General features: G+C 45.2%; 1 protein-coding gene across 1 annotated transcript; it reads left to right on the forward strand.

Annotated features, from left to right (window-relative positions):
* Positions 1–9,721: 9,721 nt before the first annotated feature.
* TNFSF10 (TNF superfamily member 10) lies at positions 9,722–49,559 on the forward strand. Its single transcript, XM_075338551.1, has 5 exons — positions 9,722–9,881; positions 38,725–38,871; positions 39,587–39,632; positions 44,467–44,580; positions 46,430–49,559. Exons 1-5 carry the CDS (start codon positions 9,756–9,758, stop codon positions 46,837–46,839), a joined length of 843 nt encoding a protein of 280 aa, XP_075194666.1. The 5' UTR covers positions 9,722–9,755; the 3' UTR covers positions 46,840–49,559.
* Positions 49,560–72,089: the final 22,530 nt, after the last annotated feature.

Genomic DNA, 72,089 nt, shown 5'->3' on the forward strand with positions numbered 1-72,089 from the left:
CTAAAGAGAAAGGGATTAATCCCAAGCAGGTAGAAAATGAAAGTCAGGGAGCAGCTTGTGTAGCCAAACGCTATGAAATTCTACAGCCAGACACCACAGGATGTAAAAAACGAGAATCAACAATGATTTATTTATGCGCTCGGCCTGACCATTCGACTGAGGATGTAAGACAGAGGAAAAAGACAACTACACCCCCAGTCGCGCACAATATGCTTTCCAAAATTGGGACACAAATTGGTTCACTGATCTGAGACCACAAGGGAAAGAACCCTGTGAAGCTTCACAATCTCACTGATAAACACCTGAGCCAGAGTCTTGGCATTTGGAAGTGCTGGTAGCGCGATGAAATGTGCGATCTTACTGAACCTATCCACAACTACTAAAACCACAATCTTTCCCGAAAGCAAAGGTAGGTCAGTAATGGAATCTATGGATAAATGAGTCCACGTTCTATTAGGGATAGCCAAAGGCAGAAGAGTTCCTGAAGGATAAGTATGCATTACCTTGGAATGTGCGCAAATACTGCAAGCTGACAAATAGTGAACGACATCCTGATGCAACCTAGGCCACCAAAAACAATAAGAAAGGAGGTCTGAGGTTGCTTTACTACCTGGATGAAGCATAAGTGCAGTATCGTGATGTTTCCCAATTATTTTGTGGTGCAAATTAGGTGGCACAAATAACCTTCATGAAGGGCAATAGGCCAGGGCGTCCCCTGAGCGTTCAACACCTCCTCCTTAAGCCACGGGAGCCCAATACAAATCAGAGTGCACTGAGGACAACTACCCCAGGTCACAGCTGGCACGGAGAACAAGGGGAGCGGGAACACCTGAAACCGGCACCAGTGGGTCCAGGTACAAAGTCCAAAGTAAAAGGCAAGTTGAAACTGCAATACCGGTGTGGACTGTATCCTTCTTGCCTCTGTACACATACTAACTGTTTCTTTCTATAACCCCCATCATCCACTGCTGGGGCCTGGCCCTGCTTGTGGAGGGACCAAAACACCTAAGCTGCATTACTCCACCAGCAGGACCCTGCAGCGGCGGCTTCAATAACCTGGCTGCACACCGCAAGTGGCGTAGTCAAAAAAGTCTTTCATCTTATTTTATTTTTCTCCCATTTTTCACCCCCTTTTTATCGGACCAACCCCCAGGGTCACGGAACCAGGCATCGGCCGAGACCACGACTGATTCCCCCTGTGCACCGCGTGCCCGGGACCGAGTACCCCACAGCCCTGGGGCATCACATAACAATGAAAAAATTTTAACATACTTGTCCTTACAAATATTTTCTTTTACCTCTGATTTCAAGTGTTCCCCCAAAAGGCCCATCAAAACATAGAGGTGTGCCGCCCCCGTGCCAGCAGCCAGTGCTGCTCGGATCCGGATCTACTGTACGGCTCGAAGGGTTCTCCGGACCCGGGGGTCGCGTGGACACTCTGAATAAAAGGGGACGTATTTATACGGGATTGGTTGTAAAATGTCTGTGATGCCACCCACTGTGTGTGGTGAGATGTAGCACCACCGCTGCCGTTGCGGGGGGCCCCGGGGACGTTGGGTTGGCAGCTGAATATTAACTCCTCCGTGAGTAGGGATAGATGTCCCGGAGCCCAGTGTCTCTATGCTGAGGATGGTGATTGCAGGGGCCAGCACACCCGGTGAGTCCGCTCCCGGTCCTTCGGTTGGGAGCCGTGCCCATCTGATGCTGACCCTTGGGATCTACGGGCCCTGATGGTTGCCCTATCCCTCACGGTGGGTGGTTGTCTACTTTTCGGGACTTAGGTTGGGACAGGACCTAAATTCCTGCCCTCAATTGGATAATTAGCTAGGCCGTGGGTGGCGGTCCTGGCTTCAGGGTCCAAGTACCCACTCTGTGCACGGTTTCCAGGTCGGTTCTCCAGTGTCGGCACCGGTGGGCTACAACCCTGTCCAGGTCCACCTCGGATCACCGGCAGCCGTCTTCCCATCTCCTACTGGCACTGGCTACTGTCTGCCACCTAGCCAAGGTGTCAGGGCTCCGACCCTGGCACCTATCAGCTTCACCTAAACTCCTCAACTTGACTCAAACTCAACTCTCTGCTTTTCCCGCCCTGGGCTCTCCAGACCCCTAGGTGGGTGTTTCTTTACTGCCTGGTCCCGCCCACTGGTGTGCCTGTCCTTCCCTGAGGGGGGTGATTAGGGTTTCAGGTCAGCTGACTTAACCCTTAGTGGGATGGGTGTTGTAGGGGGGCCTATGTGTGCATCCTCCTGGTTTTCCAGGGTGCTACACATAAACCTCTCCTCGGACTCTATCATCCATTCAAACCAAATGTGCACTAGTGCTAGCTGGCACTATGTATCTACCAATCACCGGAAGTACCACAACCTGTCAATCTTGACACCACCGAAACCACCTTCCTGGGCCCAACCTGGGAAACAATCCGAAACCGCTGCCAGAAAAAACTTTGTTGAACCAATCAATTCCTTCATCACCCACAATAACTGGAACTTCCGTCTTTCATCCATTTTTACATCAACAACCTGCCGCACACGATCAGCATTCCTACTATCTGAATTCATGTAGAGACTACATTGCTGATCAGGCTGACTATGAGGCAGACTCATAACAGCTGTGGCATGTCTACTCAGAAATTCCACTTCGGACTCCTTTACCTTCTTCCTCCAAAACAACCTTTGGCTCCTCAGCAACCATTAGTCCCTTGGTCACTGTTACATCATAACTGTAATCCAACTGAACTGATGACAAGCGTCGACATGAAGCGGATAAAGGCACTTCAGCTGCATGCGTGCAGCAAGCAGTTCTATGGCAGCCATATGCCCTATCCATTTCTGTCCTAGCTTCATCACTGTGTGTCTGTGATTCTGCGGTCTCAGCCTTCCTGTTCTTTTGTCTGGCACAGTGTTTGAGTGTTTGGGTACAGACGCCCCATGTTCTGTCCACTTGATGCTGTTGTCAGATCTCTCCCCCAGGACCAGCCAGTTTGCCCTAGGTGGTGGCATGACCGTGAGAATTGGCTGCCCGCATTGATACGGTAAGTACGTCTCTTTTGGGCTGGCATTTCCTGATTAATAATACGGCCATGGGACCAGGCCACATACAATGATGATGTCGGAATATCAGTGCCAGATGACGTCAGCGCTCTCTGATGTATGCGTAAACTCATTGTGGGGTGGCACTCTGGCTTGGATTCCTCCCGGACCTCTGAGCCGCCGGCCAGGTCACAATGCATGACTAATCTTTTGGAGGGACCCTGTTGGGGCCCTCTTCACACTGTCCTCTCCCACTCTGTACCCGTATACTGCCAAGTCTTTATAATGTGCCCTATCATAACAATCCCCCTCCAGACATACTGTCCCCTCCTTTCTGTGGCCTCACACTGTCCCATCATACTGCCCCTATCCATATCTCCCCCACACACACACTACCCAGTCTCTATTCTGTGCTCCCACACATTTTTATCATCTTATACTGTCTCCTCACTACCTCCTCACTCATCCCCCCTCACTGCTCATACTGTATCTGTACCCATCTCGCTCCCTTCCTCCCCTTACTGTGTCTTCAAATCTACCCCTTGCAGTGCTTAAATTTCTTGCCCCTCGCTGCTCATATTGTGTCCTCATATTCCCCCTCCTCGCTCCCCATATTTTGTCCTCAAATTCTGATTTCCCCATACTGTGTTCTCAAATTTTGATCCTTTCCTCACTTACAATACTGTGTCCTTAAATTTCTTCCTCCTTGCTCCCCATACAGTCCTCAAATTTCTTCCCATTGCTCCCCATACAGTCCTTAAAATTCTCCCTCCTTGCTCCTTATATAGTCCTCAAATTCCTCTTGCTAACCATACTGTGTCCATGTACTCTCTCCCCCCTCGCTCCCTATACAGTGTTCTCAAATCCCCCCCTCGCTCACCATACTGTGTCTGTATATATTCCCCCCACCTTCTCTCTGCATACTGTGTGCTTAAATTGTGTGCTTAAGTTTCTTCCCCCTTCCCTAATTACAGTAAATCTTTCGTGTCTTTAACTCTACTGGAGCACTTGCCACACCAAACTTCTGCCGCCTATGTGTCACCAAGTTATGATCTCAGCAGTTTGATCAGCTGGCGTAATCACGCTGCTGACGTTGCTTTGATCCGGAAGAGCCGGCAGCCAGGGTTTCAATCGTCCTTGCGCCTAAAAGACGCAATTATAATTCATCACTGGGGGCCTGTGCACTGCAGCTTTGCTGAGCCAGCTGTTAACATGTAAGTCGGCTCAGAGAACGGTCCGACTCCTACTACTGGGCGGGATGGCAAATTACAGCTGCCTAGGAGTCACCTTGGGCTGCTGCATCAAGCAGCCCGACGGCGCCCCCCTGCCGGCTGTGCCCAGGGCAAATGCCCTGTTTGCCACCCATAGATATGCCACTAGGTTGTTTTTTATTTTCTTTCTTCTGAAAGAGGCAAGTATATAGTGTGCAAACTTACACAAATCTAACCATATTACCTACACAAGGAAACATCATATGGCATAAATGTGATGCCCTGGGCAAGCCAGGGGTCACAGGTAATGACACCACCACACCCTACACCCTGGATAGGTACACCAAAGCTACACCAGAAATCCTTGTTGCCTTCCTCCAGGGGCGGATGTCCACACCAGGGGGTGGGCCAGGCAGTTGGCTCCGCCCACCGAGGAGTTCACAGTCCTGGAGGCGGGAAAACCAGGCAGATGAGTTTAGGAGTTGAGTGGTAGAGGAGCAAGTGAGAGGAGTTGAAGTGAAGGAGAAAGTGACAGAAGTAAAGCCTGAAGTTAGTCCGGGTGTGTGCCCCGGACTGAGACAGCAAGGTTATCAGACGGCGGTGACCGTCTGCAGTGGAGGCTGATCGGAGGTTGCTGAAAGGACCGTGGGCGGGTGGTGGCCCAGCGGTACCGGACCGGTATACAAAGAGAAGCCAGCACCATTGGCAGGGGCCTTTCGGATCCCGGCAAGGCTAGGAGTCGCCGTGAATTTGCCAAATCCGTCAGTGAAGGGGACCTCCGGGTCTCCCAACAACTAAGTCCCGATTGAAGGCAACAGTCCAACCGTGAAGGAGAGACACCGCCACCGCCAAGGCACCAGTTTCTCAGGGCCAGCGCCTGCGGGCAAAGAGGGGCTCCTCCGGCCCATATCCAAGTCGGGGAGCGGTTAACCGGTGGGAATCCATCGCTACTAACATTGAACATAGGTGCAGGGAAAAGAGATAGTCACCGCTAACTACCGGGGAAAAGCATCAGCAGCCGTCCGTGGGAACCGTCCTTCCAGCTGTGTGTTCTACCGAGAACTGTGTCAACGTCTCAGGCTGAGTGAGTACCACCGTGCCGTACGGCACAGCGCTGCCCCCGCAACCCTGCACCTCCCCAGGCCCTGCACCTGGCCTGCCATCCATCCTTACCCCATCACTGGGCCCCGGGACAACCAACCCCCTACCCACGGAGGGGAGAAATAACAACAAAGCTGCTCCCTGTCACCGCTCCCGGGATCCCTATACAGAGCAGTGGTGGTGTCCACACAATCACCACAACCGTGGGTGGCGTCACGGACAACAATAAATCCCCAAAACCAAATCTAATCCCCGGGATCCGGCACATCGCTCGAGCCACCGAGCAGCAGAGGCCGCAGCAGCAGCGGCAGCCGGACCCGAGCAGAGGGAGAGCGCGGCGTCCCCTCCTCCGCCCGCGACATAAACATAATACATAGCGGCTTATGTTGCACCTATGGAGAACAGAAGAATGCTTCCAATTGGCTTAGGGTCTGAATACTGAAATATCCCCATGATGCTTGGCTTGTTCTTTGCAGGATTTGAGGTACACTTATAGACTTTAGTTCAGTTTCTACCTTTCCATTTGATTCTATAATTGTAAAATTCTTCAGATTTCACCAATATTTGTAGATTGCTACTTGCAGATACACAAACATATCTCACAGAGGCCATTAAACAATAAATCCTCAAAACCAATCCCCTTTTCACTCACGGGCGAGGAGCGCCGCTCGAGTCCCCGGGATCCGGCACATCGCTCGAGCCACCGAGCAGCAGAGGCGGCAGCAGCAGCGGCAGCCGGACCCGAGCAGAGGGAGAGCGCGGCGTCCCCGCCTCCGCCCGCGACAACTTGGTGTCACGAACAGGATCTTACCGCTCTGCCGTCTGGTAGAGGTGCGCCTTGTTCCCGCCGGAGGTGTCCGGCCAGAAAATTTCAGAAGCCGCCATCTTTGGCGCGAAAAGTTCCCGCTCGAGCGTCTTCTCAAGTAGTGGAGGCGCGAAGGCCAAAATCCCGCCCCGATAGAGGAGGAGCCGGAAAGAGGATAAGGGGGACGAAATGGCGACTGGTCGCATGTAGCCGCGGCTATAAAAGCAGGGACGCCAGGACTCTGCAGCCATCTTGTTCCTGGGAGAAGCCGCCAGCAACATGTGGATGCCGTCCCGAAGCACCGTAGCCCCCGTGCCGGGAACCGCGGCGTGGGTGGAGATCCGGACCGCGTAGCTCTACCAGAGGCTGCAGGTCAAAATGCAGCTCCTCATGGAGGAGTGGGAGACCGACATGGCAGAGGTTATAGCGGCCGTGCGGAGACGCGAGGAGGAAGCTGAGAAAGGGAGGGTGAGTGACCCACGCCCCGATGCCCTTGAAGGGCCGGTCATCGCGGCTGCGGGACCCGGTCTAAACCCTCTCCCCCTGCTAACCCCCTCGCCACCTGTCCCGGAAGCCGTGACCCCACCACTAGGCCCGCTGCCACCGCAACCGGTAGCGATACCCAGCATGCTCGCCCCGGCGGGCCGACCTGTAGCCGGAGCCCGTAGCCGACCGGAGGTGCTGCCACGGAAAGCCCCGAAGTCAGAACCGGAGGCGTTCCCCGAGAAGTCCCCCGAGCCGGAGCCGATAGCCCACTCCGTGCCGAAGGCCCAGCAGAGGAAAGCCCCTGTGCCCATCCCCCACACCTCGGCTGAGGTTGCACCGGGTTGCCGCTGCAAGGCGGCGTCCAAGGCCAAGACACCGTGGGACTTGCCGCCCAGATCACTAACAGTGGACAGTGTCCAAAATGTCTGGCGGGGCCCGACCCGTGCGCCGGAGGTCGCAGCAGCGCCGTACTGGCACAGGGAGCCGGTACCATTGGGCCTGGAAATCGAGGAGAGAGAAAGAAAGAAGGCGGAGATGGTGGCCCGTACGATCCGGGAGGAGGAGAGCCTAAGACAAGCTACCTTCCGTGTCCGGGGCCCGTTGTATGAAGGGCAGGTGAGGCGGTTTGATGCCCGCCGGGGCTATGGATTCATTTATGAACCGGGCCTGGAGGCCGAAGTGTTCATAGCCCGGCGGGATATGAATGCCCATCTCCCAGAAGAGCACCCAGGTCGTAACCTGATGCCGGGCGACTTGGTTCAGTACACCCGGCACTGTGGGGAAAGGGGGTGGTTTGCGCTGGATGCAAAGCTGAGGGGCAGCCAGGAGGCCCGTGTGAGCGCCGCACCCCTTCCCCAAAGTGATGCCGAGGACTCTGAGTAGGGCAGCGGAGCACCGTTGTCACAGTCCCCGTTGGGACCACCTGTGTGTTGAAAGTTTCAAGTTTGCAAGTTTTGAAAACGAAAATGATTAACCGAAGTTAACCTGATTGTCTAGCCTGCTGATTGAACCGGCCGTTGCTGGCACCGTTGTCCCCGAGGGGACCGTCTAAAGTTGCGTAAGGGACTCCTTACGGACAAGCCCGTGAACTTGCAGGGCAACCACAAACGTTAGTGGGATGTAAATAAAAATGTTTTGTTGCAGCTTCCACCGTGCCGCCTCCGGAGAGGCAGATTGGAGGGAGGGCCCGCAGTGGAGCAGGCTGGGGCCCAGCCACCACCAGAACCGGTGGCTACCCTCTGGAAGGGAAGGACAGATCCCGCTCGGGTGACTTGGTTCAGGACTGGGGTCAAGGGGTGCTGCCTGTTTCTTAGGGGCAGCATCAGGGCCAGGTTACTTGGGTGGGAGAGAGCGGCAGCCGCAACCGTTACCTTAACGTTTAAGAAAAGTGCCTCCCGTTGTGGGATGATGTTATTCTACTTGTATTGTGTTTTTTATCTTTTTCAGAGAAATAAAACCGGTGTTGGATGGGCAGCCCGCGGACGGTCTGCCTTTTGCTAAGGGGGAATGTGACGCCCTGGGCAAGCCAGGGGTCACAGGTAATGACACCACCACACCCTACACCCCGGATAGGTACACCAAAGCTACACCAGAAATCCTTGTTGCCTTCCTCCAGGGGCTGATGTCCACACCAGGGGGTGGGCCAGGCAGTTGGCTCCGCCCACCGAGGAGTTCACAGTCCTGGAGGCGGGAAAACCAGGCAGATGAGTTTAGGAGTTGAGTGGTAGAGGAGCAAGTGAGAGGAGTTGAAGTGAAGGAGAAAGTGACAGAAGTAAAGCCTGAAGTTAGTCCGGGTGTGTGCCCCGGACTGAGACAGCAAGGTTAGCAGACGGCGGTGACCATCTGCAGTGGAGGCTGATCGGAGGTTGCTGAAAGGACCGTGGACGGGTGGTGGCCCGGCGGTACCGGACCGGTATACAAAGAGAAGCCAGCACCAGGGCAGGGGCCTTTCGGATCCCGGCAAGGCTAGGAGTCGCCGTGAATTTGCCAAATCCGTCAGTGAAGGGGACCTCCGGGTCTCCCAACAACTAAGTCCCGATTGAAGGCAACAGTCCAACCGTGAAGGAGAGACACCGCCACCGCCAAGGCACCAGTTTCTCAGGGCCAGCGCCTGCGGGCAAAGAGGGGCTCCTCCGGCCCATATCCAAGTCGGGGAGCGGGTAACCGGTGGGAATCCATTGCTACTAATATTGAACATAGGTGCAGGGAAAAGAGATAGTCACCGCTAACTACCGGGGAAAAGCATCAGCAGCCGTCCGTGGGAAACGTCCTTCCAGCCGTGTGTTCTACCGAGAACTGTGTCAACGTCTCAGGCTGAGTGAGTACCACCGTGCCGTACGGCACAGCGCTGCCCCCGCGACCCTGCACCTCCCCAGGCCCTGCACCTGGCCTGCCATCCATCCCTACCCCATCACTGGGCCCCGGGACAACCAACCCCCTACCCACGGAGGGGAGAAATAACAACAAAGCTGCTCCCTGTCACCGCTCCCGGGATCCCCATACAGAGCAGCGGTGGTGTCCACACAATCACCACAACCGTGGGTGGCGTCACGGACAATATCCCCAAAACCAAACCACCCCTTTTCACTCACGGGCGAGGAGCGCCGCTCGAGTCCCCGGGATCCGGCACATCGCTCGAGCCACCGAGCAGCAGCGGCAGCCGGACCCGAGCAGAGGGAGAGCGCAGCGTCCCCTTCCTCCGCCCGCGACATAAACATAATACATAGAGGCTTATGTTGCACCTATGGAGAACAGAAGAATGCTTCCAATTGGGTTAGGGTCTGAATACTGAAATATCCCCATGATGCTTGGCTTGTTCTTTGCAGGATTTGAGGTACACGTATAGACTTTAGTTCAGTTTCTACCTTTCCATTTGATTCTATAATTGTAAAATTCTTCAGATTTCACCAATATTTGTAGATTGCTACTTGCAGATACACCAACATATCTCACAGAGGCCATTGCAAGTCTTGTAATCTTTAAATCAAACCAATAAAATAAACTTGAACTAGAGCCATGGATCAAGTAGAAGGTAAAACGAAAGTCAGCGTATGGTGTCCCTCCTCCCTATATGAGGGCGGACAGGACAGAGTAGTGCAGCACTCAGGCAGCAATCCTCCGACCATGAACATGAAGGCTACGCCAGGATCCCCCTACCTCCCCCTGGCTGGAATTGTCATTTTCATACTTTTGCTTCAGTCTCTATTTTTTGCAGCCACACTTATTTACTTCAGAAATGAAATGAAACAGGTATGCTGCGCCTTCTTCACCTTTTGAAGCTTTACAGACTGAAGCTTCCCTAACAGCTGGGGGTGAAAGCCTTCTCTCAGTAGCACATATACAGTATATATATATATATATATATATATATATATATATATATATATATATATATACACACACATACACACACATATATACTTCACATACCCTATATTTATGCTATATGTTTCCCTTCCTCCTGTCTTTTCTCAGCTTACTGTGGGACAAAGGTAATAAATCAGGCTGCATTCCTTCTTTCACTTCTGAGTTTTTACACTTTGGTTCCTTTGTGCTATTTTTCTATGGCTTTTCGAGGGTGTATAAACCTTCTACAATATTGTTGCTCTGCAGCTGCTGTATACCCTAGTTAATACCGATGGATAGTTTCCAGAAATCACAAGGTTGTCCAATATTTGTGTCTGGAAATGGTCCCAGTGCACACTATCGCTGGTTTTCTGGTTAGATATAAAGCTTATTATCTTTTTATTATTCTGTTTTCCATGAAATATGCTGAGATTGCTGTTTAACTATCTGGGACTGTACTGTCTGCACAATAATTCTCTGATGAAAGTTACTGCTGAGGTATATGTTCAGTGCTACAGCACATAAAGCAACAGATCAGACATTAACAAACACAACACTTCTGCTTTTGACATATTTGGGTCACCTACATCTGCAGCTTGTCCCATCTTCATATCTCACACAGAAATGCAATAATGTGATATTACAATGTCACTCAGTTGTGGGGGTTGTGTGCTGTTACAGGGTTGCTCAGTTGTGGGGGTTGTGTGTTGTTACCGTGTTGCTCAGTTGTGGGGGTTGTGTGTTGTTACAATGTTGCTCAGTTGTGGGGGTTGTATGTTATTACAATGTTGCTCAGTTGTGGGGGGTTGTGTGTTGTTACAATGTTGCTTAGTTGTGGGGGTTGTGTGTTGTTACCCTGTTGCTCAGTTGTAAGGGTTGTGTGTTGTTACAAATGTTGCTTAGTTGTGGGGGTCGTGTGTTGTTAGAAATGTTGCTCAGTTGTGGGGGTTGTTACAGTGTTCAGTTGTTGGGGTTGTGTTATGGTACACTTGCTCAGTTGTGGGGGTTGTGTATTGCTACTATTGCTGAGTTGTGGGTGTTGTGTGATGTTACAGTGTTGCTCAGTTGTGGTCTGTTGTGTGATGTTATAGTGTTGCTCAGTTGTGGGTTGTTGAGTAATGTTACAGTGTTGCTCACCTGTGGGGGTTATGGGGTGTTAGTATTACTCAGATGTGGGAGTTATGTTCGTGTTGCTCAGTTGTGGGGATTGTGTGTTGTTCGTGTTGCTCAGTTGTGGGGATTGTGTGTTGTACGTGTTGCTCAGTTGTGGGGATTATGTGTTGTTTGTGTTGCTCAGTTGTGGGTGTTGTGTGATGTTCATTTTGCTCAGTTGTGGGAGTTGTGTGATGTTCGTGTTGCTAAGTTTGTGGGGGTTGTGTGATGTTCGTGTTTCTCAGTTGTGGGCTGTTGTGTGATGTTACAATGTTGCTCAGTTGTGGGGGTTTTGTGATATTCGTGTTGCTCAGTTGTGGGGCTTGTGTGATATTCATGTTGCTCAGTTGTTGGGGTTGTGTGTGATGTACGTGTTGCTTAGTTGTGGGAGTTGTGTGATGTTTCATTGTTGCTCAGTTGTGGGCTGTTGTGTGATGTTACAATGTTGCTCAGTTGTGGGGGCTGTGTGATATTCATGTTGCTCAGTTGTGCGGGTTGTGTGATGTTCGTGTTGCTCAGTTGTGAGGGTTGTGTGTGATGTTCATGTTGCTCAGTTGTGGGGGTTGTGTGTGATGTTCATGTTGCTTGGTTGTGGGCTGTTGTGTGATGTTACAATGTTGCTCAGTTGTGGGGGTTGTGTGATGTTTGTGTTGGTCAATTGCGGGGGTTGTGTGATGTTCGTGTTGCTCAGTTGTGGGGGTTGTGTGTGATGTTCATGTTGCTCAGTTGTGGGAATTGTGTGATGTTTCATTGTTGCTCAGTTGTTGGCTGTTGTGTGATGTTACAATGTTGCTCAGCTGTGGGGGTTGTGATCTTTTCATCAAAAGCTTAGTGTGTAACCACATCCAAGAAGTTTCAGGATGTTTTGACCATACAGTAAAGCAGTAGTAATCTTGTGATCATTTTGCAATTCTGCAGAATTTCCTCTGCTGGATGCTCGAGAATTGTGGCTGCACTGGTGTTTACATGAATGTCCATGTAGTAGTCAGACATCTTGTTGTTAGAGGCTACGATAGAGATGTAGGTGTGTTAGCGGGTAAACAAACACAACCCTGTAACCGTAAATCACAAACAGTGCTTGGCTATGTGACCCCTGCTAGATAAAGGTAGATATCCCATTTCAATTCCAAAATTATAAAATGCTCAATGACAGTGGTTTAATCTACAGTACACAAATGATTTATGTATAGTTGGGTTATAGGGACGGAAAAGGGACTAAATGCCAGGGGCCTCCAAAAACACTCTAATGACTGCAGACTAGGTCTATGTTCACACTGAGTATTTCAGGAGGATTATAGTGTAGATCCATTCAGATATCCTTGAGATTCTTGGAAAACTCTTCATATTCATTTCTATGGGAAATCTACTTTGCTGTTCATACGAGGAGATTTTTTTTTCTTAAAGATATTCTCTCTTTCTGAAAAAGTTTTGAAAAACGCCTATTGGGAAAAAAGTGTAGGTCACTTTAAAGCGGATTCCAAACTAATCTGAAGAATCTGAGAATCTGGTCCAAACTAAACACTGTCAAATCAACAGGTTAAAAACAGACTGGTTTCAGGAAAGAAAACTCTTCTAACCCTTCTAAAAAATTTTCAAAACATCTTCAATACCCTTTAGGAACTGCGTCAGGAAAAAGAAACGTTACGAAAAGAAGTGCATGAAGTGTTGAACTGCATGAAAAGCTTCTTGGGAACACTGTGAATATAGCCTTGCTATTGGTCTGCTAGTCTAAGGCTGTAAAAAAAACCAAAAAACTGAGCTGTGACAAATGTTCAATAAACATGCAACATTACAAGCATGTGAATTGCAGCCTCAAGACTAGAAAAAAACCAAGGAGAAAATTGTAGAAAAAATACCCTGACTATAAATAAATAAATTGCAAGTGCTTAATAAACAGGGTACTTAGTATATACATTTTTGCAAAAAGGTAAGAAGCTGTCTCACCTCGTCACGGTGTACCCATCTGAGACAGTCCCTAACCTACTAAAGTTAAAAACATATTCTGTACCTGACTAGTGTCATGTCAGAACTCCAATATGAATGGTAAAGTGGTCAGCTGGGTCCCAGATTAAATACACAGCAAAAAAGTGAGAAGCAGGTAATTGTTCAGCCTCAGTATCAGGAGGGCTGCACCCCCAACTTGCATTAAAGCAAGATAACAGACAAAAAAAACCCAAAAAACTGAGCTGTGACAAATGTTCAATAAACATGCAACATTACAAGCATGTGAATTGCAATTCACATGCTTGTAATGTTGCATGTTTATTAGCAAGTCGTTTTTTTAATTTATTTATTTTTTTTACTGCAAGATATAGCCCCGCCCACTGGCAGCTGTGATTGGTTGCAGTGAGACAGCTGTCACTCAGCGTGGGGGCGTGTCTGACTGCCGGTGGGCGGGGGAAGCAGGGAATACGTGATGGATTAATGAGCGGCTGGCATTTTCAAAAGAGAATAAGTGAACGCCGTGCTGCGCAGCATCGGTGATCGTGGATTGGTAAGTATGAGAGAGGGGGTGGGAAGGAGAGACCGACATGGACAGAGAGAGAGCTAGAGACATAGAGATTGAGAGAGACGACCGACAGAGAGAGAGAGACGAAAGACCTGCCTTTGTTATGTTAAATAAAAACATGTGGATCGCAATAATAATGCAATGCAAGTGCACTGCTTCACATTTTGGCAGCGATTTTCTACAACTCATTGATTTCAATAGGTGTAGAACGCTGCCAAAATGGCAAAAACAATTGACATGCTGCTTCTTTGAACGCAGAGTTTTTGCCCAAAATTATGCAAATTAAACGCAGCGTATGTTAACGCAAAGTGGGGACAAGAAATTCACATTTTCCATAGACTTTGCTGGAAAATCAAAACGCATGCCTTTTGGCATGAAAACGCTGCAGTTCAAAACGGACCTAAAAAGCAGCTGAAAAGCAGGTGAAAACGGAAAGTGCGGACACAGCCTAAAGGCTCATGCGCACGTTGCGTAAATGCATGCATCCTGCGTCCCCTATGAAGATTGTGCATGATACGTTCGCACGTTACTTTTATGAACGCAGCGATTTGGGTGCTAGAATTTTAACCCAAATCCGTGCGTTCATAAAATGAGCATGTCAATTATTCCGTGCGCTATGGATGCTGCTCCCACTCTGTCTATGGTGGGGGCAGCAGCCATAGCGCATCAAATCTGCTTTTTTTGTACAGAAAAACTGCATCCATTATGTAGTGTTTCTGCAGCGATTTGACGCGCACATGTGCTGTCAAATCGCTGCAGAATATTCAGCAGTTACGTGCGCATGAGCCCTAAATCTACTACTAGTCCCTAAATTGTGAGTCCTGTTCTCTGGCCGATGAATAGCAGCACTATTATTAGGTGGGGTCTGGTGTTATTAAGTTACTCTGTATTGCTAAGTTTAAGAGCTCGCTCACACGAGCGTATACATCGGACGATGGAACTTGTTCCAATGTTATATTAGGGGCAGTGCTGATCAGCGTCTCGATTTGGCATGAGAAAAAAAATCAAACCATGCTGTGATTTGCACCACAAATTGGATGGCAGGCACCCAGTCAAGTCTACGGGTGCGTGGAAATCATCAGACTGCACCTACAGTACATGACATCTGAGTGCAGTCCAATTTCCGTGGACTCACAGAATGGAGAAGATGGAGAAATTTTGTTCTCCATCTTCTCCTGACATTAGCACATAAGAGAATCAATGCTCGTGTGACCCCGGCCTAAATGGTATACTTGGCTAGTTTTCTCTTCTTTTTCCAAGGGACTTTGATGTTGGCTGAAGTTTAATTTTACCCATTAGTAGACAATAAAAGAAGATGCATTGTACTTTAGCTTTCTGTGAATGTTATCTGTTATGAAGGTTATAAGGTACAAGGCTGTATAAACTGACTGTAAAGTGATAAAAGTATACAAGGCAATGTTCTCGGGCGCTGATGTTACAAGCAGATTCCAAGTTAGACTCCTAGCAGGCTGCACCTCTGGGTTGACCATAGTTCACACTATATTATTATTACCAGATATCATTTGATAAACATCCAAAATAAGTAGATAACCTGCATGTTCAAGGATATGATATTAGAGAACTCTTCCTTGAATGATTTTTACAGCGCACATAAATACCAAAAATGTTCATCTTTAAAATGCTGTACAAAACTAAATAATCCAACCAAAGGCCGTGTTCTCTAAGTGCAGTGCACAGGTGCTGTTTTTTTTTGTTTGTTTGTTTGTTTTTTTAGCTAAGTCCCGAAGTTGAACATTGAGATTAAGAATAATTATTAGCTTCATACTTAAGGTGTTGAGGTTTTTTATGATAAATAACTGATATAAAACCCTACATGGGCACCTGAAACAAGCTGAATATCCACTATTGAAGATGACATTTTAATCTATATAACTCCAGTATTTTGTCTGGCTTTATTTTTCATGTTTTTGTATAGCAGTAGTTAGAGCTTTTGTCATATTTTTGCTATCTACAGCGGTCATTTGGGAGAGCTTTGAAATACACTGCACACAAACTGTATGTGACACCCAATAATACCGCACAATGCATTAAGCATTTACACACCCCCTAGTGGTGGCTGCAGGCAGTTTGGACTTCAAGATGTAATGCACCACTCCAGCGTTTTGTGTTTTTGTTTTTTTATTGTGTTGGGTATTTAAATTTCCCTCCTGGAGTGGTATCACTAATCCAAGTTCTCTGCCCCTGGTAAAATACTTACCAGCCGTTGGCTTTTGCTTTTTGGCGCCGCTGAATGGCTGGAAATCAAAGCTAATGGTCATAATGATTTTCAATTAAAGTCTTTGACAGCCTCTTTCTGGCTCTCATAGACTTACATTGATAATGTCCGAATAGCTCAGCAAACACTGGAGTGATCCGGCAGGTCACAAATTGCAGAAAATGACTGGAGTATCGCCTATAATATAAGAAGACGGTGGCTGGTAAGTATGCTACGCGCAGTAAACTTATAGTTATAATACTACTCCAGCGGTAAAATTAAAGGAAGCACTGGGTGGTGTTTTACTCAATTGGTCAGATTTATCGTGGCACCTATATTAGTATTGTATGAGGGTAAGTTCCCACGATGAGTATTTGGGGCATTTTTTCCCACCTCATAATTTCACTGTGCAAAAAAGGCAGCACATTACAGTTCCAGAAAAGTGAATGGGATTTATAGAAATGTCATGACATTAATTTTTAATTACACACAGACCTATGCTACATGTCAATTTCTATTGCATTCTATATGCGGATTTTACCCATAGACTTGAATGAGATGAGTAAAATCAGCAGGTAAAAAATGCATATCCGGATTAAGGGCTCATGTGCACTTAACTGCATAATATTCTGCAGCGATTTGACAGCACATGTGTGTTTCAAATCGCTGCAGAAACGCTGCATAATGAATGCAGTATTTTTGTTTAAAAAAAGCCGATTTCATGCGCTCGGGATGCTGCCCCCACCATAGGCAGAGTGGGATCTGCATCCAGAATGCACAAATAATTGACATGCTGCTTTTATGAACGCACGGATTTGGGTCAACATTTTAGCACCCAAATCGCTGCGTTCATAAAAGCAACGTGCACACGTGTCATGCACAATCTTCATGGTTGTGCAGGGGATGCAGGACGCATGCATTTACGTTGCAGTGCTATACACAGCGTAAATGCATGTCAGTACACAATGTGCGCATGACCCCTTAGTGTGTTTCTGTACGGAAAACGCACCAAAGACACACTTAATCCACACCTGACTTTTTCAATAAAATATTATGAAAGCTAAAGAACAGAAAGGTTTATAAAACAAAGTTGTTTTCTTTAAAACATGACATACCAAAAAGAGACAGAAACCACAATAGAAAAAAAGGATAAAAAAGCCTGAGGCCTAAAACACACATCCGTGAAAACCATGTCCGTGTAAAACGGGCGGTTTTCCGGTCCGTTTTCCGTTTTTTAGGTCCGTTTTTATGGTATGTGTGGCCTGCGTATGTATCCTGTATGCTAGCCGTATGTGCATGTGAAATGTCCGTGTGTGCGTGTGAAACTTAACTGACATGCGTTTGTGTTGTCCGTGTGGAATGTCCGTGTGTGATGCAAAATGTCGTTTACTACATGTCGGCAGACAGCAGACTGAGTAGCGCGATGAGAATGAACTCAGTGACAGCTCAGCTGATCGCGCTACTCACCTCAGTTGCTGAGTGGAGCTGACCGAAGCGGCGGTGAGTAGCGCGATCAGCTGAGCTGTCACTGAGGTTACCCGCGGCCACCGCTGCATCCACCGCTGGATCCAGGCAACCTCAGTGACAGCTCAGCCGATCACGCGGCTCTCTTCATTTGCTGCGTGGAGGTGACAGGAGCGGCGGTTTCTTCTGCTGATCTGGTCACCTTCATGTAGCAGAGCTGGAAGCGATGCTGGACCATCCTGGATTCCGCCGGACATGGAGGGCTTTTTGGGGCTGATTAAAGTGGTGAACCAGGGAATGTGTTTGTGTTTTTTATTTCTAATAAAGGATTTTTCAGTTGTGTGTGTTTATTTACTGTAATTTACAGATTAATCATGGAAGGTTTCTCCGGGAGACGCCTGACATGATTAATCTAGGATTTAGTGGCAGCTATGGGCTGCCATTAACTCCTTATTACCCCGATTTGCCAACGCACCAGGGCAAATCGGGAAGAGCCGAGTACAGTCCCAGAACAGTCGCATCTAATGTATTCGGCCATTCTGAGTGGCTGCTGACTGATATTGTTAGGCTGGGGGGCTCCCCATAACGTGGAGCTCCCCATCCTGAGAATACCAGCCTTCAGCCGTATGGCTTTATCTGGCTGGTATTAAATTTGGAGGGAACCGCACGCCGTTTTTTTAAATTATTTATTTATTTATTTCTATACTCCATAGTGACACGCCCACCGGCTGCTGTGATTGGGTGCAGTGAGACACTTGTCACTCAGCGTGGGGGCGTGTCTCACTGCAACCAATAGGCGCCGGTGGGCGGGGAAAGCAGGGAATACGAGATTGTTAAATGAGCGGCCGGCTTTTTCAAATTAGAAAAAGCCGCCGGAGCAGTGTGAATGCCGTGCAGCGCCGGTGATCGGGGATAAGTGAGTATGAGAGAGGGGGGGACACTTCAGTCACTCGGGGGATTAGAGGTCACCGGTGAATCCTTCACAGGTGACCGCTAATCAGTACACGGCACACAGACAGAGCCGCGGCATGACAATGAAGCCTGGTGAAGTTCACCCGAGTTCATTCTCATCCCGCTACTCTGTCTTCCGACATGTAGTAACGACATTTTGCATCACACACGGACATTTCTCACAGACAACATAACCACACATCCGTGCAAGGAACGTTTTATTTGGACTCCCATAGGCTAATGTGGCGCCCTGGACAAGCCAGGACGTCACAGGTACTACAACAACACACCCCACACCCCGGCTAGGCACATCAAGGTCAAACACAAATCCTTGTTGCCTCCCTCCAGGGGCTGATGTCCACACCAGGGGGTGGGCCAAGCGGTTGGCCCCGCCCACTGAGGAGTTCACAGTCCTGGAGGCGGGAAAAGGAGTCAGATTAGTTTTTGAGTTGGAGAAGTGAAGTGGTAGCAGAGGAGACTGACCGTGTCCGGGTGCGTGGCCCGGGCACATACAGCAAGGTTGGCAGACGGTGGTGACCGTCTGCAGGAGAGGCTGATTGGAGTGAACTGTAAGGACCGGGGACGGGCGGTGGCCCGACGGTACCGGATCGGGGAACAAAGAAAAGCCAGCACCATTCGACAGGGCTTACGGACCCCGACCAGGCTAGGAGTCGCCGTAAAACTGGTCAAATCCGTTAGCCAAGGGAACCTCCGGGGTTTCCCAGCAGTCAAGACCCGATTGAAGGCAACAGCTCACACCGTAAAGGGAAACACAGTCACCGCCAAGGCTACAGTTCCCATGGCCAGAGCCTGCGGGCAAAAGGGGCTCCTTCAGCATCCATCCAAGCTGGGGAGCGGGTTACCGGTGGGAAGCCATTGGAACCGTAAACACAACATAGGTGCAGGGAAAGGCAGTCACCACCAACCTACCGGAGAACTACCGCAGCCGTCTGTGGGACCCGTCCCTCCAGCCGTTTGTTTTACCGGAGACTTTGCATTAATCATTGGCTGAGTGAGTACCACCGTGCCGTGCAGTACAGCGCTGCTCCCGCGACCCTGCACCTCACCAGGCCCCGTAACCCGCCTGCCATCCCTACCCCTCACCGGGGCCCCGGGACAACCAACCCCCCTACCCACGGAGGGGAGAACCAACATCCAAGCGGCTCCCTGTCATCGCTCCTGGGATCCCCATCCAGAGCAGCGGTGGTGTCACAACCTCACCACAACCGTGGGTGGCGTCACGAACAATATCCCTAAACCAAACCACCCCCCTTTCACTCACGGGCGAGGAACGCCGCTCGAGTCCCCGGGATCCGGCCCACTGCTCGAGCCACCACCGAGCAGCAGCAGCAGCCGGACCCGAGCAGTGGGTGAGCGCAGCGTCCCCTCCTCCGCCCGCGACACTAACATTATGTCCGTGTGTGCGTGCTCCGTCCCAAAAATGAACATGCTTCCGTGCCAAACGGAGCAAAAAACGTGGGACGCACACGAACACACGGAAGATCAAATAACACGCACGTGTGCCTTTAAACATAAAAAAACATGTGCACGTTTGATCGTATCTCTGGTATGTACGGAAACGGACCAAACACGCACGTTTTAAACGGATGTGTGTTGCAGGCCTGAAACAAAACACACTCAAAAACAAGTAGCTTTAGATTGGTGCAGAACTGATGCAGAAAATCTGCAGCCTAAAAAACTCACCAAATACTCATTGCCTCATGGTCTTATACCATATAAATGTTAATTATATTTTAGAATCATGTACATAAATATTTTGGATGTATTATGTGAATTTAAAAAAAGACAAAAAAAAAACAAAACCAAAAACACCTGATCATCAAAATAAAAAGTACACAAAAAAACACTGAATCATCAATGTATGATTGTAACCAACTGAAATATTACATTGTATGAATGGGTATATTGTAATATTTTAACTACACATCTGGCCACGAAAAATCCAGTGACCTGCCCTGTGTGACCTCGCGCTTAGTAATCTGGTCCAGATGTAAATCGTATAATGCTTTTTGTTTAGGAAAGGAAATGCATTGTGGAGGAGGTTGGCTTTATCTCTTCAGTATTTAATAAGGCTTCATCCTTTGTTTTGCAGCAGTGAAGTTTTTCACACTTTTGACACTTATTAATTTGTTACCAGTGATTGCAATCCTACATATCTGAAAACGAAACCATACACTTTTGTTTTTATCCGAGCGCTGTGTCAACCTTGGGAGTGTCTGGATTTCATCCTGTTTCTTTTCTCAAACAAGGAAGCTGAGCCCAGGCCAACAATGAAAGATAAGAAATGACTTATAGCTTGAGGCGTCCACTGAGGCGGGATCTATAAGGGAAGTCCTTTGTGGAGTATATATTGCACATGTGTTTACCATTACTGTAAACATTTTCAGTGCAAATTTTTCCACACAGAGTCCAAGGCAGTCTGTCAGCCTAGACCAGACCAATAGTTAGGCTATGACCGCACTTTGCGTTGCCCTACATGCAGTTTAGAACGCACATTTTTGCCTTAATTGATTTTGCCAAAGTTGCCTTTTCCAGAAATTTAGCGCTAAAAACACATGCGTATTTACCGCGTTTTAGATGCGTTTTCAGCGCTTTTTCACCTGCGTTTTGACAGATGCGTTTTGAACATCAAGACACTGCTAAATAAAGATTAAATAGTTAAACAGAATGAAAAAAGAAAAAAAAGGAAAACATAATTTTGGAATTAATAAAGAAAATAGTTATATTTCATGAAATTATAGCGGTTTTATAATATTTAATGCTAAAATAGCAATAAAATCAAAATTTTCTTTAATTTAATTGTCAGACTGTGTGTGTGTAAAGGGACATATTATTCCATTAATTTAATGTCAGTAACGCATGCGTTTTTGAAGTCAAAAACGCATGTTTTCTGCACCTAAAAAGCAGGTAAAACGCAGGAAATTTGAAGTTTCTTGTTTTTTGCCATTTCTCATTGACTTCAATGTTAGCAAAACGCACCCAAAATGGCAAAAACAATTGACATGCTGCTTCTTTGAACGCATGGTTTATGCCACAAAATATGCAAATTAAACACAGCGTTTTAAAAAGTGCGGTCTAGAAATCAACATTTTCCATAGACTTTGCTGGAAAATCAAAACGCATGCCTTTTGGCATAAAAAAGGTGCAGTTCAAATCGGACCTAAAAAGCAGCTAAAACGCAGGTGGAAACGCAAAGTGCGGTCATACCCTGTCACAAACCACCGGGGGGGTCACTCAGAAATCCCCCGCGCTGGCTACCAGTACGTCACAATCGGGGGGTAACAAGTGGGGGTCACCCCTCCTTTATACCTCCCGACCGACAGACAGAGCACGTGACGCGCTCTCTAGCGCCCCTCTTATAGTCAGGCCAATTATGGAATTGCCCGACAATAAGCAAGGAGGCCGCTATACTACTTATGCCGATTATTGAAGGGTCCCCGGTGAGAGTAAGGTATATATTCCCCCGACCTCCGCGGGCGGAATATATAAAATCTCCCCGAATCTCACTGGCCTCCCCACAATAATCCTTGGCACAATTCGCTGCCACCAACCGATTTACGGTAACTATTAGCCGAACACACAGACGTGGGATTCAAGATCGAGATAACAGAACAGCCCAAGATTAATTATATAATTTAATCAGCCTAAAGCACACTAGAAACTACAATATATACAATAGGGAATCTACAGAATATACATATGTCAGAGTACAGTTACAATCAAAGCATGGGTTACAAACAGGCATACACAGTTCCAGCAGTTACCTTGTTGCGTCTGGCCACAGGGGGGTGCTGTACCCAGGTTTCTAGGATCCTTCCCACAGATGTTTCCTACACGTGCCCCCAGCGAAAGAACGCTGGAAAATGGCCGAAGTAGGGTTATCAACCTGGGCAGATCCAGGTCCCCTCCTACCTTAGTGACCTCACAGGGAAGCACTGCCACTCCCCCTGCATGGATCAGAATTATCCAGCAAAGGGGATATTGGCCATAACTTTGCCTGGGAGCGTCGTAGGCAGACGCCAATGCTCTCATTGTGACAGTTATGAATTTAGCTACAGAACGAGGGGACTCATGACCTGTCTGCCAGTTCCCCATTGGCTGATATCACGCCTGGGGCATTTCCCAATGTCCTGCTCCCATAAAAAGGGTGTGCCGGCATCGTCCGCATGCGGAGACACCATTTTTATGGTTGCCATATTTATCGGAAATATGGCTTGCGAGATATGAACCATTTTTTACTGGAGTCGTTCTGTCTGGCTACTTCCAGAGCCTTGCTAATTAGATAGCAGCTCCTACTACAGGGTGACGGCAGGGAGTCATCCTGTGTCCATTGTTCCCACACCACCTCATCTCCATATCACAGGACATGGCCATGGAGGTGTAAGTGGAACACTGAGAACAAGAAGGGAGGGGGCACTGCCAGGGAGTGATGAGGGATTATGGCTGGAGTCATAATTCATCTTCATATCCCGGGATTTGCCTCACACCTCCCCCCTTTTGAGGGCGCTAGGGGGCAGCACACTCCGGTGTTCCCCCGTGCGCCCGTCCGCGACCTCTCCTTGTCGGGACAGCCCGTCTGCGTTACCGTGGTCACGGCCCCTTTTGTGGCGAATGGTGAAGTTGTATTGCTGGAGCGCAAGGCTCCATCGCAACAATCGCCCATTCGTCCCAGAGACGGTGTGCAACCAGCTGAGGGGATTGTGGTCCGTCTCCACGATGAAGTGGCGCCCGTATAGATAGGGTTGCAGACGCTGCAGGGCCCACACTATGGCCAGGCACTCCTTCTCCATCGTGGAATAGGCAACTTCCCTTGGTAACAGCTTCCTGCTCAGGTACAAGACTGGGTGCTCTTGGCTCGCAGAGTCCACCTGGCTGAGCACCGCACCGAGGCCGAAGTCACTGGCGTCGGTCTGTACTACAAACGGCCGCGTGAAGTCGGCTGCCTGTAGCACGGGCGGGCTGGACAGGGCGTCCTTTAGGGCCCGGAAGGCTGTCTCGCAGTCCATTGTCCAATCGACTGCAGAGGGCAGCTTCTTCTTGGTGAGGTCCGTCAAGGGCTTTGCCAGGCTACTATAGTATGGAACAAACCTCCTATAGTACCCAGCGGTCCCCAAGAAGGACATCACCTGCTTCTTGGTCCTGGGGGTGGGCCAGGATGCGATGGCTTCCACTTTCTCAGGCTCGGGCTTCAGTGTTCTCCCACCTACCCGGTGACCGAGGTACTGGACCTCGCTCATGGCCAGCTGACACTTTCCCGGCTTGATGGTCAAACCTGCCCGGTGGATCCGCCTGAGCACCTGTGCTAGATGCTCTAGGTGGTCCTCCCAGGTGGGACTGAAGACGGCAATGTCATCTAGGTACGCGGCCGCGTACCCTTCAAGTCCCTTGAGCAGGGTGTTGACCATCCGCTGGAAAGTGGCAGGGGCATTCCTCATCCCGAATGGCATCACCGTGGACTCGTATAGTCCAAATGGGGTAATAAAGGCAGAGCGTTCCCTGGCCTTGCGAGTCAGGGGGATCTGCCAATATCCCCGGCTCAGATCCATGATGGTCAGGCACTGAGCCCCGGCCAACTGATCGAGCAGGTCATCGATGCGTGGCATTGGGTACGCATCGGCGACCGTGACCGCATTGAGCCCCCTGTAGTCCACGCAGAACCGAGTGGTTCGGTCCTTCTTAGGGACGAGGACTACAGGCGAGGCCCAAGCGCTGTTGGATGCCTGGATCACCCCCAGCTTCAGCATCTCGTCAATCTCCTGGCGCATGTGTTGCTGCACCTCCAGGGAGACCCGATATGCTGAACGCCGGATCGGGGGATGATCCCCAGTGTCCACGTGATGGACAGCCAAGTCAGTCCTTCCGGGCTGGTTGGTAAACAACCCCCGGAAGGGGTGTAGGGTGGCCCACAGCTGGGACCGTTGGTCCTCCAAGAGCTGGTGGCCAACCTCCACATCCTCAATGGATCCGCCTGCCCTAACCTGGGCTAGCATATCCAAGAGGGTTTCCGCTTCTCCCTCCTCGGGCAGGTTGCACACGGGGAGCGCACATGCCTCCCGCTCATGATGTGCCTTCATCATGTTCACATGGAAGGGCTTCCGCCTTCCACGGGCAGGGTCCAGGGTGACCAGGTACGTCACAGGGTTGAGCTGCTGGTACACGAGGTATGGGCCTTCCCAGGCTGCCTGAAGCTTGTCCTGTGGTACGGGGACCAGTACCCACACCTTTTGACCCACTTGGTAGGTCCTCTCACAAGCGTTCTGGTCGTACCAACGCTTCTGATCGGCCTGGGCTTGAGCCATATTGTCGTGTACCAGTGGCGTCAAGGCCTGCATTTTGTCCCGGAAGCGCATGACATACTCGATAACCGACACTCCAGGGGTGGCCAAATCCCCTTCCCAAGCCTCTTTCACCAGAGCCAGGGGGCCCCGCACACGTCGCCCGTACAGGAGCTCAAACGGTGAGAATCCTGTTGAGGCCTGTGGAACCTCCCGGTAAGCAAATAACAGGTGTGGGAGATACCGCTCCCAGTCACGCCCATGGGAGTCGACCAACATCTTAAGCATCTGCTTTAAGGTGCCATTGAACCGCTCGCACAGGCCATTAGTCTGTGGATGGTACGGGCTGGCCACCAGATGTCGCACCTGGGCTTGCTTACAGAGGGCCTCCATCAGCTGGGACATGAATTGGGTCCCCCGGTCAGTGAGCATTTCCTGGGGAAAACCCACTCGGGAGAAAATCTCCAGCAATGCGGTGGCCACCTCGTCAGCCCGAATGGACGACAAGGCCACTGCTTCTGGGTACCGGGTGGCATAGTCCACTACCGTCAGTAGGAAGCGTTTCCCGGAGCTGCTGGGGATGGCCAGCGGGCCGACCAGATCCACAGCCACCCTCCTGAAAGGCTCATCGATGATTGGCAGAGATACTAGTGGGGCTTTGGGGCGTGGCCCCGCCTTCCCCACTCTCTGACAGGTTTCACACGAACGGCAGTAGGCAGCCACATCGGCCCCCATTTTTGGCCAGTAGAAATGCTGGTTTAACCTGGCCTTGGTCTTAGCGATCCCTAGGTGTCCGGCCATCGGAATCTCATGTGCGATCCGCAACAACTCCGTCCGGAACGGATAGGGTACCACCAACTGTCGGTCCCTGGGCCACGCCTCCGGTGAACCCTGCTGGACCGTGGCCCGGTACAGCCGTCCTTGGTCCCAGACCACTCGCTCCGGGTCCGAGTCCGAGGGAGGCTGTGCCGCCTGCTCCTTAAGAGCTTTCAGGCTGTCGTCAGCTTCTAACGCTGCCTGAAACCCCTGACTAGATGCGGCCAGAATCGACGAGACTGTCACATCTTCAGTCAGTACCCCGGGACCTGTGTCCTGGCCTCCACCTGACTCGGCTGCCACTTGGTCAGAAGGGGAAGAGCTATCGGACCTCCGGGAGGCCCCTTGGCTTCCAGCACTCCCACTGCGGGTGACAGCGGCCACAGCCGCTGCGACCGTGGGTCGTGCCTGCTCCTCCTCCGTTCCTGACCAAGTCGCCGGCTCAGGCAGACCTACCTGGCTTCCTGACACCCCGGTTGTGGGGGAACCATGCACCGAGATCTTACCTGGGAGCACTTCCGCTCCTGGACCGGCCCCAATCTCACCTGCCTGTTCCCCTCCTGCAGCAACAGAACCCCGCTGTGAAATCTCTGGGGACCCCACATTTGCTGTGGTAGCCCCCACCCCACACACTGGTCCTCCCCCTGCAGCACCCTGCTCTCTGCTTATCCCTGCAGAGGGCAACAGATCCCAGCTCACAGGCTGGTTACTTGTAGAGGCATTGTCACACCTTTCTCTGACCCCCTCCCCTGTCACAGCTGCAGCTGAGTGTGTGTCTATGGTGTCTATGCAAGCAGAAATATCAGAGTTCACTCCCTCCTCCCTTACATCATTCATAGATAACACATTAACATTGTTAGGAGTCATGTCAGTACGGGCTGAAGGTTCAGCCCTTGGTGGGGGCCCAAACTGGGAGGTTATCTGCCCCAAATCTGTCCCAAGTAGCACGTTTGCAGGGATCCGATCAGTTACCCCCACCTCCCTCACCCCCCGCCCTGCGCCCCAGTCCACATAAATGTCAGCAACAGGCAGCGCCGGGTCAGTGCCTCCAATCCCGGAGACAGCGAGGGTTTTTCCAGGGATCAAGTCTTGGGGGGACACCATCTCAGGCCGCACCAGAGTCACCTCCGAGGCGCTGTCTCGCAGTCCTATGGTCACAGACCGGCCGACGGTGACAGGTTGGAAGCTGTCCAGGGACCTACCACCACCCCCACCCACACAATACACCTTGGGCGGCCCTTGGGACGGGGACGGAGCCGGGGCCTTGGGACGCTGAGGGCACATGGCCTTGAAGTGTCCAGGTAGGTTGCACTGGTGGCACCGTCTTGGTTCCGCCACGGGCCTGGAGAGGGGAGTTGAGGGGGACACCCCCTGCAGTCTAGGGGCAGGTGGGGCAGTCGCAGAATTCATCTTACCCCCTCTCCAGGTGCTGCTGGTGGCCGCTCTCCTGGCCTCAGGGGCCCGGTTGTTGGTGTAGTCATCGGCAAGGGCAGCTGTAGCCGTGGACCCCTTTGGCTTCTGGTCTCGGATGAACTGGCGGAGATCCTCAGGGCAGTTCCACAAGAGTTGCTCCGTGATGAACAAGTCCAGGATCTCCGGTCCGGTGGAAAGCTGCAGGCCTTGGGTCCAGTGGTCGGCAGCTCGGGCAAGTGCCCGCCGGTGGTCAGCCCAGGAGTCCTTTGGTCCCTTCTGTAGGCTCCGGAACTTCTTGCGGTAGGACTCTGGAGTGAGGTTGTACTGTTGGATCAGGGCCCGCTTGATGGTGTCGTAGCCCTGATCTGCCTCAGCAGGCAAGTCCCCAAGGACATCCAGGGCCTTACCCCTTAAACGGGGGGTCAGGTATTTGGCCCACTGGTCCTTGTCCAGATGGTGCTGCAAGCAAGTCCGTTCAAAAGCAGTCAAGAAAGAGTCCAAGTCTCCATCCTTCTCCAGCACTGGGAAGTCCTCAACACGGACCTTTGGAAGTTTGGTGTCTCGAAGGTCACATGTGGCTGATGAGGGCCGGAGCTGAGCTAGCTGCAGCTGGTAGTCACGGTCTGCCTGTCGCTCTCGCTCTTCACGCGCTGCCTGCCGCTCTCGCTCCGCAGCCTCACGCTCTGCGTGCCGCTCCGCAGCCTCAGCGTCACGCGCTGCCTGCCGCTCTGCCCTGCGCTCTGCCAGGAGTTCCTTGTAGCCCTTCTGGTCTCCAGCCTGGAGAAGGGCCATAGCCATTTGAAGAAGGCTATCCGAGCCTCCCAGGCTCGGTGGAATGGCACGTGGTGATCTGCGGCACGCTGCAGAGCTAGGCGATTCACTGTCCCTTTCAGAGCGGAGGGCTGGCATCTGGCTCGTTGAGGAACCTTGGGTGAGCTCCTCCTCATCTTGTCCAGCAGTGCCAGGTTGTGCAATGTCCTCGGCAGAACGGTTTTCTGGCGTCGAGCTCCTGGAGGACTCGTGGGCAACCTCCTCATTGCTGTCCACAGCACCGTCCTCCCTCTCTTCGGCTCCTGCCTTAGCATTGGCCAGTTGCATAGCTCTGCTCCTGGTGCCATCAGCCATTCTTGCAGACTTTTGGTCACTGACACAGAACTGACACCTGATGCCTCCACACACCTTACAGTATCTGCACTCTGACACTCTAGTGTTGAGCTAGTCTGAAGACCCCAGCAGCCACAGCTGCTGCAGGCAGTCTTTAGTGTCTGGGAGTATGGGTCTCACACTCACACACACTATTATCTCGATCCCACCGCTTGTCACCAATATGTCACAAACCACCGGGGGGGTCACTCAGAAATCCCCCGCGCTGGCTACCAGTACGTCACAATCGGGGGGTAACAAGTGGGGGTCACCCCTCCTTTATACCTCCCGACCAACAGACAGAGCACGTGACGCGCTCTCTAGCGCCCCTCTTATAGTCAGGCCAATTATGGAATTGCCCGACAATAAGCAAGGAGGCCGCTATACTACTTATGCCGATTATTGAAGGGTCCCCGGTGAGAGTAAGGTATATATTCCCCCGACCTCCGCGGGCGGAATATATAAAATCTCCCCGAATCTCACTGGCCTCCCCACAATAATCCTTGGCACAATTCGCTGCCACCAACCGATTTACGGTAACTATTAGCCGAACACACAGACGTGGGATTCAAGATCGAGATAACAGAACAGCCCAAGATTAATTATATAATTTAATCAGCCTAAAGCACACTAGAAACTACAATATATACAATAGGGAATCTACAGAATATACATATGTCAGAGTACAGTTACAATCAAAGCATGGGTTACAAACAGGCATACACAGTTCCAGCAGTTACCTTGTTGCGTCTGGCCACAGGGGGGCGCTGTACCCAGGTTTCTAGGATCCTTCCCACAGATGTTTCCTACACGTGCCCCCAGCGAAAGAACGCTGGAAAATGGCCGAAGTAGGGTTATCAACCTGGGCAGATCCAGGTCCCCTCCTACCTTAGTGACCTCACAGGGAAGCACTGCCACTCCCCCTGCATGGATCAGAATTATCCAGCAAAGGGGATATTGGCCATAACTTTGCCTGGGAGCGTCGTAGGCAGACGCCAATGCTCTCATTGTGACAGTTATGAATTTAGCTACAGAACGAGGGGACTCATGACCTGTCTGCCAGTTCCCCATTGGCTGATATCACGCCTGGGGCATTTCCCAATGTCCTGCTCCCATAAAAAGGGTGTGCCGGCATCGTCCGCATGCGGAGACACCATTTTTATGGTTGCCATATTTATCGGAAATATGGCTTGCGAGATATGAACCATTTTTTACTGGAGTCGTTCTGTCTGGCTACTTCCAGAGCCTTGCTAATTAGATAGCAGCTCCTACTACAGGGTGACGGCAGGGAGTCATCCTGTGTCCATTGTTCCCACACCACCTCATCTCCATATCACAGGACATGGCCATGGAGGTGTAAGTGGAACACTGAGAACAAGAAGGGAGGGGGCACTGCCAGGGAGTGATGAGGGATTATGGCTGGAGTCATAATTCATCTTCATATCCCGGGATTTGCCTCACATACCCTATAAGCTAAGTGCATAGGCTTGTAGAGGATATAGTCCTTTTACTTTTCTAATCATTGCATCTATTTGGTGGAAACCAAAGATTAAGCAAAGATACAAATAAGGACGCTAGGTGCACCCTGGGTGTGGCCAAGAGTCTCAGCGCACTGTTATGCCACTGAGTTTACTTGCGCCGTCTCTCTCACTGGTGACTGACAGTGCTGGCTTCTCTGAGCTTTCTCTGCAGGCAGGCTAGCGCTGTCAATCACCAGTGAGGGAGGTAAAGGAGTACTAAGGTGCAATTTTCATAAGGGCTACAGCCCCTACAAGATATGCACTTAGTTTATAGTATACTTAGTGTACTTTACATACTGCAACATTTCAAGCGATCTCGTTAGCGATGTGACATGCCAGATCGCAGATAAGATTGCCGAGATCGCACATAGATTATTTTTGTAGCGCTGGTCACATGTGCGATCTCGGCAAATCGTATGTGCGATCTGGCGTGTTACATTGCAAACGAGATCGCTAGCGGTGTTGCAGCGTGTAAAGTACCCTTTCGTTTGGGTTGTCAAACTCCCTTTATTTCACTGTATAATCCTTATGTAATGCAATATTCCCAGGTGATAGATATATTGCATGAATTCTACACGACAAGCCTGAAGCATAGAACAATGCAATGCAAGGGAAAGAAGATTTTATGGCATTTTAGAGATTTTGAAATCCTCAGAATGACTTCTATAGAGAAGATTTGCAGCAAATCAGCAGCCGTATATGGAGCAGAAAATGTTCACCATATAGGATTGTATAATAGAAGCGATATTTTACCTGCTGTAAAGCTGAGTCCCGATGACTCCAGGACATATCACCCCACAGGCACAAAACCACAGCAACAATGGTGGACACACTGCCCCAATACCTAATGGAAGGAGCAGGCAAACTAGCAGGAGACTGCAGGAGGGGTTCCACCTCTTTTTCCTTTCAGTTCACATTCTGAGAGCTTGTGGAAGGTGAGATTTCTATTTCCTTCCACTAGGTGTTGGTTATGTGTGTCGGCCATTGTTGCAGTGGTTTTGTACATATAGGGCAGTGTGTCCTGGAGTCATGGGGACCCAGACTTGCAGCATGGGTGTTGTGGGGCACTAGATTGCCCACTCTGCTGTTGCACTGCCATTGCGGTGGTGATTGGCACATGGCGCCACACCTTCAAGGCTATTAACAGTTAGGGATCCACTGAGACCTTTGCCGTGACGTGGCAGTGGGCGTCATACAGTCTGATCAGAATGTTAAACTAAGAACCTCATGATCACTTCTAAGTTTTTGCCTGCCGGCATTTGAACAACGTATGATTTTGAGATGTGCTGTCCATGTCTTTCTCTACAGCTATGTTATAGACTTTCATTTAAATCTAGGGTTGTATAAATACCTGAAAAATACCCACATTCCCCTTCCCTGCCCTGTAGGAGCTGTTATACTGCTTCTATTACTGGATCTTAGTACGACCATGGGCTTTTGCGACAGGGTGTGTTAGCACGAATACTTGTTATTGTCTTGAGCAGAATATTTACAATTTCCCATTTTCTATCCAAAGACATCTATCTAGTAATCTGCAGAATACATTTACATGTAAGGATAATATTGTCATCATTACCAGATCTCAAAAATTACTGCAAAATTCATATAATTCATAATTCGTACCTTGACTTCAATTCTAGGAGCATTTTACTTCATCCTTGAGTATGTGAACTATTGTGCAGTATCGCTGTACAACCCATAATTGTGGTGTTGACATGGACTTAAAGGTGCATTCACACATTCAGTTTTTTTCTCAGACAGCACATAGGCCCACAGTGTCATGGATCCATGCACACATCTATCTAAACTGGTCGGTGTCTCTGGTTCTCCAGACTCAGAGCATGTCCTATTTTCATCTTCTTGGCAGATCAGTCATGGCTATAATAGTCTCTTTTTCTTTCAGATGATAAGGCCGCATTCACACCTCCATGTGTCATGATCTGAGTACGAACTGTAATTCCTGGACTGGCTGTGGATATCATAATCTGACCCTAGCAACCTCAACGGCATATATGGGGTTGTCAAGTTCAGGTCTGCAGACCCGCATCCGGTCCACGAATTTCGGTTCATACTTGGTCCCTGATACACCGATGTGTGAATGGTGCATAACACTCACACCGGAGCCTATGTTCACACATCCATGTAACTCTTACCATGCCTTTCAATTTGCATCTGTGTCTCACAAATCCCAATAGCTTTTATTGACTTATTCTGATCTGCAAAATTGGCTTACAGTATAGACCATGCGAGTTACATGGATCCCACCCTCGGATCCATGATTTGCAAACATGTGTGAATATAATTATTCTACTCTATGGGTCCAAGTGCTGTCCAAGAAAATTTGAACAGCACTCAGACATTTCACACAGAAGTGTGAATGCAGCCTTATTAATGGATAAAAACTGGAAAAACAATGATGGAAAAGGTCACAAAAGTGTAAACAGAGCTTAGCATAATACAAACTAGTGATAATATGGTCACATAGAACAAATATGGCCCATCTCCAAAGCCGGAATTAATATTCCTTAGGGTACGTGCCCACAATCAGGAAGACACTGCGTTCTAGATGGATTGTCATTCCTCTTACGGACATGCTAGTGTTCTTCATGGGAGAACGCAGCATATGGGCCCACAATGAAGGTTCTGGGCTCAGCAGATTTTCACTGTGTTCTCCCGTTAGGAACATAATGTCTCCGTAAGCATAAATTGACATCCTGCGGCTCTGGAAGCCGCGCCGCAGGTCAGTTTACAGAGTGTCTAAAAGAAGCACAGTGGGCAGGAGATTTCTATAAATCCCTTCCACTGTGCTTGTAGAATGTAGTGTTTTGGAGTCCAAAACACTGCTATCACTGATCGTGGGCATGGGCCCTTAGCGGCGTTTCTTGTTGACCAATGGAGGCTGCTTGGGATAGGTGTTCCTCGTTTTATGGATTCTATAAGCCCCAATAGACAATAAGGACAGAGATTGTTATTATGAGACAATACCTGCAAAAGAAAGAGTGGGGAAGGAGATCGGTAATTATTAGCCTCCTTGATAATTCCAGCTTTTATATGTTATTACTCCTCCGGAGCTCTGGTGATGATGTTGCACAGAGATCAGAGATAAGAGCTGTCTATAGAATCATCTAAAATTCTCAAAAGTGTTAAACTCACTTTCAACAGGACACCTTTAATCTGCAGGAAGTAAACTTTTTATTAAAGTTGTAGACCAGCCCAGCTGGCAATCTACTATACAAGGAAACTGGCCAGAGTATATGGAAATCACTGCTTCATATTAAGTTTAGAGTCCGGGAATCCAATCCAGGAACAAAGAGCCTTACCTCAAAAAAAATAGTGCAAAGCAAAAGAGATGACCTCTTGCTATAAGACAAGTCTTCAGTTCCTTCTAAACCTAAACCAGGAAACATCCATGAATCTTTAAGAATAAACAAAAGCTTCAGCACGAAATCTATCAAAGCAGGAAACTGAATTTTACCGACAAACTAGTTTTTCCATAATAGTCAGGCACAGCTTCCTACTACAGTAATCTACCATGTATTCAGTAATTAAAGAAAAATCTACACATTATTAGGGGGTGAGCAAACCCGAACTGTAAAGTTCGGGGTTCATACCGGACACATGTGACTCAACGTTATTTATTTTTTTTTGCAAATTTATTCCCTATCCACATTTGTTTGTAGGACAATTGTCCTGCACTTACCTCATTTTACTTCCTTTTACAGCCCACTCATCCTTACTATGGCAATTAGACAGCACCAAAGTTTTGGTCCCTATTGACATATGTAGTTCGGGGTCAAGTCTAGGTCCCGAACCGAACTGCTAAAGTCCAGCCGAACCCAGCGAACAAGAACGTCCACGCTCCAATCATCCCTAATTATTAGCACAAAGTCATAAACCCCAGCCATGAGAAGTATATACAGTATATGAAGGTGCGAAGGGAGCTCATAGCAAACTGGAATATGTGGTTAGATTTCTGTTACTGATTCACCCTCCCAACCATTTGTACAGGAGGACTTGGTATTTCTTTTGCTTTGTTTCTTTGCATGATCTTTAGGTTAATTTCCAGCATCATGTCAATAAAGATGTAATGACAGACTCCCACCATATTGGCTTCAATCAATCTGATCTGGAATTATTCCCTCCAGGGGCCATAGAGTACTATAAGGGGTACTTTACACACTGCGACATCGCTAGCGATGTGAAATTCTAGATCTCAAGTGCGATCTTTTGAGATCGCACATGCGTAAAATGACCTATGTGCGATCTCCAAAGAACTCACTTGCGATCTAGAATTTCACATCGCTAACGAGATCGCTAGCGATGTCGCAGTGTGTAAAGTACCCTTTATAGCCAGATCCTGTAAGATATTTACCCCTGAAATTACTATAGCTATGTAATTAAATATAAGCAAATGATAGCAGTAGTGATCTATGTACAGCCATCATTTTAAGACAGTGCAAGTAATATTGAGCTATGTAAATATTTCTTAAAGGAGAACTATAAAGTGATGAGTGAGCAATGAGCATGCTTGGCACTGCTCAATACTCGATCAAGCATCGGGGTGCCCGGCAAGCTCAATACTATAGCGTATTGGGATTTGCTCCATCGCTTTGCTCATGTTTTGTGGCTGTTTTTCAGCCATTAAACATGTGGGAATTGTCAGCCAATCATGGTAATGCCATATCCATTTTGACTACTGGCATTATTGTAATTGGCCGGCTGCATTGCATTATCGGGTCTTATATGAGACCCGTAGTTAGGATGCTTCCAGTTCAGGGAGGGTTGATGTAGGAGGGACAGAACAGATTAGTGCAGGCATGTAGGCAGGGTTTACAATTGCACCCTTTAGTGCCTTTCATGTGCCACTAAAAGGTGTTTTAAGGCTGGTTTAATTTAATAAACAAATAATTAAAAAAAAAATTGCTTGGGGGTCCCCCCTATTTTTTATAACCATCCAAACTGACAAATCTGCTTTACCTTGGCTGGTTATCCCAAACTTTTTTTTAAATTACTAGCTGTTAAGATCTATTAACCAGACATAGATCTCCCTGAGAATCCGCCTCCAGATCTTATTTTAAATAAAAGGAGGTGTTACCAGTGTGAGAAATATAACTAGCACAGAACAGTAGAACTGAATTTTGTCTTCTTACAAACACATTTGCTGCAGCTTTCACAGCTCTGCAATATTGCAACAATATTGCAACTCTGTCTGCCTGTGAAATGGAAGATGAAGATGAGAGGAACCTGCAGATGTGTCAATTATAATCACACACAGCTCTGCAGTGAGATCAGGAGAGCGGGCATCACATATCACACTGGTAACACCCCTTTTATTAAAAATAATATCTAGAGGCAAAATCTCATGCAGGTGATATCATTGGCTGACCCAAAGGCTGGAACAGCTCATTTACATGTAACAAAAATGTGTATTTCTTTGAAATAACACCTCATAGTATCATAGTATCATAGTTTTTAAGGTTGAAGGGAGACTCTAAGTCCATCTAGTTCAACCCGTAGCCTAACATGTTGATCCAGAGGAAGGCAAAAAAAACCCCCAATGTGACAAACAAGTTCCAATGGGGAAAATATTTCCTTCCTGACTCCTCATCCAGCAATCAGACTAGTTCCCTGGATCAACACCCTGTCATAAAATCTAATATACATAACTGGTAATATTAAATTTTTCAAGAAAGGCGTCCAGGCTCTGCCTAAATGTTAGTAGTGAATCACTCATTACAACATCATGCGGCAGAGAGTTCCATAGTCTCACTGCTCGTACAGTAAAGAATCCTCGTCTGTGATTATGATTAAACCTTCTTTCCTCAAGACGTAGCGGATGCCCTCGTGTTCCGGTCGCAGGCCTAGGTGTAAAAAGATCTTTGGAAAGGTCTCTGTACTGTCCCCTCATATATTTATACATTGTGATTAGATCCCCCCTAAGCCTTCGTTTTTCCAGACTAAATAACCCCAAGTTTAATAACCTGTCTTGGTATTGCAGCCCACCCATTCCTCTAATAATCTTGGTCGCTCTTCTCTGCACCCTTTCCAGTTCAGCTATGTCCTTCTTATATATCGGTGACCAGAATTGTACACAGTATTCTAAGTGCGGTCGCACTAGTGACTTGTACAGAGGTAGAACTATATTTTTTTCATGAACACTTATACCTCTTTTAATACATCCCATTATTTTATTAGCCCTGGCAGCAGTTGCCTGACACTGTCCACTAAAGTGAAGTTTACCATCCACCCATACACCCAAGTCTTTTTCTGTGCCTGTTTTACCCAGTGTTCTACAATTAAGTACATAATCATACATTTTATTTCCTCTACCCAAGTGCATGACCTTACATTTATCTACATTAAACTTCAATTGCCACTTCTCAGCCCAATCCTCCAATTTACATAAATCTCCCTGTAATATAAACTTATCCTCCTCTGTATTGATTACCCTGCAGAGTTTAGTATCATCTGCAAATATTGAAATTCTACTCCGCATGCCCCCAACAAGGTCATTAATAAATATGTTGAAAAGAAGCGGGCCCAATACTGACCCCTGTGGTACCCCACTATGAACTGAGACCCAGTCCGAGTACGTACCATTAATAACCACCCTTTGTTTCCTATCACTGAGCCACTTTTTAACCCAGTTACACATATTTTCCCCTATCCCCATTATTCTCATTTTATGTACCAACCTTTTGTGTGACAACGTATCAAAAGCTTTTGAAAAGTCCATATACACAACATCCACTGCATTTCCCTGGTCCAGGCTTGAACTTACCTCTTCATAGAAGCTGATCAAATTAGTTTGACAGGATCGATCCCTCATAAACCCATGTTGATACTCTGTCATAAGGTTATTTTTCTTGAGATACTCCAGTATAGCATCTCTCAAGAACCCCTCAAGGATTTTACCAACCGTAGAGGTTAAACTTACCGGCCTATAATTTCCCGGCTCAGTTTTTGTCCCCTTTTTGAATATTGGCACCACATTTGCTATGCGCCAGTCCTGCGGTACTGACCCTGTTATTAAGGAATCTGTGAAGATTAAAAATAGTGGTCTATCTATCACAGAACTCAATTCCTGTAGTACTCTGGGGTGTATGCCATCCGGGCCCGGAGATTTGTCAACCTTAGTGATTTCGAGGCGGCGGCGTACTTCCTCCTGGGTTAAGCAGGTAATATTCAAGGGTGAATTTATGGCATCACTGGTCATGTCATCTGCCATGGCATTTTCTTGTATAAAAACCGTAGAAAAAAATTCATTCAGCAGGTTGGCTTTACCCTCATCCCCTTCCACCATTTCACCAAGACTATTTTTAAGGGGACCAACACTATCGCTTTTCAGTTTTTTACTGTTTATGTAGTTAAAGAATATTTTAGGATTATTTTTACTTTCTCTTGCAATGAGTCTCTCTGTCTCAAACTTAGCTAACTTAATTTGCTTTTTACATATTTTATTTAATTTTCTATAATTATATAATGCCTCCTCACTACCTACCCTCTTTAATTCTTTTAAGGCTTTCTGTTTTTCTTTTATTGCTTCCCTTACAGCTCTATTTAGCCATAGGGGTTTCTTCCTATTTCTAGCATGTTTATTCCCATAGGGTATATTTTCTGCACAAGTCCTATTCAGGATGCTCATAAAAGTCTCCCATTTGCTTTGTGTACTTTTATTACTTAGTATCACAGATCTCAAGTTCTCATTTTATTCATCTTCCTATGACCTACATACCCATATAGATGGATTAGGAGGGTTAATACTACTGACAGATTCCCTTTAATTTATTTTATTTCTGTTTTGAGTTAATGTCTAGCCTTGAGGCTTTAGTTTGTCATTCATTCTGGGTTATGTTTAGTTAAAGCTTATTCCCAGAGTTCTGAATAAAATCAGGTTAGGGCATGTGTAAAATAAAACTGCTACATGTATTGTCTACACATCAAAAAATAAGGTGGGGAAAAAAATAGTTAAAATAAATCCTGTTTTATCTTTTTTTTCCCATATGGTTATATTCACGCTGCAAAAATAGAGTAGGAAAAAAATTATGGTAGTTGCTTCTTCAATGTTACAACTATTACTACTGGATCCTTTTTCACAGGGAAACTGAGGTCAGTCCAAGATTTGGATCTATTATTATTATTATTATTATTATTATTATGGATAATACCAATATTATCATCCCCTATAGTTTCTTGTTCACCTAGATGACTATATTATATTGATATAGTTTTCATGACTAAAACCATACCATGCTGAATTGACAGTTTACTTATTTTGTGTTAGAAGCCCACATATAGTGCGTCATTTTTCTAGGAAGCAACTTTTCCCATCTGACACTGAATTCCTGGAGAATCCTATATGAGTCAGATGAGCAGACCTCATCCAGATGTTTCCTTGGTTTTATTTCATGTCCAGTTAGAAAAGTGATCCCATTGTAATAGTAAATCTGAAAGCTATACTTGGCTGTGCAGCCTATGGATATACAGTATACTGTTCTGATACGTCCCTGTGCCTTGGGGCCACTAGTGTACCTTCTATAGGGGCCAGAGATAAAACTGGTCATTCTTCATTCTTAATCCTGCATTTTGATTAAGAGATAAACTCTGGTTCCTCCTATTTTGATACACAGCCAAGATAAGCCCACAGCTGGGGGTGGCAGCCTGTAGCCATGGCTTTATCAGTGCTGGTATCTGTATACAGTGGGGACCCTATGTCATTTTTTTTATTTATTTATTTTGCACTGCAGTATAAGGCCACAAATAGCACCTGTGATTGCAGCCAATCACATGCGCTGTTAGAGAGGGTGGGGGCATGGTCTACAGGCAGCCAATCAGAGTCGCCGGTGGGCGCGAAAAGCAGTGAATATGTATGTAGACTGATGAGTGGACCCAGAAGTAACATTACAGCTGTGCAGGAGGCTCCTGCTTTAACCCTTTTATTTTACAGGTAATGTTCAGATCCCTATAGACTTATATGGGGTTCAGTATCCAGGCAAATGTTTAGGTTCAAGTCCAGTCCCAAACTGGACTTTTTGTTTTAAAGTCCGGCCGGACGCATCTGTGGGTGCACTCAACACAGTTGACATATACGGACCGCCAAGATGAGAAGGTCGATGGAGAGTATTGGTATTAATGTTGAATCACACTGGAATGTGGAAAGCGTTTTTCACTATGAAGACTGTCCTTTGTGTTTGAAGCAAGTACAATGTAATATTCATCTACTCACAGAAATAAACATCTTATAATACAGAGATTTTCTTTTTTCTAGATGAATGAGAATTACATAAGAAACAATATCGCCTGCTTGGTGGGAGAAGACTTCAGTTACGTGTTTCAAGCAGCAAGTGTCAATAGTGCTGATGACAATGAACCATGCAGAGAAGTGAAGAAACAAGTCCAGCGTCTTATCAGAAATGTAAGTTATTCGCAAATTATCTTTTGTTAACATTTAGGCGGGCTTTGCACGCTGCGACATCGCAAGCCGATGCTGCGATGCCGAGCGCGATAGTCCCCGCCCCCATCGCAGGTACGATATCCTTGTGATAGCTGCCGTAGCGAACATTATCGCTACAGCAGCTTCACATGGACTCACCTGTCCTGGGACGTCGCTCTGACCGGCGACCCGCCTCCTTATTAAGGGGGCGGGTCGTACGGCATCACTGCGACGTCACACGGCAGGTGGCCAATAGTAGCGGAGGGGCGGAGATGAGCGGGATGTAAACATCCCGCCCACCTCCTTCCTTCCGCATATCCTACGGGAGCCGCGGTGACGCCGGTAGGAGATGTTCCTCGCTCCTGCGGCTTCACACACAGCGGTGTGTGCTGCCGCAGGAATGAGAAACAACATCGGACCGTCACGTCAGCGTAATTATGTATTACGCCAACGCTACACCGATGATACGATTACGACGCTTTTGCGCTCGTTAATCGTATCATCTAGGCTTTACACACTACGATGTCGCCTGCGATGCCGGATGTGCGTCATTTTCAATTTGACCCCACCGACATCGCATCTGTGATGTCGTAGTGTGCAAAGTACCCCTTAGTCAGGCCAGTTTTAAGCAATCACACTAAATGTTCTTTTTTCACATTAATTGTTAATTAGTAATTTCTTGGATTTTTACTTTTAGATTTTGGAGGAAAAGTATGGAATTGAAATAACATCCCTGATTAAAGGTACGGTATCTTTTTCCACCATCTTTTTTCTGCAGTCTTGTACCTGATCTTAGGAACTGATCATTACACTAATAAAAGGGTGGAGGCATTTAATTTCCAATAAATGATTGTATTAGGTCAGTCACGCCACTTTTATTTCTCCCAGCCCTACTATTACATGTACTTGCCGACATTTACTTACGACTAGCAATTTATACCTTGGTGTTATTGAAAGAGCGCTAAAGTAAAGACAACAAATTTATTAAGAAGCTTTGACCACTTCATACATTTATTTCATTATTTAGTCGACTGGCGTAAATGTATGCAATAATTTATACATTTGTTGCACTACATAAAACCACGTCTTGCCTATCCAAATTTTGATCATTTTATGAGTAGTGCCTAAAGCACTTGTAAAGAAAAACAAAGTTTCAAATTGTGCAGCAAAATACATGCAGCGAGTCAAATAATACATTTTAACCATTGTTTTTTGGCCAAGCTTTGGAAACAACTCTTTTTCAGTTCACTGTGCCATGTAGGTTAAATAGTGTGTGGCTATGACCAGAAGTACTCAGTGGTGCACACATGGTGGTTTCTGGACATGCTCAATAGTGCACATGGTGCTTTCTGGACATAGTCAGTGGTGTATTTGTGATTTTTGGACATGCTCAGTGGTGTACATTGTGAGTTCTGGACATCCTCAGTTGTGCACATGGTGGTTTCTGGACATGCTCAATAGTGCACATGGTAATTTCTGGACATGCTCAGTGGTGTACATGGTGGTTTGTGGACATCCTCAATAGTGCATATTGTGATTTCTGGACATGCTCAGAGGTGCATTTGTGATTTCTGGACATGCTCAGTGGTGCACATGGTATTTTCTGGACATGCTCAGAGGTGTACATTGTGAGTTCTGGACATCCTCAATTGTGCACATGGTGGTTTCTGGACATGCTCTGCTCAGTGGAGCATTTGTGGTTTCTGGACATTCTCAGTGGTGCACATGGTGGTTTCTGGACATGCTCAGTGGTGTACATGGTGGTTTCTGGACATCCTCAATCGTGCATATTGTGATTTCTGGACATGCTCAGAGGTGCATTTGTGATTTCTGGACATGCTCAGTGGTGCACATGGTATTTTCTGGACATGCTCAGTGGTGTACATTGTGAGTTCTGGACATCCTCAATTGTGCACATGGTGGTTTCTGGACATGCTCTGCTCAGTGGAGCATTTGTGGTTTCTGGACATTCTCAGTGGTGCACATGGTGGTTTCTGGACATTCTCAGTGGTGCACATGGTGGTTTCTGGACATGCTCAGTGGTGTACATGGTGGTTTCTGGACATCCTCAATCGTGCATATTGTGATTTCTGGACATGCTCAGAGGTGCATTTGTGATTTCTGGACATGCTCAGTGGTGCACATGGTATTTTCTGGACATGCTCAGTGGTGTACATTGTGAGTTCTGGACATCCTCAATTGTGCACATGGTGGTTTCTGGACAGGCTCTGCTCAGTGGAGCATTTGTGGTTTCTGGACATTCTCAGTGGTGCACATGGTGCTTTCTGGACTTGCTCAGTGGTGCACATGGTGATTTCTGGACATATTTAAACATATGTCGTGTTCCTTCATTATAGGATCTGAACACCATAAACAGTAAGCAGTTGCCTCCATGGTCGTAGATGTCAGATGCCTTCCCCTTTGTAGCTGCTTTCTTGTCTCAGACTGCATATTAGTCATTTATTAGTCATTGTACCGTTGTCAGACTGTTATCCATTTATGTGAAGACTGCAAACTTTGTATAACTTTTTTTCTGTACACACTTGCTGCTATTGTATCTAATCAATGTCATACGTTTCACAGGTCAAATGAGCAAAGTCCAATTCTTCACTGCTTGTAAAATGCATTTAACTATACATTTGGCATATTAATAAGTTCTTACATAAATCTATATTTCTTGTCACGTTGTGGCTGACCTCTTCTGTTAGTTTGTTTGCACAGGTTGGTCCTTATAAATGTCTTAAAGAAAACCTTTTATTAGTTTTTAGTTATAGTATTTGCGTAAGTGTAAAGAGGATTGTGCATAGTCAATACCAGAGGTCCAAAGTGCTGGAACAAAACGGCTACATATTAGGATTTTCTCATTAGAAATACTGTTCCTTCACTAAAGCCATAATGGAAGGATACACAGTCAAGGGGGATTAGAGTTCAGAAAAGAAATCAATACCAGGTCGGTGACGGTGCAAATGATTTCATTCTCTGTCTAGATTTGTTGTGATATACTTGTCTTTTAGAAGAGTAATTTAAAGGTGTATTACAATTTTATTGTGAAATGAAAAGGTCTGCAACTTTCCAATATACTTTCTATATGAATCACTTATGGCATTTAAAATTTCAGCTTGCAGCTAGTCAATAGGAATCTTCAATGTTTACTTTAAAGGAGTGGTTTGGTTCTTTATTACTGGTGGCCTATCCTTAAAATAGGTGATCAATACCAGATTGGTGGAGAAACACTTGACACTTCCACTGATCAGCTGCTCCTGGTGCCGGTGGTAGCCGGATGTTCTTAGCTGCAGAATACAAAAACGTAGATCCATCAATTGCATAATGGCCAAAGTGAAGTACTGTAGATTTACCCTTATTCATTTGAATATTAGCAGAAATGCAGTTATAATGTGCGTAGGGCGGTAGCCATGGGCGAGGTCTTCTTCTGTAACACTCCGCCATGCTACAGAAAATGGAGGATTCTGTGTGTGTGTGTGTGTGTGTGTGTGTGTGTGTGTGTGTTGCTCTTATTACCATGGACACATTCACCTTTGGGCTTGCCACTCTCCATCCACTACCCTACCCTTGAAACAGGAACCCTCTTACACTGGTCCCTAACACTCCTTCTTCTCCCTGGCTAACTAGATCCTTTCCAAACAAGAGTCTATATAAGAATAAAAAATACTTTGACCTTTTGTGGCCCCCTTACCTCCCGGGCCCCTGGTTGCACCAACGCTATGTCCACCCCTGGCTCCACCAACAGCAACACATATCAAAATTGTTTTCTATATAAAACATTTGTGACATTTTTACAAATTTCTAGGATTTGTCACCATCTGTTGCTTTAGACACAGATTACAATGTGCATGTTTGGTAGTATACAGTTAGGTCCAGAAATATTTGGACAGTAACACAAGTTTTGTTATTTTAGCTGTTTACAAAAACATGTTCAGAAATACAATTATATATATAATATGGGCTGAAAGTGCACACTCCCAGCTGCAATATGAGAGTTTTCACATCCAAATCGGAGAAAGAGTTTAGGAATCATAGCTCTGTAATGCATAGCCTCCTCTTTTTCAAAGGACCAAAAGTAATTGGACAAGGGACTCTAAGGGCTGCAATTAACTCTGAAGGCGTCTCCCTCGTTAACCTGTAATCAATGAAGTAGTTAAAAGGTCTGGGGTTGATTACAGGTGTGTGGTTTTGCATTTGGAAGCTGTTGTTGTGACAAGACAACATGCGGTCTAAGGAACTCTCAATTGAGGTGAAGCAGAACATCCTGAGGCTGAAAAAAAAGAAAAAATCCATCAGAGAGATAGCAGACATGCTTGGAGTAGCAAAATCAACAGTCGGGTACATTCTGAGAAAAAAGGAATTGACTGGTGAGCTTGGGAACTCAAAAAGGCCCGGGCGTCCACGGATGACAACAGTGGTGGATGATCGCCGCATACTTTCTTTGGTGAAGAAGAACCCGTTCACAACATCAACTGAAGTCCAGAACACTCTCAGTGAAGTAGGTGTATCTGTCTCTAAGTCAACAGTAAAGAGAAGACTCCATGAAAGTAAATACAAAGGGTTCACATCTAGATGCAAACCATTCATCAATTCCAAAAATAGACAGGCCAGAGTTACATTTGCTGAAAAACACCTCATGAAGCCAGCTCAGTTCTGGAAAAGTATTCTATGGACAGATGAGACAAAGATCAACCTGTACCAGAATGATGGGAAGAAAAAAGTTTGGAGAAGAAAGGGAACGGCACATGATCCAAGGCACACCACATCCTCTGTAAAACATGGTGGAGGCAACATGATGGCATGGGCATGCATGGCTTTCAATGGCACTGGGTCACTTGTGTTTATTGATGACATAACAGCAGACAAGAGTAGCCGGATGAATTCTGAAGTGTACCGGGATATACTTTCAGCCCAGATTCAGCCAAATGCCGCAAAGTTGATCGGACGGCGCTTCATAGTACAGATGGACAATGACCCCAAGCATACAGCCAAAGCTACCCAGGAGTTCATGAGTGCAAAAAAGTGGAACATTCTGCAATGGCCAAGTCAATCACCAGATCTTAACCCAATTGAGCATGCATTTCACTTGCTCAAATCCAGACTTAAGACGGAAAGACGCACAAACAAGCAAGACCTGAAGGCTGCGGCTGTAAAGGCCTGGCAAAGCATTAAGAAGGAGGAAACCCAGCGTTTGGTGATGTCCATGGGTTCCAGACTTAAGGCAGTGATTGCCTCCAAAGGATTCGCAACAAAATATTGAAAATAAATTTTTTTTTTTTGGGTTTGGTTTATTTGTCCAATTACTTTTGACCTCCTAAAATGTGGAGTGTTTGTAAAGAAATGTGTACAATTCCTACAATTTCTATCAGATATTTTTGTTCAAACCTTCAAATTAAATGTTACAATCTGCACTTGAATTCTGTTGTAGAGGTTTCATTTCAAATCCAATGTGGTGGCATGCAGAGCCCAACTCGCGAAAATTGTGTCACTGTCCAAATATTTCTGGACCTAACTGTATATACAATTTGGATTATATATATCATTGTTTCAAACATTTTTTTTTTGTTAATCCAGAAAAGGTTTCCGAAGTTCTTCCAGTCTCTGTTGCTGAGAGGCAAGTTTACACCGGCCCAATGATTGCTGCCCATGTCACTGGGGCTGGCAAGAAAGCCACAACGTCTGTAAAAGGTATGATACAGGATTTATATAAATAATAAGATATTAACAATGACTTTTAGATAGCAGTGAGGTGGATTTTTGGAATATATATATATATATATATATATATATATATATATATATGTGTATATATATATATATATATATATACACAGGTTTACCGAAAACAGGAAATTCAGAATTGTGGATTTTCTAAGTATGATTCCAAGGATATACTTCTATACTTTTGTAACAATTTATTTAAACTTCTTACTCTTTTTTGAGGGGGTGGGGGGGGTTTACTGGCGCTAAATGAGTAGTCTTATTAGAAATACTCAGAATACATGAATGGAAAATTAATCCTCACATGGTGAAAAGACGATCTTATATTCCTAGTTACGTAGGACACTAACCTATAATTTAAAGGGAACCTGTCATCAGAAATTTAGCTATAAAGCTAAAAGTTCCCCCCTCTGCAGCTCCTGGGCTGCATTCTAGGAAGCTTCCTATAATTTTTTTGGCACCTTTTATACCAAAATAAACACTTTGTAAACTGGTACCTTTTCGTATGCAAATTTCTAAAATCGTCCATGGGGGCAGGCTGCCTGGGGTCCGTTGCTGTCCTCCTGCAGATTTACGCCGCCCCCGAACGCTGAATTTCAAAAGCTCAGGACGCCGCCCCTGGGTGCCCGTGGTCCCGCGCATGCGCTGTTCCACTGTAGCGGTGCCGTGCACTGCGTGCACGTGTGACCGCTAGTGACGCTTTGCGCGGGCACGAGGTTATGGGCGGCGCTGTGAGTGTCATCAGTAAGTGCCGCCCATAACCTCGTGACCGCACTTTCCCCTATGACTCCAGCGTTATGCGCAAGCGCTCGCTGGCCTGATGCCCGGACGTCCCCTCCTTCCCATCCTGCTCAGCAGCAGGAAATAGATGGGAAGGAGGGGACGTCCGGGCATCAGGCCAGCGAGCGCTTGCGCATAACGCTGGAGTCATAGGGGAAAGTGCGGTCACGAGGTTATGGGCGGCACTTACTGATGACACTCACAGCGCCGCCCATAACCTCGTGCCCGCGCAAAGCGTCACTAGCGGTCACACGTGCACGCAGTGCACGGCACCGCTATAGTGGAACAGCGCATGCGCGGGACCACGGGCACCCAGGGGCGGCCTCCTGAGCTTTTGAAATTCAGCGTTCGGGGGCGGCGTAAATCTGCAGGAGGACAGCAACGGACCCCAGGCAGCCCACCCCCATGGACGATTTTAGAAATTTGCATACGAAAAGGTACCAGTTTACAAAGTGTTTGTTTTGGTATAAAAGGTGCCAAAAAAACTATAGGAAGCTTCCTAGAATGCAGCCCCGGAGCTGCAGAGGGGGGAACTTTTAGCTTTATAGCTAAATTTCTGATGACAGGTTCCCTTTAAGTGCCTCCGATAGCTGGCAACCGTAAGATCGTTATACTGCTTTTGGAAGAGGGCTAATTTGCTATTTCTTACTATCAAGCAGAAACTGAATGGACACGCTCTAAATCCTCCTCAAAGACTTGGAATTTCTGCTTGAAAACCTCCTGAAAAAAAGTATTTGTCAATACAGGTACTTTTTTATTAGGAAATTCACGAAACGATAAAACCAGCACAGTCCATCCATAGAAAATTAAAAGTTCTTTATTTCAATCCAGCACAAGATACAGAGCATAAAAGCGGATAAAATAACAGCAACGCATTTCTGACCCTACAAGATCCTTAGTCATTTTCAAAATGAGTCACTTCCAATATACAAGTCATTTTTTGTATTTTACTATTTCAATATTTTCTTTACATTTCTGCATTATTATTTTACCAACATTACAGCCATTAACACATATGTCCCTTTTCCCTCAACAGTTTTATCAAATGGGCGCTACAGTGGGCATAAAATAATCGGATGGTCTAATAACACCCTGTCTGATATGAACAGCATCAAAGTACAAAATGGAGAACTGGTCATTGCAAAAAGCGGCTTTTATTATATCTATGCCCAGACCTATTTCCGTCAGCAGGATGGTAACGGGAAAGAAAAGCAACTGGTCCAACACATCTACAAAATGACAAGCTACCGAGATCCCATAGCACTGATGAAAAACGTAAAAACAACGTGTTGGTCCAAAGACGCGGAATATGGACTTCATTCCATTTATCAAGGCGGTGTGTTCAAGCTAAATGAAAAAGACCGGTTGTTTGTCACTGTAAGTCATGAAAATATACTTGATATGGATGAAAAAGCAACATTTTTCGGTGCTTTTTTAATATTCTGAAGGAATTATGAAGAAACAAGTTTGGAAAATTATCATGAGAATTAATTAAGCATCAAGCACAAACCTGTGCAGCTTAATACTTGAGTGCATTGTATCTCCCGGATATCGGGCATCCAAGTCTTTTGTATATCGGGGATACTTAAAAGCACAAAGGACTGTGTTTAGTAAACCTGATGTTTTAGACTTTGGGAAACAACGGGATGAAACCTGCGCCATAAATGATTGATCTGAGCCTCAATCCAAGCCTAATTCAGTGGGGGGGCTGGACCCCCCTGCTTTATATCACCACAACAACGGAATACTAAACCTAGAAATGAACGTTTAGCATTACAAAGAGATAGTCTTGCTCACACCGTTGGTTAGTCTGTAGGAATGTTAGCACATTTGTGTGAAAATCTTGCAGAGAACACAGGTGTAAATTTCCTCCAAATCCCTCCAATTCTGGCTGACAGTCTCCTGAGTGGCATAGCCTAGTGTTCCTAATATTCTATTACAGACAAAGCTGTAGGGGGAGGATCCTGCTGCAGACAGCTGTTCCTAAGTCAGACACAGAATTGTGAGAAGGAGGAGAGGAGAAATGGCTGATCTCCTGGGATGCATACAGAAGAAATCTTTATATCTTACTCTATCTATTTGTAACATGAGACGAGATAGGAGGAGATTATGGGTTTATGTCTGTTCTAATCTATGTTTAGTATTCCTTAAAGTTTAGGAACTGCACAAAACAAATCATTGCTCAAAAGATTTGGAAGTATTATATACTCTGCTGAATTCCCTTTGAAGGAACAATCGTTAGTAACTGCATGCTGTGGAAATAATCCAAACCATTTTGGCCTTACTGATAACACTACAATATTTCCATGTATTCTTTTCTCAAATTTGTAGCACCTAAGAAGACACAGCAGACTTAGAAAATGTAGCCAATGTGTCAGCCTCACTTCATCAGCTAGAACAGCTTGTCATTTTGTAAGAAAAAGACAACGCTCCCTATGCTTCTAATTGTCGTGGACGTGACTGATGAACATGAAGCCTTCTGTAACTGCCCATGATTGTTTATGTCATATGGCAGTCTAACTCAAAAACTCTTGCGTTTGACCTGTTAAAGGGAATCTGTCAGCAGGTTTTTGATATGCAATCTGAAGACAGGATGTGACAAGGGTTAAAACATAGAATTCAGGGCTGCCTGTCTTGTCATGGTTCGATCAGTTGTTTTGCTGGAATATTTGTTTAAGCAGCAGGACTTCTCATTGCTCGAACTACAATGTCATGCACACTGCAGTCCGGCACGCTCCCTCCTCTGATTGACACCTCACTGTCAATGTACAATCTCAATTGAGAGCCTGGTGTGGGCGGGGGAAGCTTTCACAGCCTTACTAGATGGCTATATCTAAAAATTCTGATTGTGTCCGAACTGCTGCATCCAGTAATCTAAGTGATACATCGTTGGATTCTCTTTGTCTACATCATGCTGCTCTCAGATGAGGTAGCAAAAATCTTCGAACAGTTTGCCTTTAAGCAAAAATACAAGTTTCATGAGACTATAATAGCAGCACACAAAAAAGACTTTATCCCCTGCTAATCCATAGCATTATGGGCAGCAAATACTGCGTGCTCTTTGTGCACAAGAACTTATTTCATTGTTCTCTCCTGATAATTGATGATTGTCTTGGCTTATGGGGAAACCTTCTTATGGAGATAAACGTGAACAAATTGAATTGTACAGAAATAGACAACCACATTTATTATTCAACTATGTAGCAACTATTGAACTAAAGATCTGGCTATATGTGAATTGCAATAAGAGAGATGGTAGTGAGAGCCGGGCCTCAGATGTGGTGGTATTCCAATCAATGGCTCATAGATATCAGCGTATTTTATCTCCAAACATCATTCAGGATGTCAAATTCGACAATAAAAAGAAAAAGTGGAATGATCCAAGAGATGCCATATGATAGAGCTAATTTCCCTGAGAAGCGTTGCTTTTAGGGGAGGATACCCTTATAACATGGTGCCATGATGGTAGCACCATACAGTGGCACATGGAGTGCCTGTAGCTCTAATTCTAGAGACTTTGTGCCTTTATTCTAGATTTTTATACATGACTGTGTCTGTGTATATAGTTATCTGCATCTTACAGTATAACATTTCTATAGAAATTAAAACAAGCTGCTTATATTAAGCAAAAACAACATTTGAAGATGCAACATGAATGTAGATAATGTACACTTGTGCAATTTTGTAATTTTCACAATTTTTATTAGATCAAAGGAATGGGGTTTTTTCATATCTCACAAATGGATTAAAAAATTCACCTCTACTAAGACGTTATATAAAATATGCCACTAATAGGCCTACCAATATGGGAAAAACCACTGGAGTAATAATCAATATAAATAACAACAATAACTAATACATATGTAGCCATAAAATTACTTTTTTATACCCTTATGGGACAATTTCATTCTGACTAATGAACTGGTAATTTCAAAAGTCTATCATTATTATGAATGTATACAGAAATATACATACCGTACATCTCTATGGATATAAATGTTGCTTAAAATCTGCTGACTTGAATTCTATTTTTTTAAATGCCAAATCTTGAATTATGCTGTAATGTACAATATACATGTGGATTTTATGATCATCTGCTCACTACCACTTTCAGTAAATGCATTTTTATGATGTTCAATATACATTTTTTACTAAAATAAAAACAGAAAAAATACATTTGTCTTTTTTTGCACTGCAGGTAAATTTGCATTGTGGATCAAAAGCACAGCCAAATCTGCATGTCTAACATGTACGTTTTGCTGTGGATTTTAAACCTTTGCAAAGAAAAAAGTAAAGTTTCTAGCAGATGTGGAAGAAACCCACATCATGAGGACATGCTATATTATACTCAAAATCCACGTGGATTTTCTACGCAGCAAAGTTTAGAATATTCCTATTTGCACTGAACTGTATTTTCTTGTGGAATCCACATTGAAAATCCTCTAAAAGGATGTCATATGTGAATACGGGCCTGACGGAGTGAATGTTTTGCTTTTTACACACTAAAAACGATGAAAAAATATATATACTGTGTATGTTTCCATTACCATATTCTGAGAGTTATAACTTTCTTATTTTTCCACCACCAGAAACAAATCAGGGTTTTCTTTCATGGGATGAGTTGTAGTTTTTAATGGATTTTTTTTGGGTTACATATATTTTCTTTTTACTCATTTTTTTCTGCTTTATGTGCACCAATATGTGCCATCATTTTTGCAAAATAATTAGTTTAAAAAAACCCAAACCTTCCAAGAGATGGTGGAAAGTCAAATAAAACTGCGATAAACTTGATAAAAAAATGAATTAAACTGATTTTGTTTAATATTTTTCAAAACATTATTTGGTTTTATATTGCATTTCTGAGACCTATGGCTCCAATTCACCAAAGAAATTTTGCAAGAATAGTGACATAAAGTGCTTTGAAAAATTTATAATGAGAGATGAGACTAGTCCTGTGCTTCCTGCGGCTGATTTCTACCCTCACTACTCTAGTTGTTTGACAGGTCTGTCCCATGTTTGGCCGGTTTCAGACATCCGTGTCTAATCAAGTACCAGTCAGACGCATGGTTATGGTCACACGTGTGTCATACGTGTGGCACACGTGTGACATCCGTGTTTGCATACATATGACAGGTACCGAAGAAAACACGTGTCTGTGAAATAGAAATATTTTCCATATTTACCTGCTGTCTCCGGCTCTGCTGCCTCCTGCTCCTGACTGCCGCTCATTATATTCATCGATTATTCACCGCACTCAGGACCTGGAAGCCAGAGCATCGCCAAGGACAGCATCACGGGGACAGGTGAGTATTCTGCAAGCACAGTGACATCCAGGAGGTCATTGGAATTCTGATGACATCCTGATGACACCACGACACTCGCGCTACAACTTCACGGGTTCATCACAGTTCATTGGGAACTGTGATGAGTCCCTGAATGCTGTCCCCGTGATACTCCGGCTTCCAGGTTCTCACTACGCGCACACACACACGCACACACACACACACACACACACACACACACGTATACATTGAGCACATATACACACATATATGTATATATACAGTGATATGTAAAGGTTTGGGCACCCCTATTAATGTTAACCTTTTTTCTTTATAACAATTTGGGTTTTTGAAACAGCTATTTCAGTTTCATATATCTAATAACTGATGGACTGAGTAATATTTCTGGATTGAAATGAGGCTTATTGTACTAACAGAAAATGTGCAATCCGCATTTAAACAAAATTTGACTGGTGCGAAAGTATGGGCACCCTTATCAATTTCTTGATTTGAACACTCCTAACTACTTTTTACTGACTTATTAAAGCACTAAATTGGTTTTGTAACCTCATTGACCTTTGATCTTCATAGGCAGGTGTATCCAATCATGAGAAAAGGTATTTAAGGTGGCCACTTTCAAGTTGTTCTCCTATTTGAATCTCCTATGAAGAGTGGCATCATGGGCTCCTCAAAACAACTCTCAAATGATCTGAAAACAAAGATTATTCAACATAGTTGTTCAGGGGAAGGATACAAAAAACTGTCTCAGAGATTTAAACTGTCAGTTTCCACTGTGAGGAACATAGTAAGGAAATGGAAGAACACAGGTACAGTTCTTGTTAAGCCCAGAAGTGTCAGGCCAAGAAAAATATCAGAAAGGCAGAGAAGAAGAATGGTGAGAACAGTCAAGGACAATCCACAGACCACCTCCAAAGACCTGCAGCATCATCTTGCTGCAGATGGTGTCAATGTGCATCAGTCAACAATACAGCGCACGTTGCACAAGGAGAAGCTGTATGGGAGAGTGATGCGAAAGAAGCCATTTCTGCAAGCACGCAACAAACAGAGTCGCCTGAGGTATGCAAAAGCACATTTGGACAAGCCAGTTACATTTTGGAAGAAGGTACTGTGGACTGATGAAACAAAGATTGAGTTGTTTGGTCATACAAAAAGGCGCTATGCATGGAGGCGAAAAAAATGGCATTCCAAGAAAAGCACTTACTACCCACAGTAAAATTTGGTGGAGATTCCATCATGCTTTGGGGCTGTGTAGCCAATGCCGGCACCGGGAATCTTGTTAAAGTTGAGGGTCACATGGATTTAACTCATTATCAGCGGATTCTTGACAATAATGTGCAAGAATCAGTGACGAAGTTGAAGTTACACAGGGGATGGATATTTCAGCAAGACAATGATCCAAAACATCGCTCCAAATCTACTCAGGCATTCATGCAGAGGAACAATTACAATGTTCTGGAATGGCTATCCCAGTCCCCAGACCTGAATATCATTGAAAATCTGTGGGATGATTTGAAGCGTGCTGTCCATGCTCGACGACCATCAAACTTAACTGAACTGGAATTGTTTTGTAAACAGGAATGGTCAAATATACCTTCATCCAGGATCCAGGAACTCATTAAAAGCTACAGGAAGCGACTAGAGGCTGTTATTTTTGCAAAAGGAGGATCTACAAAATATTAATGCCACTTTTATGTTGAGGTACCCATACTTTTGCACTGGTCAAATTTTGTTTAAATGCGGATTGCACATTTTCTATTAGTACAATAAACCTCATTTCAATCCAGAAATATTACTCAGTCCATCAGTTATTAGATATATGAAACTGAAATAGCTGTTGCAAAAACCCAAATTTTTATAAAGAAAAAAGGTTAACATTAATAGGGGTGCCCAAACTTTTTCATATGACTGTATATACACACATAGCAGACACACATGGATACACCGAGCACATACACACACATAGCGCACATACATGTATACACTGAACACACACACGCACACACTGCTGTATACTCACCCAGTGATGCGGTCCCCGGCAATGAAGTCCACAGCGCTGCTCCTGCTTCCAGCTCCACAGGACACAGAATATTCAGTGAATATAAAGAGCGGCGATATGGAACGGGAGGCAACAGAGCTGGAGACAGCATCGCTGGAGAGAGCTAAATATAGAAAATCTTTTTATTAAAAAGACCCGAGTTTTCTCCGGTACGTGTCACACTGATGTCACACGAATCGCATCAGTGTTCCATCCATGTGAAACCAGTGCTGCCGGAGAAAAAACGGACATGCCTGCGGGGTCATGAGAGGTTACATGGTCTGTGTGAAAAAGAGAAGGCCAGTTAGTATCATCTCTATAAGGTTTCTCTCACACCACTGTATTTTTGGTCTGATTGCAATGCGACAAACCATGGGATCTGTCACGGACGAAGTAGGAGATGTACGTATATAATGCCTGACACACACGATCAGACTAAAGGACGTCTGACACACAGGGGCGTAACGACCGCGATCACAGAGGTCACCACTGCGACCGGGCCCGCAGGGTTATAGGGGCCCGGCAGCCGCTCTGCAGAGTCGGCTGCCAGTCCGCTATGTGTAGTGCCGCTGTGTAGTGGCTGACTACGCGACCGTCAGGGGGCTGGCCTGTGAGTCAGGGGGGGCCCGATGTCAGTAGAGGGGCTCTCTGACCTGCGGCAGAGCAGAAGCGCTCCTGCACAGCAGACGGAATCCATCCTTCCAGGACCTGCGATGATCTCACACCCATGTGACTGTGTGGTAGGAGACACAGGTTTGCCGGGCAGAAAGCAGGAGAAGATACTGATTACTGAATGAGATTTGGACACATGACTGGTAATGAAAAAAGAGAGGACATGAGGGAGGGGGTGTGCAGGGTGAGTGGCATATGAGGGCTGCAGACTTTGACAGAAGGATGTGAAGGGGTGCAGAGTGTTTGAGAGGGGTAAGTTGGGGTACAGACAGGGTGAAATATGTGGGGCAGGGTGTGAGACATATGAGGCTGTAGTGTGTGTGATATGGGGGGTGCAGGCTGTATGGGGTGCCCAGGGTGCGTGACATATGGGGGCAGGGGCATAACTACCACGGTCATAGGGGTCGGAAGGAGAAGAGAGGTACTTGTTTTTTTATTTTGCTGGCTACATGACACATGGAGGCCCTGGTGGGGCTGGCTGCATGACACATGGAGGCCCTGGGGTGGCTGGCTGCATGACACATGGAAGCCCTGGGGGGGCTGTCTGCATGACACATGGAGGCCTGGGGGGGCTGGCTGCATGATACATGGAGGTCTATGGGACTGCATAATAAACATGAAGGACACCTTATACATGGACTAGGGGTGCATTATACATGGAGGTCTATGGAGCTGCATTATACAAATGAAGGACACCTTATACATGGAATATAGGGGTGCATTATACATGGAGGAGTATGGGGCTGCATAATACAATATGATGATTTATGGGGCTGAATTATAATACATATAGGACTATGGGGGCTACATTATAATATATGGAGGACTATGGAGCCTACCTTATACATGGACTATGGGGGTGCATTAGAAAACATGGAGGATTGTGGTGCAGCATAAAATATGGAGAACTATGGGGTGAATTATAATACATCGAGAACTATGGGAAATGCATTGTAATACATAGAGAACTATGGGGGTGCATTCTAATATATGAAGGGTTATGTGGGACCCTTTATACTATATGGAAGGCTACGTGGGGGCCATTATAGTATTTGGAGAACTATATACAAGGGAGGACAAAGATACAAGCATGGGATGGTAATGTTTTGTGGTGAGGGGGAAAAGGTTCTTTCCCTCAGCATCCAGCTTTTCCATGCTCTGCTGTACATCTTTTCTTAGCACCCAGCTTTCCCATGCTCTGATATGGGAAAGCTGGGTGCTGAGGGTAAGATGTATGGCAGAGCATGGGGAAGCTGGTTACCGAGGACAAGATGGATATCAGAACATAGGAAAGCTGGGTGCTGATAGAGGGATTTCAGATCACGGGAAACCTGGGTGCTGTGGGTAAAAGCCAAGTGTAAGCATCATTATCCTATCCTGTACCCCGAATGTCAGTGTCATTATCCCATACCCTAAGTGTCGGGGTACGTGGAGGGGGGGCCCCGGTCCAAATTTCGCATCAGGGCCCATCAAACTCTAGTTACGCCACTGCTGACACACTACAATAAACACCACAAAAAAGGGGGAACACCAGGATCACGATACAACGGAGGTCCCTGTCGCTAGGTAGAGGGGTGAGGGGGCACCTCCTGAACTCGCCTCAAGATGACTCCTGTACTCCCTTGCGTACATATACTGGTTCTTTCAACCTGTCAGTGAGTGGGATACCTTGGTCCCTCAGCTGGCCCTAAACTCACCCTGCCTAGTGAGTAGGCCGACGAGTACACTAGCCTCGCCACTAAATAAATGAACAAGGAGGGAAAGGAAAGACAGATGAGGGGAATAAACAGAAGGATACAAAACACCAAAATTCACCTCAGAAGGTGGACTCTAAAGTAGCAGGTGGATGGGCACAAGCAAATTCCTCAGCAGTTCCTTCCACCAGGCTGGCCAAAGTAGAAATGAATTCTAACAGCATCAAGGACTGCTGGGAAGGCTTCAATATTTAACCTAAATGGCCGTGAACCCAATGCAACTACAGCTGACCTGCACTGCTCTGAGCTGCTGGCAACAAAGCCTGAAATTAACTCATGAGACGCCAAAGGAAAGGGAACTTATTTTAACTTCTTCACGACCGGCTGATTTTGCGCTTTCCTTTTTTTTGTTGCCATTCTTCTTCCGAGAGACGTAACTTTTTTATTTTTCAGTCAATACGGTCATGTGAGGGCTCATTTTTTGTGGAACGAGCTGTTCTTTTAAATGAAACCATGGGTTTTACCATATAGCGTACTGGAAAATGTAAAAAAAATCCAAATGCAGAAAAATTGCAAAAAAAAAAAGAGCAATTGCACTATTGTTTTTGAGATATGTCAGTCACAGTGTTCACTACATGGTAAAACTTATGTGTCACTGTGATGTCTCAGGTCGGTGCAAGTTCGTAGAAACCAAACATAAATAAGTTTACTTTTATCTAAGTGGTTAAAAAAAATCAGAAGTTTGTCCAAAAAAAGTGGAGTACGTTTTGCAACATTTTCCGCGACCTGTAACGTTCTCATATTTCAAAATCTATGGCTCAGTGACAGCTTATTTTTTGCGTCTCGAGCTGATGTTTTCAACTGTACAATTTTTGTGCAGATGCTACGTTTTGTGCAGAATTATTAGGCAAATGAGTATTTTGATCACATGATACTTTTTATACATGTTGTCCTACTCCAAGCTGTATAGGCTTGAGAGCCAACTACCAATTAAGTAAATAAGGTGATGTGCATCTCTGTAATGAGGAAGAGTGTGGTGTAATGACATCAACACCCTATATAAGGTGTGCTTAATTAGTAGGCAACTTCCTTTCCTTTGGCAAAATGGGTCAGAAGAGAGATTTGACGGGCTCTGAAAAGTCCAAAATTGTGAGATGTCTTGCAGAGGGATGCAGCAGTCTTGAAATTGCCAAACTTTTGAAGCGTGATCACCAAAGAATCAAGCGTTTCATGGCAAATAGCCAACAGGATCGCAAGAAGCGTGTTGGGCAAAAGAGGCGCAAAATAACTGCCCATGAATTGAGGAAAATCAAGCGGAAAGCTGCCAAGATGCCATTTGCCCCAAGTTTGGCCATATTTCAGAGCTGCAACATTACTGGAGTATCAAAAAGCACAAGGTGTGCCATACTCAGGGAATGGCCAAGGTAAGGAAGGCTGAAAAATGACCACCTTTGAACAAGAAACATAAGATAAAACATCATGACTGGGCCAAGAAATATCTTAAGACTGATTTTTCAAAGGTTTTATGGACTGATGAAATGAGAATGACTCTTGATGGGCCAGATGGATGGGCCAGAGGCTGGATCAGTAAAGGGCAGAGAGCTCCACTCTGACCGATGAAAGCAATGTGGAGGTGGGGTACTGGTATGGGCTGGTATCATCAAAGATGAACTTGTGGGACCTTTTCGGTTTGAGAATGGAGTGAAGCTCAACTCCCAGACCTACTGCCAGTTTCTGGAAGACAACTTCTTCAAGCAGTGGTACAGGAAAAGGTCGGTATCATTCAAGAAAAACATGATTTTCATGCAGGACAATGCTCCATCACATGCATTCAAGTACTCCTCAGCGTGACTGGCCAGTAAAGGTCTAAAAGATTAAAAAATAATGACATGGCCCCCTTGTTCACCTGATCTGAACCCCATAGAGAACCTGTGGTCCCTCATAAAATGTAAGATCTACAGGGAGGGAAAACAGTACACCTCTTGGAACAGTGTCTGGGAGGCTGTGGTGGCTGCGGCACGCAATGTTGATCATAACCAGATCAAGCAACTGACAGAATCTATGGATGGTAGGCTGTTGAGTGTCATCCTAAAGAAAGGTGGCAATATTGGTCCCTAATTTTTTGGGTTTTTGTTTTTGCATGTCAGAAATGTTTATTTCTAAATTTTGTGCAGTTATATTGGTTTACCTGGTGAAAATAAACAAGTGAGATGGAAATATATTTGGTTTTTATTAAGTTGCCTAATAATTCTGTCCAGGAATAGCTACCTGCAAAATCAGATATCCTCCTAAGATAGCCAAATCTAAAAAAAACACTCCAACTTCCAAAAGTATTAAGCTTTGATATTTATGAGCCTTTTGCTTTCATTGAGAACATAGTTGTTGGTCAATAATAAAAAAATCTTCTAAAATACAACTTGCCTACTAATTCTGCACACGATATAATGTTATTGTTAGTGTTGAGCGAGTAGTTAACTATTCGCACTCGCTATGCTGTTAGCAAGTACTTTCCGCTACTCGTATATTCGTTATTAGTAGCAGGCACAATGTAAGTCAATGGGAAATACTCACTAAGTAGCGTGTAACCCGAAAGCCATACTATTCGCTACTCGCACCAAAAGTATGGTTTTCCAGTTTCTCACTACTTAGTGAGTATTTCCCATTGACTTACATTGCACCCTCTACTTGTAACGAATATGTGAATAGCGGACAGTACTTGCTAACAGCATAGCGAGTACGATTAGTTAACTACTCGCTCAACACTAGTTATTGTATGGGGCCTTGCACAAGTCTGATTTTGTCCTCAGTCCGAGCTGAGGGAAAAATTTGCAGCGTGTCTGAGTTGGAACTGATTATCAGATCGCACTTGGCCATGAAAGTCAGTGATACTGTGGAGAATATCGGACTGCAATTATGTGACATCTGAATGCAGTCCGATTTTCAGACTGACAGAATGGAGAAATCGGATCACATTCTGATCATGCTCTGATCAGAGTGTGACTTTCATAATCAATCAGATTCTCTTAAATGAGGAAATATACACTGGTGTGACCCTAGCCTAATTCATGGCCAACTCTTCAATGAAGAGTTGGCCATGAATTAGGCTACTTCAAACTATGTTTACTCTGAAATGTTAAAGCATTACACAGAGGAATAGATATGGCTGCAGTCAGGCTCTGATTTATGCTGCCTGTAGTTTTGCAGCATGAAGCCGGTGCCATGTTTCCATTAACTGTTAATAGCAAGTGGCGCAATTTATACTTTAAACAGAAATTTAATGCTGAAAAAAAAAATTCTATGGGTATGTTCATATTTTTGCACAGAGAGCCAACAAATGTGTGCTACAATTCTAGTGAATAGATTTTCATTCACTAGAATTATTCTATATGTGCTAAGTTGCGCAATTGCTCTCTCGGGATCTATTGGAAAGCAACTTTAACTCCTTCACCCCCAGCCTGTTTTAACCTTCATGAGCAGGCCATTATTTCAATCCTGACCAGTGTCACTTCATGAGGTAATAACTCTGGAACGCTTCAACAAATCCCAGTGATTCCAATAATGGTTTTTGTGACATATTGGACTTCATGCTAGTGGTAATTTAGGGTGATATTTTTTGCATTTATTTGTGAAAAAAATCTGAAATTTGTCGAAACTTTTAAAAATTCTGCAATTAAAAATCTTTGAATTTGTATACCCTTAAATCAGAGAGCTATGTCACATAAAATAGTTAAATAACATTTCCCACATGTCTAATTTATATCACCACAATTTTTTAAACTAATTTTTTTTTTTGTTAGAAAGTTAGAAGGGTTCAAAGTTTATCAGTAATTTCTCATTTTTCCAACAAAATTTACAAATCCATTTTTTAGGTACCACATCACATTTGAAATGACTTTGAGTAGCCACAGGTGACAGAAAATATCCAAAACACATTAAGGTGACACCATTCTAAAAACCGCACCCCTCACACTGCTCAAAATCAAATCCAAGAAGTTTATTAACCCTTCAGGTGCTTCACAGGACCTAAGGCAATGTGAAAGGAAAAAATGCAACATTTTTGTGGAAAAAAGTAATATTTTCTTTAACCTCAAATTTTGCATTTTCACAAAGGTATCAAGAGAAAACTCACTGTGCAATTTGTTGTGCAATTTCTGCTGAGTACGCAGATACTCCATATGTTGTGGAAATCTACTGTTTGGGATCACGGCAGGGTTGGGAAGGGAAGGAGCGCCATTGACCTTTAGAGCGCAAAATTGTTTGGAATAGATAGCAGATGCTATGTCGTGTTTGGAGAGCCCCTTATGTACTTAAACAGTGATGCTCTTCCACAACTGACCCCATTTTGGGAACTATACTCATTAAGGAATTTATCAAGATGTTTGTTGAGCACATGGAACACCCAAATGTTTCAAAGAATTTCATAATATTGAGCCATAAAAATAAAAACATACATTTTTACACAAAAAATGTTGCTTTAACAAATATTCATTTTTACAAGGTTAACAGGAGAAAATACACTGTACAATTTGCTGTGTAATTTCTCCTGAGTATGCTGATATCCCATATGTGGTGGAAGTCAACTGTTTAGGCACATGGCAAGACTGGGAAGGCGCGGCATTTGAATTTTAGAGTGCAAAATTGTCTAGAATGGATAGCCGACACTATGTCATGGTTGGAGAGCCCCTGATATGCCTAAACAGTGGAACTCACCCACAAGTGACCACATTTTGGAAACTAGACCCCTCAAGGAATTTATTTAGATGTATTTTGAGCACATTGAACCCTTCACAGAATTTTATTTAAGTTGAGTTGTGAAAATGTAAAAATACATTTTTAACCCCAAAAAATCTTGCTTTAACCCCCAATTTTTCAAATTCACTAGGGTAAAAGGAGATCAGGAACTATACAATTTGCTGTGCAATTTATCCTAAGTACGCCAATATCCCTTATATGATCAAAAACAACTTTTGAGGCAGAGTACAAAGTGAATAGAGAAATGAGCGCACATATTTGAAATCAAAAACAGAAGATAATCCAGCGACTGTGGGTAGTAGAATTTTTCTTAAAACGTCCCGTTTATTGGAGACACATTAAAATACAGTGCAGCATGTTGCAGCCATAGGGCTAGGCTATAGGAAAAACCATCCTACGCATTTCAGATAGCATTAGTCATGGATAAAAAATAAAAGAACACAAACTTTATATTTCCTACATCTTGCTGGGGGAGCTAATTAATTTGTGATGTCATTATTTAGTAAGTAGAAACTCCCTTAACTTGCATATCCAAAGTGCAGATTTGTGCAGGTATATGGAAATTAAATAAAGAAACTGTGAATTAATAGAACACATAGAGAAAAGGTTACAAGCATGAAAAAATTAACTCAAGATGAAAAATACATCATAAATTAACATAAATATTGTACACAAAATGATTCATGAGTATTGCAAAATTAAGTCCTGTCTCACATTTAATCCATTAGGTGACCTGGTATTAAGCTTAAATTCCAATAAGATTCGCGATTGAGAACTTTCCTCTTTATAGCCTTATTTCTTATAGGTTTAAAAACTTTTTCAATACCCATAAATCTAAAATTAGAAGTGTCCCTATTAGATCTAAAATGCCGCGATACTGCTAACACATTAACTGCATTCACATTGATACTATCAGATAAGTGTCTTCTGATACGTTTTTTTTTTAACGGTGTAAACGTGCAACCCACATATTGCAATTTACATGCAATGCACTCAATCAAATATATCACCTTAGAGATATTACAATTAATGAAATTCCTCAAGGTGAACACTTCTCCACTGCTATTAGATGTAAAAATTTTACTTTTAGTAGGTGTAACCGCAGGCAGTGCATTGTGCATGTCCACAGCAATAAAAAGCAGGTCAGTTAGGTATGTTTACTACGTTTGTTGTCACTCAATAGTAAGCTAGGTGAGAGTAAATTGGCCAAAGTGGGGGCATACTTAGGTACAAATCTGACTGTATTTTCCTTTAGAACATTATTGAAAACCATTATGATTAAAAATGGGTAAATATTTATTTATAATGTTCACTATATCGCTATATTGGGGAGAAAATTCTGTTGTGAATGTAATATTATTTGAACTTCTCAAAGTGTTTTGTTTTAGAGTTATTTTCTCGCAATAGGATTTCTCTATCTAAATTGCAAGCAAAATATTGGGCCCTATTCAGACTCAAGGTCTTATAGTCTGTATGCTGCAAGCGCTTTTTTTATTTTATCAGGTTCAATAAGAAATATCTCATTTTGAGAACAATTTCTTTTAGTTCAAATATATTCACCTAATGGAATATTATTGATCACATGTTGGGGCTGACAAGAGTCAGCTCTCAGGATTGAATTGCTATCGGTTATTTTCCTATATGGTAACACACTTATGGCATCATGATTACCTTTTAAGGTGACATCTAGGTAATTAATTTCATTTTTATGGGTAAATTTTAAATTGAAGGGATTAATGTTGATGTAGTTAATAAACGTAACTGCCTCCTCTTCTGTACCCATCCAGATTAACACTAAATCATCTATATCTCTGCCAAAAAAGTAAATTTTATCCCAAAAAATATTTTTTTCATTGAAAATAAACTGTTCTTCAAATATGGCCACCACCACAATGTTTGCTAACGAGGGGGAACCCCCCCATACTTCCGCCATTATATTTGTAAGAAAAAAATATTATCAAAAGAAAAAGAATTATGCGTAGGTAAAAAACTAGTGGCTTGGACAATAAATGATTCAGTCTCATCTGGATAGGTACTATGTTTTTTCAAAAAACACTCCAAACTATTTAAAGCAATATGATGTGGTATAGAAGGGTACAAATTTATGATGTCACAAAATCACTATGAAAAACAGGTTACCCATTTAATAAACTAGAGACTAGGATTTTAGTGTCTTCTATGAAACCCGGTATTTCCTTCACAAGCGGTTGAAGATGGAAAACAATCCATTCCCCCACTTTTTCACCTAGAGACCCGATACCCGACATAATGGGCCTAAAAGGGGGGGGAACACCTTTGTAGATTTTTGGCAATAGTGATATATTGCAATAATGGGTGAATCAACTACAAATAACAATCTTCTCTGATTATTGCGTGTTTGCGGTATTTTTCTATGTATTGTCCCCCTTATTTGATACATGTTTGTTGCAGATGTGAATCCTGAAGCTTATAAAGAAAACTGAGATTTCATGGCGTCTCATCCACTTTGCTTGGACATTTGTCTGTGTTCACATGTAGCATAAATGCCAGTTTTTTCTGCTAATTTTTTTGCACATAAATTTTGCTTTGTGTAAATGTCCAAGCAAAGTGGATGTGATTTCAATATAAGACGCCGCTGAACACTGCGGTTTATGGCCATGTGCGTACTAAAAAATGGAATTTTCTTAAGAAAATTCCGGATCTCTGCAAGAATCCCGCAACTGTGGCAGAAATCCGCAGGCAAATTCCGCATGCGGTTTTACAGTGGGATGTTGCGGATTTGCCACAGAATTTCTGTGGTTTTGCTGCAGGTTGGTCCCTGCAGAAAAGAAGTGACATGCACATTAATTCCACAGCAGAAATTCCGCGGGTAAATCCGCAGGTATAAAAAAACGCAGTGTGCGTACAGCATTTTTTTATACCCATAGGTTTTGCTGGGGAATAACTGCAGAAATGTTAGGTAGGCATTAGCAATATGCACCCAAAACTGCTTGTGGTTCTGGGTGCATATTGCACCTGACAGGTTCCCTTTAAATGCTGTCTGTCCTCGCACTAAAACTCACACCTTTAGTTCTAACCCATAAACTGGAGATTGATGGAGAGTGGGGGGGTATGAATGAAATAGAATATATAGGTCACATGGCACAGATCCTGTCTGAGTGTGCCCACAGAACAGAGAATGACTTCAATAGAAAGTATAAGTTACAAAAAAATGCTGTAAATTTAATTACATTTTAAAAACAAGCTCTACCTAAAATTTGAAGAGATCCATATTTTTCTTTTTTAAAAAAAATTGTCTCCTTGTATAATTGTTGCTGTTTATTACTAGTTTAGGTCCATGACCCACTTGTCTGCTAATTCTAAGCAGCTGCCCAAACTGGAAAAGATTTTAAATTCTTTATTATTTAGAAATTAGTTTCATCCATTTTCCAGAACAAATTGGTTTCAGGTGTCATTTAGTGATTATTTAAATGAATGGATACCACACGGCTAATCACTCACCAGCACTCACTTTATTAAGGTGACATATCATTTTTGTTTTATGGAAAGTTCTTATTACGTATACAGTATTAAAGTCCAAATGAGTTACAATGCTAATTAAGCAATTGTTGTCATGAGAGTATACACAATTATAACCCAGCGGAGAACCCAAAGAGCTCAAGCCTTCCCAGTCACATAATAATGTAATCATGCAGGCGGCCATATTAACAAGCTGAGAGAATCATTACCAGTAATGTTGACTTTAATGATTCACAGAAATATTTTTCACTTCTCGTGAGTTTCTATTGTGTTACTTACCCTGCTGATGCAGATAAGAGCGGATGTAAGGCTATGTGCCCACGTTGTATTCTATTACGCAGCGTGTAAGTCACTGCATGTGCGTCTCAGAACGCAGCCGAAAAGCTGTGTTCTGAGACGCATTGTAACTGCAGAATTCCTGCTGAATTCATACGTTCTGGATGCCTCCAGAACACACATTTTTCACAGTATGGTCCCACTCGGCTCTGCAGCATCCCCATAGACGTGCAGCAGAGCCGAGTGTTACCGCACTGTCAAAAAGAGCATGGCTGGCTGCGATACACTGCCACGCGATCAGAATGAACTCGGATGAACTTCACCCGACTTCATTGTGATTGCGCGGCTCTGCGTGTGTGCCGCGGCTTGATTTGCGATCACAGGTGAAGGACTCACCGGAGACCACAAATCCCTTGAGTGACTGCAGTGAGCCACGTGATCACCGGTGCTGTCACTCAGGTTACCCTCGGCTAGCTCGAGTCTTCCACCCGAGACCTGTGGCCGCGGGTAACCTGAGTGACGTCTACGCTGACAGTGTGACTCACTTCAGTTGCTGCGTGAGGCTGACAGAAGCGGCAGTGTTCTACTGCCGCTCCTGTCAGCTTCATGTAGCAGAGCTGGATGCATTGTGGGACCTCGTGAGGATTACGCCGGACCTGGAGGGGTGTTCGGGGATTTTAATAAAGTGGTGAAAGAGGTTGTTTTTTTGTCTTTTATTTCGAATAAAGGATTTTTTTGGGTGTATGTGTTTATTTACTTTCACTTACAGGTTAATCATTGGGGGTGTCTCATAGACTCCTGCAATGATTAATGTAGGACTTAGTGGCAGCTATGGGCTGCCATTAACTCCTTATTACCCAGATTGCCACCGCAGCAGGGCAATTCTGGATGAGCCGGGTAGAGTCCCGGGACTGTCACATCTAATGGATGCGGCAATTCCGGGCGGCTGCTGGCTGATATTTTTAGACTGGGGGGGCTCCCCATAGTGTGTGGATCCCCATCCTGAGAATACCAGCCTTCAGCCGTGTGGCTTTATCTTGGTTGGTATCAAAATTGGGGGGACCGAACATCTTTTTTTTAAATTATTTATTTATTTTACTGCACTACTTAGACCCGCCCACCGGCGGCTGTGATTGATTGCATTGAGACAGCTGTCACTCAGCATGGGGGCGCATCTGTCTGCAACCAATCATAGGCGCCGGTGGGCGGGGAAAGCAGGAAATACCAGATTGAATAATGAGCGGCCGGCATTTTCAAAAGCAGGAGAAGCCGCCGCAGTGTGATAGCCGTGCAGTGCCGCGCCGGTGTTCGGTCAGTGATCGGTGAGTATGAGAGAGGGGGAGAGAGGGATAGACTGACAGAGAAAGAGAGACCAAGCCACAGGGAGACAGAGAGTCCGACAGACAGACAGAGAGACCAACATTGCAACCAAAACGCACAAAAGAAGTGACATGTTGCTTTTTAGAACACAGAGTCTTGGCAGCAGCCGAAACGCTGCATTCTAAAACGCAACATGCGCATGGATTATGCACAATCTTCATAGATTGTGCTGGGGACGCAGGATGCATGCAGTTATGCTGCAGTGCAATACGCAGTGTAACTGCATGCAAATACACAACATGGGCACATAGCCTAATAGGGAGAAACTCTGCGGCGTGCGCAGAGTGCTGCGTCAAATTTTGACCACACCTCTAGCTACACCCCTAGCCACACCCATCTGCCAGTAAGGGTCATTCAGCAGTTGCCCTGGACTCTTCCCTCTCTCTCTCCCTCTCTCTTCCCCCTCTCTCCCTCTCTCTCTCCTCTCTCTCTCCTAGCATGGTCAGTACAGAAATCTTTCTCTCTCTCTCTCTCTCTCTCTCTCTCTCTCTCTCAGACAGAAGGCCAGGATCATGGAGGGGTGAGAGGGAGTAGTAAAGATGGAGTCCCTAAGTGTGTCTGTGTATTTATTTCTAATAAAGTATTTTTTCTCTGTATGATGTCTTTTTTTAACCCTTTATTGGAGATTCTTAATGGCTGGGTCAAACTTGGCCTGACATTAAGAATCTCAGGCTTTATATCAGCTGGTAAAACAAAGCTGGTATTAACCGCTTATTACCCAGCATGCCACTCAGCACCAGGGCCGCTGGAAGAGTTGGCTACAGCGCCAGAAGATGGCGTTTCGATGAAAGCGCCATTTTCTGGGGCGGCTGTGAACTGCAATTCACAGCTGGGGGGCCAGAAAGCTTGGGCCACCCCAGCTGCGGATTCCAATCCCCAGCTGCCTAGTTGTACCTGGCTGGACACAATAAATGGGCTAAGCCACTTTTTTTTGTTTTTTTTTTAAATTACTTCTTGAAATTCATGAAATAATTAAAATAAGGGCTTCCCTATATTTTGGGTTCCCAGCCGGGTACGAATAGGCAGCTGGGGGTTGGGGCAGCCCGTACCTGCCTGCTGTACCTGGTTAGCATACAAAAAATATGGCGAAGCCTACGTCTTTTTTTTTTAAGTTTTTGGGCAAAACACTTAAAAAATAAGGGCTTCCCTGGATTTTCCATTGCCAGTGAAGGTAACACCAAGCAGTGGGGGTTAGCAACCAGTAGCTGCTTGGGTTACCCTTAGCAATAGAAAATGCAGCGGGAGCCCACACATTTTTTTTTTTACCCCTAACCCTAGGGTTAGAGTTATGTGTTTGGGGTTTTTGTTTTTTTTTATTTTTTAATGAATTTAAAAAAACAAACAAAACAAAAACGACATGGGCTTGCTGTGCTGCTGCTGTGTCACTGATGTAATTTCTCTCAGTGCTTCCATAACATGCAGACACAGTGAAGAGAGCAGGGAGGAGTCTTTGGGTGGAGAGCTGAGAGGGTGTGTTAGATACAGTCCTACAGCCCACGCAAAGAATCATGGAAGTTGTAGGAACTGAATCCAGGAAGTCAGGAGAGAAATTAATCCCATCAGAGCTGGAGCCAGCAATGAGGATGTGCTGCTACAGCATGATAAAAGGTAATATTGCTGAAATAACATAACAGATGTGTGGAGAGGCGCATAATAACAAGATTTGAGGAAAAAAAACATCAGTTTTGGTAACTGGACAACTTCTTTAAAATCCCAGCAGTTCCTGAGCACAGCACACAGGAGGATATACAGGGACACCTTTTCAGCTCTTAATACAAGTGGTAAGTGGCATCTCCAGATGGATTACACAGATCATCTTTTACTAATTTGTTCCACTATTATCTTTTTAGACTCTCCTCATTATGAGACACTTCTCTCATTGACATACATGATACTTCAGTCTCTTTAGGTATGTCTGTTTACTTTATCCTTTTTATGGCTCCGCATATGTACATTTCACTTACATAATATTGTTATAGTGTATACATATATATAGTTCACTATTTATTTTAGTCCACACTTGAGATTCACCTTTTACTACTAGGTATATGAAGATACATATTCTATATTTCCATACTGTCAAACTTCATATTTTCCCTTCCTTTTATGCATACAGAACGATATACTTGGCTTTTTTCCAAATTATTTTGCACATTGGGTCCTTATCCCGGTACATCTTACCACAATTTATATCCAGGTATGTCACATTTATAATTTTACATCACTATGCGATATTTATCACTACCTGACCACTGTGCCTCATTTTGTGGCACTTTTAGACTTCATTCCTCTTCTGGTATATTACCAGATTGCTGTATTCATATTGGACTAGAATAATCCACATTACAGGGATTATTTTAATTCCTCTTTTTTCCATCCAATATACTGCCAAGTACTTACCATGCTTATCATTATCATACGGACTTGTCCAACTACTGACAGGGATCTTCTTGTCTTCACTTTTCAATTACGTCATTCCTCCATTCATGCCATTTCTTTCAGGTATTTATACATAAAATATCATTATACATTTATATCATCATATATCCTATGTACCCATTACCATATATCTTTATTCCTTGATGAACCAGGCTTCTGCACAATACATGTAGACGCATTCCCTTGAATTGTAACGATAGAACTTACTGTGTCAATCCATCTGGTGAGCACCCCACTTTTTGTTTACTTATTTTTTTGCTCTTTTTTTATTTTTTTGTTCTTTTTTCTTGAAGTATTTTTGTGTTAAACTGTATTCTGATATGAGATGTATAATTGGGCGTTTTGCTCTCAATTTGAAGTTTACACTGACAGTAATGTTCATTGTTTATTTATTAATTGGCATTAGCTTACAAGATGGTTACTTTATTATCTCTTTATGTATGGATATATTATATAATGTTGTACTGACTGCAGTCTTTTGTTCTTTGTTTTCCTGTTTATCATTTGTATCTAGACGGTCCGATTTTGATAAAGGCCACTTGGCCGAATCGTCATTTGTGTTATACGGACTATATACTATTGTGCTTTTCAATAAAGCAAAAAGAATGAATCAATATTTTCGTTTTTTTCTCTTTTATGGGGTGTAGTGAGTGCCGGAGTTCTCATTTCTTATATGTATATTTTTTTTTTCTCCTGAGCACCTACATGGTGATGCTGGGTCTTATCTATACTGGGCCAAAATCACATCTGATCAATGTGTGCGACTAGTTCTCCAGACAAATAGTGTCTTTAAGCTGTCAATGACTCACCCCAGGGCTATGGCGTACTCGGTTTCGGGCAGTATATTTACTGGGACAGTTCACTGGTGGCCATTGCCCAGTTCCATGAACCTGGGGGTCACTTAAAAGGGGTTATTTACAGGGGAATGATGAGAAAGTTTTTGTCGTGACGCCACTTGCGGGTTGCAGCTATTTAAGTGGAGCCGCCGCTGCACAGTTTCTCACTACTGGGTCTGATGTTAGTTTCAGCCTGGATGTTGGGCCCTCCGCAAGTAGGGCCAGGCCACAGGAGATAGATGATGTGGTTGGGTGCGGAAAGAAGGTATGCCACACAAGGGATTGCAGTGTAACTGGTTTCTTTACTCACAGCGTTGTTATGGCTGGCAACCCGATGGAGGCTGGTCCTCACCTCTGGTCCCCTTAATTCCAGTACCGGTGTGGTGACTTGGTGGCTTTCTTCCCCTGCACCTGTATCTGTATGGTGGGTCCCCTCCTGGTCATCTTTCAGTCTTAGTCCGTATGACAGGTAACTTGAACTCTGTGGGGTCGGTTTCTCGGTTCTTGTTCCCCAGTTCTCCCATTGCTACTGTGTCCCAAACTTTACGGTCGGTGAGGTCCTGGATGATCCCCTCACCATGCAGATTTTTATCAGGTCTGCCTGGAGCGTTTTCCTGACCTAGGGCTCTGTACCCCGTTGGTGCTATGGTTCCAGGAGTACTCTGCCGTACTCCACCAGCAACCACACTCCTGGGCCCTCAGGTCACCGCTACACTCTCCCTTCAGTACGGTTACGTCCGTCTCCCCTCACTTCCACTTACTGACTGTCTAACCCCTCCTCCTGGTTGTTGTCTAGTGGACTGGATCGGTTCCACCCCTAGGTGGCCATCCATTGGGTCCAACCCTAGCCTGTCACAAGTCTTTGGGAACAGGAAAAACAGGAATTAAAATTAATGTTTTAGTATTACCGGCACTGGTCTTCTGGGTACCTGGGAGTAGGCCCTGCATCGTGGATAGGATGCAGTTCCCTGTAGGTGCTGATGGCTTCAGGGGCGCTACATCAACACCAACAAATGTTTTTTGTATAAAGCATTAAATACATTTCAGTAAACATGTTCATTACTTTTTACCTGTTTCATTTCTCATTATTAGACATCACTAAATTTATAGACATCTATGGCTTTATTTATTTGCCTGTGGGTATTGGATGGCTTGTTACTGACATCTGGTGAGAAATTCATGTGAATAGCACTTTTAAAAATATATTTATTTAGACATTTGGTGACATGTTCAATATTTATTTAATCCCACTGTATATGTATTGAACAGCAGTGTTATCATGCACTTTTCTGCACCAGTTGTAATTAATGATGGGGGAACTCGCAGATATTCGGCATTGGCGGGACTAAACAGACTTTAAAAAAATCAGCTCCGGCCAGGAATTGATCCGGATATCTGGCCGGACACCGGTTCCAATATAAGTCTATAGGGACAGTGTCGCCCAGGGAAGGGGGTACTTGGTCCCGGGTGGTAGCAAATGGGAATGTTATTTCGGGTGGCCGTTGCCCAGTCCCATGCCCTGGAGACGCTTAATGAAATGGCAGGGGCTATTTACAAGGGATAATGAGATTAATGTTCATGACGCCACCTGCGGTAGTGCGGCAAGGGAATAGGTGCCGCCACTGCTGCTTATGAGGGACTGGGGCTGATGGAATCAGCAGCGAGTGTCTTAACCCCCTTCGCAGGTAGGGTAAGCACCAGTGTCCTCTAGGTGCTGGATGAGGTGGATAGTGCAGGAACAGGCTATGACACCTCTTGTTGTTGGATGAGGTACACAATGCAGGAAACAGGGAGACACACTGCTGGTTACCGTGGTGCTGAATGAGGTGCAGGCTGAAAGGAATCCAAACAGGCAAAGTCCGAGTGAAACAGGGAGTCTTTACTGAAGATTTACTCACAGGTTACACTCCCCTGGTGCTGGGGACAGATTCCTGGTTCCGTTTGTCCCGGCTCTGTCCGTGTAGCCTGACTATGGCCCCTCCGTGCACTTCTCTTATGGTGAGGCTCTTTCCTGGACTGCACCCGGCTATGTGCACAGCTCTGTCAGAGTCCCTTGCAGACCCCGCAGCCAGCTTCTTCTCCCCTGGGGATCGTGCCACCTCAGGTCTCGCACCCAGACCTGACACCCAGCCGGGTGTCCTCCTCCCTCCTTCTCCTCACTCCGTCTCTGTCTGGACTTGTCTGATTTTCTCCTCCACTTCACTCACCAACCCCTCCCCTTCCCTCTAGGGACCTAACTACAGGAAAGTTGGATTTACACCTCCTAGGCAACCTCCACTTTCTGGGCAGGCTTTACACCATAGGACGGCCAACCCTCTGATCATGCCCCATTATGGTCCAAGGTGGTGTTGTGTGAGTGTTTTAGGTGTGTGCGAATTTAGCCAGAGCTAGTACTCCAGGAACCAGGTTGCAGATCTTAGTAGCTTGACCGCAGGGGTGCTACAGGACCAGAATTCAGAGCTTAAAAATGGTGGTAGAAGGGATAGGGTGTTTATAGAAAGCACCCTTTACTTACCAAGTCTCTGGCACTGCTGTAACTGCTCCCGTGACCGCTCAGTCTTCTTCCAGGGCCGCTTATTATTGCTCATCCATATTCACTGCTTCCCCCGCCCACTGACAGTCCTGGCGCCTGTGGGATTTGTCCCCTAAACAGATGAGTTTCACAACAGCTTGCTGTCATTTTCCCCTGGCTCTGCTAAAGTTGATGGTGCAGGTTTTACTCTGACCAGTTGAATAGGTGGTGTAGAAAGCGGAGGAGGAGGAGGCAACTGGATACACAAAGTGGTATTAGGCCTGTATGGACCAGGTTCTATTAGAACTGGATGTACATGGCTGCATTAACCCTGTATGGACCAGGCTGTATTAGGGCTTAATTCATAAGGCTGGATTACAGCAGTATGGAGCAGGCTTTATTAGGACTGGATACACAAAGCTGTATTAAGGCTAGATGGACCAGGCTGTATTAGGACTGGATGCACAAAGCAGTTTTAGGCCTGTATGGACCAGGCTGTATTAGGGCTTGATGCATGAGGCTGTATTAGGCCTGTATGGACCAGGCTGTATTAGGGTTGGATGCAAGAGGCGGGATTAGACCTGTATGGACCAGGCTGTATTAGGGCTGGATGCATGAGGTTGGATTACCGCAGTATGGATCAAGCTGTATGAGGACTGGATGCACGCAGCTGAAGCAGGCCTGAATGGACCAGGCTGTATTAGGGCTGGATGCAAGAGGCTGTTATAAGCCTGGATGGACAAGGCTGTATTAGGGATGGATGCAAGAGGCTGGATTATGCCTTTATTGATCAGGCTGTAGTAGGACTGGTTGCATAAGGTTGGATTAGGCCTGTATGGACCAGGTTGTATTAGAGTTGGATGCATGAGGCTGGATTAGGCCTGTATGAACTAAGCTGTATTAGGCCTGTATGGACCAGGCTTTATTAGGGCCAGATGCGAGAGGCTGAATTAGGCCTGTATAGACCAGTTTGTATTAGGGCTAGATGCACGAGGCTGGATTTGAACAGTATGGATAAGGCTGTATTAGGACTGGCTACACGAGGCTGTATTAGGACTGGATGCACAAGACTGTATTAGACCTGTATTGGACCAGGCTGTATTAGGGCCAGATGCACGAGACTGGATTATGCCTTTATGGATCAGGCTGTAGTAGGACTGTTCGCATAAGGCTGGATTAGGCCTGTATGGACCTAGTTGTATTAGAACTGGCTGCATGAGGCTGGATTAGTCCTTTATGGACTAGGTTGTATTAAAACTGGATGCATGAGGCTAGATTAGGCTTATATGTACCAGGCTG

The sequence above is a fragment of the Anomaloglossus baeobatrachus genome, chromosome 3, assembly GCF_048569485.1.
Source record: "Anomaloglossus baeobatrachus isolate aAnoBae1 chromosome 3, aAnoBae1.hap1, whole genome shotgun sequence".
NCBI lineage: Eukaryota > Metazoa > Chordata > Amphibia > Anura > Aromobatidae > Anomaloglossus > Anomaloglossus baeobatrachus.

Excerpts from the sequence above, each read along its gene's own strand:
- TNFSF10 (XM_075338551.1), top strand. The coding sequence starts at position 9,756 with ATGAACATGAAGGCTACGCCAGGATCCCCCTACCTCCCCCTGGCTGGA. Across the intron at positions 38,872-39,586 it reads TCCAGCGTCTTATCAGAAAT|ATTTTGGAGGAAAAGTATGG; the intron begins GTAAGTTATTCG and ends TTTTACTTTTAG. Across the intron at positions 39,633-44,466 it reads AATAACATCCCTGATTAAAG|AAAAGGTTTCCGAAGTTCTT; the intron begins GTACGGTATCTT and ends TTGTTAATCCAG.